This window comes from Dioscorea cayenensis, chromosome 2, assembly GCF_009730915.1.
Source record: "Dioscorea cayenensis subsp. rotundata cultivar TDr96_F1 chromosome 2, TDr96_F1_v2_PseudoChromosome.rev07_lg8_w22 25.fasta, whole genome shotgun sequence".
Taxonomy (NCBI): Eukaryota; Viridiplantae; Streptophyta; class Magnoliopsida; order Dioscoreales; family Dioscoreaceae; genus Dioscorea; species Dioscorea cayenensis.
Genome location: NC_052472.1, coordinates 3,635,544 through 3,707,632, shown reverse-complemented (window position 1 = coordinate 3,707,632; position 72,089 = coordinate 3,635,544). Strand labels below are relative to the sequence as shown.

At 36.3% G+C, this 72,089-nt stretch overlaps 3 protein-coding genes across 3 annotated transcripts in view; all 3 read left to right on the top strand.

Annotated features, from left to right (window-relative positions):
• Window positions 1-1,844, top strand: part of LOC120277711 (enoyl-CoA hydratase 2, peroxisomal-like) — an 11,380-nt gene extending 9,536 nt beyond the window's left edge. The window contains exons 9-11 of the mRNA XM_039284566.1: window positions 876-946; window positions 1,306-1,479; window positions 1,569-1,844. Of these exons, the coding sequence (XP_039140500.1) occupies window positions 876-946; window positions 1,306-1,479; window positions 1,569-1,656 (333 nt within the window). The 3' untranslated portion in view covers window positions 1,657-1,844. The remainder of the gene's footprint in view (window positions 1-875; window positions 947-1,305; window positions 1,480-1,568) is intronic.
• A 31,035-nt stretch (window positions 1,845-32,879) lies between these two features.
• Window positions 32,880-50,244, top strand: LOC120269110 (enoyl-CoA hydratase 2, peroxisomal-like). Its single transcript, XM_039276398.1, has 8 exons — window positions 32,880-32,919; window positions 34,608-34,693; window positions 34,790-34,812; window positions 34,937-35,005; window positions 35,649-35,685; window positions 42,443-42,513; window positions 42,651-42,724; window positions 50,077-50,244. Exons 2-8 carry the CDS (start codon window positions 34,637-34,639, stop codon window positions 50,085-50,087), a joined length of 342 nt encoding a protein of 113 aa, XP_039132332.1. The 5' UTR covers window positions 32,880-32,919; window positions 34,608-34,636; the 3' UTR covers window positions 50,088-50,244.
• A 12-nt stretch (window positions 50,245-50,256) lies between these two features.
• On the top strand, window positions 50,257-60,068 carry LOC120269100 (enoyl-CoA hydratase 2, peroxisomal-like). Its single transcript, XM_039276389.1, has 6 exons — window positions 50,257-50,328; window positions 50,416-50,563; window positions 58,426-58,496; window positions 58,876-59,002; window positions 59,582-59,628; window positions 59,723-60,068. The coding sequence occupies exons 1-6, from the start codon at window positions 50,321-50,323 to the stop codon at window positions 59,805-59,807; spliced, it is 486 nt and encodes a 161-aa protein (XP_039132323.1). The 5' UTR covers window positions 50,257-50,320; the 3' UTR covers window positions 59,808-60,068.
• The last annotated feature ends 12,021 nt before the right edge of the window (window positions 60,069-72,089 follow it).

Genomic DNA, 72,089 nt, shown 5'->3' with positions numbered 1-72,089 from the left:
ACCTTGAGATAATGCAAATAAAACCCGGATAATTGACTCAAGGAATGATAGCATGCCAAACCATATACAATAAACGAGACCTAAACAGCATAACAGCTAAGACATCAATCTGAATACTCCCCTTTGATGCTTTGCTTTTGAAAATTCGTGAGAATTCTAGAGTATGGAAAGCTTTGCTTGAATAGTGGTTATTAATATATCCACTAGTTGATCTTGGGTCTTCACACACCCTACTTTAACTTCATTATCCTACACTTCTCAAATGAAATTGATATCAATCATGATGTGCTTTTGCACAGTAATGATTGATTGAATTGTTATGGGTTTATCTGCCAAGGGGCAATGATTTATATTAGGCTTGCTTCGAGTCTTCTAAATTTCACCATAATATTTGGTCTTCTGTGATTTCTTACTTCCTTGATGCCCAGAAAAATATGATCCTAGGGGAAAATGTATAGCTTGCCATACTTTTATCATCAGCAGTTACAACCTGAACATTCTTATCTTTGTTTTCCTTCAAACAAGATGCAACATTTCTTGGTGCCTTGGTTGTACCTTAAGTACTCGTTTGCCCAAAAATTGATCATTCTTGGTTTATGCATGAATTGTGCTAACGAGCTTGAACTGTATGTAGTATTTCCCATTGTATTTGTGAAGTATGGCAAATTTCGAATACAAGCTTCTACATAAGGAGGCATCAGTTCTTCAGTTTCTTACTATCATCTTCCTTTTTATTATTATTCTATTCACCACGAAAGATGCTCTGGCCAATTCACATATTTCAATTCCTTTTTTCATTTTTTTACCAACACATGTCCCTGTTATAAATTTCTTATGAATAACAGAGTGCATATTCATGTAATAATTATGTGCAGGCGCTTATTTACAGGCTATCTGGTGACTATAACCCATTACATTCAGATCCAATGGTTGCAAAGAATGCGGGGTGAGTATCTAAGATCTTAATTTGTTATGAGAGTTTACCTGTCAAACAATTTTGCAGAATATGAATACCAAATAATTCCTAAATTCTAAAGAATAGTTTGCACTGATTGACATGGGAGATTTTTTTTTTGTTTGGTTTTTTTAACCTTTTCTAGACAAGAATATATCAAGAATGTTTTATCATTTGTTGTTACTCCCTGCCAAGAATCCACAATTAACTGCACTTAAACTGCAAGCTCCGCATTGTTTTAAATGGCAAGACTATTATTCTCAGCTACATTTTTTTTTTAATCAACAGGAGGCATCATTAGTTATCAAATGTGATTGATATTTTTGCCACCATTTCTGAATGATTGACAGGTTTTCCCGTCCAATTCTTCATGGCCTGTGCTCCCTTGGGATTGCAGTTAGAGCTGTCATTAAGTTCTGCTGCAATGGAGAACCAACCTGGGTGAAAAGCATTTTCGGGCGATTCCTTTTGCATGTCTATCCAGGAGAGACTTTAATCACTGAAATGTGGCTTCAAGGCACAAAGTAAGATCAATGTTTTCATACATTCTTAATCTGTCTTTAAATTTCACTTCTTCAATATCAAGAACTAACCTGAAAGTTCATATGCACAGGGTGATATATCAAACAAAGGTGAAAGAAAGAAACCGGCCAGTGCTGTCTGGCTATGTAATTCTCAAGCATATTCCCTCATCCTTGTAAATCATGGAAAGGTTATAAGAAGCAAAGCTGGTGTTTGTGCATAAGTTTGTGGTCTCATTTGGGGTGAATAATGTGAATTTTACAGTATTTTGTATGTTATCATTGGCTAAGAATTTGATTGGCTTGTTACATACAATAATGTCAATCTAATATAGTGTTGTACCATGGCTGGATTTTTCCTTTCTTTCCATTAAAATCTGCTAAATATTTATGTATGTCTGCATGTATATATTATTAAAATTATGATTTTTTATTTTTATGATACATATTTTATTGGGAAAATTAGCAAAAGAAAAACCTTAAAAAATTGAGGGCACGTTCAGGCTTTCTTTATTTTACTTCATTTGCTCAAATTGAATTTTGAGGTTTATCATTTCTTTATAATCAGACTTTCTCTCAACTTTGAGCATGATTTATATCTATAGAGGTTATTATTTCATAACCTTGTAGATAAATTTTATCCTCGTATACGTAGTACTATTGCAAATTTTTAAAATGAAGCCATATTGAAATTTAAAAGTTGAATTTGAAATGTTTTCATCGTTCTTTTCTCATTTCAATTTAAGTTAGTAATAAAAATCAGTTGTGTACAAAAAAGTGCTTAATATGGAAAGAGCTTTTAGGTATGACTTCTCTGAATTTACCTTAGATTATTATTGGAGATTTTAATGTTGTGGTTGATCTGAGTGGACATAAGGGTGGTCCACATTTTTACTATTCTCGTAAAGCCTGTTTGTTTTCTAATTTTATTTCTAAAAATAATCTTTTTGATGTGGGTTTTATTAGTTAGGATTTTAGTTGCTGTAACAATCAAACTAGTTTAGCTAGGCACTAGGCCATGCTTGATCGGTGCCTGGTCAATTCCTATTGGTCTTCGAATTTTGATTCATATTTTGTCAAACGTCTTTTGTGAACGTTTTCAGATCATGCTCCTATTCATCTCATTGCTTTTACTCACAGATTTTCCAAAAAATTCTACTTTCTGTTTTGATATGCTTGATTTTTTGGGTTGTCATGATGTTGTTAAAAATGTCTAGAATTTCAAACCAAACTCCACCACTATGCATGTATTTTTTTTATTTGGTCGCTTAGACTAGGTCTCAGTTTATTAATTGGAGATTGCATGGCATGAACTTTATTGAGACAGACCTGAACAATCTTGAGTAAGAGATTCATGCGGCTAAGACCAATGGTGCTTTGAGTGATCCCAATGACCCCACCCAGAGTATGTTATCAGCCCTGTATGACAAGTACTTTGCTCTTCAAAGGCAAAATTCCATTAAGTGAGCATAGAGATCTAGACTTTTGTGGGTTCACAATGGAGATCATAATACGAGTTTTTTCATAATTCTGTGCGTTTCTGAAATCATTATAACAATATTGAAAAAGGAAACTCAACATTAGAGAATATGTTTACAGGAGAACAGATGTTAATTTCCTTCTTATTCAACTAGGCACATGGAAATTTCATTAGAAAGATATAATACATAACAAAAGACATTGATTAATTAGAATTAAATCATGTATCTTAACAAAAATAAATATCATCACATAATGTTTGTCGACAGTGTTCAATATGTGTGTTTGATGTTAGAATTTTCCTAATATAGTTAAAGTAAACAATTTTAGCTTTGATATTGGATCAACCATACAGACTCCTAAATATATGTGACAGATCAAGGTTACCTCAAAAAAGGTTTCATTAGTGTGAAATCCTCAAACGCACAAGTTAGAATATGTACTATGGGGTTCATCTTTAATCTCTATACCTTTCAAAAAAATAGTTTTTATAAAATTTTTAAAGCAAAAACAAGACAGAAGATATTTACCTCATTTTTGAAAATTGAATTAAATACAAGGTATTAGAGGTGGGCACGGGCCGGGTAACCGGACCCGGCGGGCCCGACCCGCCGGGTCCGGTTCACCGGCCCACTGACCCGGACCCGGCCCGGCTGGGTCTAGAACCCGGCGGGTCCGGGTCACATGAAGCCGGGCCCGGCTCCCAAGTTGGCCCGGCGGGCCGGGCTAAACCGGCGGGCCAACCCGCTGGGTTGGGCCCGGGGTTGGCTCGCAGCTTGGGCCCGGCGGGCCGAGTCGTGGCCCACCTCAAAAAAAAATTTAAAAAAATTTTAAAAAATTACAAAAAAATTCAGAAAAAAATTCAAAAAAATGAGAAAAAATTTGTGAAAAATTCAAGAAAAAAATTCAGAAAATTTCATAGAAAAAATGAATTAATTAAGACCCCAAAAATGAAGACCACAAGTTTCCAAGTAATAAGAGATGTCCCACGTATTACACTAAATTTCACTAAAAATTGAAATTACACTAAATTTGGAAATAAATGGTTTGGACTTAATTCGTTTACATGCCGAATTAAGTTGCCTACGTATCCTCCTGGGTGTAAGAGGAATCAAAGCCCACGTAGTTCTATTACACATTATAATCGGTCACCCACTTACTTAATCGGTATCATCTAGGTCTTGGTCGGACTCAATGACTGTCGAGCCAGGTGTGCTCATCATGTTATCTGTGTGGAAGAAATCACTAGCATCTGGACTTCCTTCTTCTGCTTCTTGTTGCCAAACTTGAGCACGTTTCCAGTCATCCGTGCAAACTTGAATTTCAATATTTTGTGGGGTTAATTGCATGAGCGTGTCGAATCCAACATGTTTCCACTGCGTTAAAAAGTTTGCTCTGCAAGCTACTCGTGAGACATAGGGACACGCAAAAAATATCCTTTACCATTAGTGAAAGAATGGGGACTGGATTTTCATTACCTCGCCACCGATTGAGGCGTTGAAAGTCAGTATACGTGTTGATTTCTTCGAGAACCCGGGAAAGTTGTGTTTTAAGTACAAGTCGAGCTTTGTATATTGTGATCCCCTTGGTTTCTTCTTTGCTTGCCTCTGCTGGAATGATTCTCCTCCACCATCGCTAGATTGTCCTCATCGCCTCCTCGCATAACCCTGTGGAACTATACGACTATATCTAATACAATAGCTATCATATAATTCAACAAGTTGACTCCTAGTATCAACAACAATTTCATTGACATCCACAATCTCTGTCGAGTCCGGGTTCGATTCTTCGATGATCCACGCTGCTCATGGGCAAGCTTATGGGAACCGGTTGGGAATCTTGTCCTCCATTGAATCCTAAGAATTTGTAATATGCGTCCAAATATTCCTGCAAACCTTCTAGCTTTTGCCTTGGATCAAGAACAAATACAACTAAAGCAATAGGAGGTATATTTTTATACTAAGACAACCATTTCATTTTCATAGTGATTAACGCACAAAACAATTGTGGATCTAATCTAAACTTCCAAAATTGTTCAGCCACGTCAACAGCACCATATAGAAATAAATGGGAAGTAGGAAAATAAACTTGGGAAAACAAATTAGTACATGTGTTAAAAACCACAAGCAAATCAATAATACGAGCGATAATTACCCAGTTATACTCATATAAAGAAAAACCAACTAAGGAATCATTAACAAACTTAGTCAACAATATCCTATAGGGAAATGTTGCACTAAGAAGCCGATAAGTTGAGTTCCATCTTGTTTTGACATCTTTAGGGAATTTTTTGACCCTCATGTTATGTGCTTTACAATAGCGAGCCCATTGTTTCATGAGGGTCATGCTTTTTCCCATATAAGCTACGACCTCCCTAACGGGGAGTACAAATTCTTTAAGCTCTTCCAAACCACTTTGCACACATAAGTTTAAAACATGACAAACACATCTTATATGAAAATATTTGCCACCACATGAAGGCCTCAAAAAATCTTCTAGAGGTGTAATTGAGGCCATATTAGCGGAGGCATTATCAAAAGAAATCGAAAAAATTTTAAACATTAAACCAAATTCTTCGATAACTCCACACATAAGTCTATAAATATTATCGGCACTATGAGACTCGTTGAACACCCTAAAAGCGAGAACACGCTTTTGGATGTTCCACTTGTCATCAACCCAATGTGCCGTAATACCCATAAAAGAATTTTCATGAAAAACATCGGTCCAAACATCGGAACATAAAAGAAACCCGAAGAGTTGAAAAGTACGAAAAATACTCACAAAAGTTGTTCTCTACCAAACTTGTATTGTTTGAATATTGTTCTTTGAATTGTCCTTCGTGAAACCTTCTTGCATGCCGGTTGTAGTGTGTTATTGATGCATTCTTGAACTTGACACCGCTCAGTGAAGTTGAACGGCAACGCTCGACGGAAATTGTCTCCGCAATTTTATCCCTGTATTTTGCTTGCGAAAATGTAAATGGAGATGATCGAGAACCTGTACCTTCATCCATAGTGAATCGAATTTGTGACTGTGATTGGGCATGTCCAAGCTTGTCCGGGTGCTTCTTCTCCAAGTGTCTGTTGAATGTGCCATACCCTCCACCCTTACAATGTTTAAATTCGGAACCACAATAGTTACATTTACCATGTGTTACAATGCCATCATTATTATACAATTTTGTAAAATGAGTTTTTAAAAAAATGTTAGATTTGAGGGTAATTTCGTGGAGTTGGTTGCTTTGTCCGGTTTGTGAGGGTACATCAACCCAGTGCCGATTGTTCTATTGGGCTCTCAAAAATCTTGAAATGGATTGCTTTTCTTGAGTACGTGGTGTGGGAGTAGAAGCCGATCCAACAACGCTTTTTCCTCGAGAGGATCCACCCCGTGAAGCCATGTTTTTAATATCTAAGAATACAACTAACTAATTTCATTCAAGTTTACAACAAATAATATCTAACAAGTATTTACAAAAAAGGTCTAAAACTAATAATTGAATTAAATATCTAACAATATTACAAATAATTTCATTCAAGTCTACAAAAATAATTTTATGCAAATGTTAAAAAAAATTCATACACAAATCTAAAACTAATAATGAAATTAAATATCTAAGAATACTACAAATAATTTCATTCAAGTCTACAAAAATAATTTCATGCAAATATTTAAAAAAAAAATAAGTATACAAAAACTACACATAATAATTTCATGCAAATATTAAAAAAATGCATACACAAGTTAAAAATTAGTTAACCCCAATCCAAAAATCTAATACATATTACTCCAACATTTAAAAATGTCTAATATCATAAAATTATTTTATCTTACAATTTGTATTATTTATCATGCAGAAACAAAAAACTCCAACTATAAATAAACCTGAATTCTAGTTCCTAAAAAAAATCAACATAATTTTAACTTCTAACTATATATAGAAAAACCCCAAAAATAAAATTTAACCAACCAATGAATATATAAATATTTTGAGAAAACCAAGAACTACATTGAATTCCAATAGTCCTCACAGATCTATGTATATATACATAAAAAAGGAAAGTGAGTAAAAGCTCTCACTATGGGAAATGGGCAGCAATATGCCAATATCTAAGGCTTTACAGCTTCCTAATCGGACGGTCATAGACCACTCTGCCATTTTTGCAGCCAGTTTCAGAACCATTCAATCAGAGACGTCCACTCAATTATTGGTGGTCCCACAACCTGGATCCTATCATTCATGTTTGCTTTTTCTTTTTCTTTTCTACACTCTGTTATCCTTTATTTAACTTGACAACTAATATAATAAATGCTAACTTATTTATTAATCCCTATAAACCAGAAAGGATTCTAAATATGGAATACTAGACTAAACTAGAAAGGATTCTAAATATCTTCTTAAAAAAATTAAAGAATATTGAACAAAGAACAACCTTTATGATTATTTTTTTAATTTAGGAAAAGTATAGGAAAAAATATAACAGATAATTAAGATAGAATAAAGTAACAACTCTAAACTAATAATAAAAATAAATATCATAAATACATTCATTCACAAAAAAATAATTTCAAATGCAAATATTAAAGAAAACCAAGTCTACAAAAATTAGAATTTTTAATTTCATGTACTTTTTAAAACTCCCACAAGTTAAAAATAATTTCATATAAATCCATAAAAAATACATTCATGCGATTTTTCAAAAAAACACAACTCTAAACTAATAATAAAAATTAATATCATAAATGCAAAAAAACAATTCATTCACAAAAAAATAATTTTCATGCAAATATTAAAGAAAACCAAGTCTACTTTTTAAAACTCCCACAAGTTAAAAAATAATTTTCATACAAGTCCATAAAAAATACATTCATGCATTTTTTTAAAAGAAAAAACCACAACTCTAAACTAATAATAAAAATTAATATCATAAATGCAAAAAAAAAAAAAATCATTCAATTCTACAAAAATAATTTCATGCAAATATTAAAGAAAACCAAGTCTACAAAAAACTGAAATATTAATTTCATAAATTTTTAAAAAACCACATATCCATTCTAATAATAAAAATAAATATGAAGAATATAACTAATAATTTTGTTCAAGTCTACAAAAATAAATTCATACAATTATTTAAAAAAACAACTCTATGGAAAACTACAAATAATAATTTTCACGCATTTCTTTATATGTCCACAAGTCTAAAAATAATAATTAAAAATAAATATCAACAATTTTCAAAGAAATACTTTTTATTCATGTCTACAATAATAATTTCGTCCAAATATTTATAAAAAAATCAACCAAAGGTCCAAAAACTACAAATAATAATTTCATGCATTTTTTTATATGTCCACAAGTCTAAACTAATAATTAAAATAAACATATAAAAGAATACAACTAATACTTGCATGATTAAATTAAGACAAGCCTAGGAAACTATAACTAAACATAAAAATAAATAAATCATCACCAACCTTGTTAATTGTGAACTTCCGAAATCTTAAAAAAATTAAGAGAAAAACCAAAAGTTGAACCACTCAAAGTCTCCAAGATTCCAACTCGTAATATTAAGCCTCGATAATGTTGACTTGAAATAATTAAACTCCAAGAATCCAAATAATATGCCTTGAGAGAGTGAGATTAAGAGAGAATGAAAAGTAGGAGATTAAGAGAGCATGAGAGTAGAGAGTTGGGAAAAGAGTAATAATTGGTAAAAAAAGTAAATAATAATGGGGTGGGTATATATAAAAATTTATAAGAATTTAAAAAATAAAAATAAATTTCTGAAAATTTGAAATATGAAATTTAAAAATAGCCAACGGCTATGAATTCAGGATTCATAGCCGCTGAAGCCCACTGAGCTAACGGACCCAACCCGCCGAGTCGACCCGGCTGGGTTGGGAACCGGGTCAGAACCCGGTTTTAGTTAGGGGCTGGGCCCTGGGCCGGTTTGGCTCTGGGCGGTTGGACCGGCGGGCCAACCCGCCGGGCCACGGGTTGGAAGAAGCCCAACCTGCAAACCGCCCGCTCTACAAGATCGGGCTGGGCACGGGCCGGGCCGAGTTGCCGGACGGCCCGTGCCCACCTCTACAAGGTATAAAGCTTCAACTTATAGGTATGTATATCTTAATTTGCCTACCTAATTTTAGGAGTTAAACAAATTAGAAACAATGATTCAAATCAATCAATGATAGCTAATCCTAAAAAATGAACTAACTTTTTGTATTGTCTAAAATTTTGATAATTACTATGATACCCATAAACAAGTTAAAATTTAATTCAAAGATTTAAAGATTTTTATATGCCAGACCCCCAATATAATATTTGATATATTAGTATCCCAAGCTATGGATTCATATTTTTTATATGTTGCTATGATTAAACAATTAATGGTATTAACAATCCTTACGAATATGTGTGCCTCCTTGTCATATTAAATATAAAAGAATTTCAAAATACTTGCAATAATTTATAATTTTATATAGTAACATAATTTTAAAATTAGCTGGTGTTTTTAATCTAACACATAAGTGATAGGTTCCATCTTGGATTACTGCGAAGATTCCTATATTCAATATATAACCCAATGTATCCATATATTTGTACTAACTCCTCTAATTCTTACTGTGTCCTTTACCTACATCACACTTGCAACTACATTTTTCAAATCAAATTTCTTAATTTATACCTTACTGAATCTTTGAATTTCTTCTGTCTTTCTTTTAATAGGGTTCAAGGTTGGTTGCTTATATCTACTCAGCCTTTCTTCATTGAGGTCTCTCTTCAACTTTGAGCATATTGACCTTATATGTCAACCAACCCACAACAAAAACACATGGCCACATGTCTTTCTTTTGTCTTTATGAATTATATTTTCATCATTCTCCCTTCAAAGTTTGAGGTGGCCTTCACCAATATAGTTTCTTCACTACACTTCATAACCCCAGATTTTTCTCCAACCTATCCAAGATCATGCCAATTACCACTAAGTCTTCCACTGGATAAAGCAACATCTAATTTTGCTTTCTCACTATTCATTTATCTTATAGTTTTCTTGGCATGCTCTAGCTTACCTGATGCTTTACATAAACTATTCTCCATAATGCTAAATTTTAATTTAAGTTGCAGTCTAGAACTCTCAATCCTCAGTCTCCTTCTTGAGATTTTGTTCAAATCACACATCTCTAACTACTTCTTGAACATGTGTTTATAAGTCTTAAGTAGACCATTCTTTATAGGTCCTCCATTGCCACCATAGTCAGAATCTTCTTTTGTCCTCTAATCGTTCCAGTTGATGTTGCACAATAGTTTGCAACATGATTTTGCAAAAACGACTTACTTTTCTTCTTCTTTTTCATTTTACCAATAATAAAGTACAGTAATGTCATTTTTATGCAAGTTGGCACTATTTGTTAAACCATATTTAGTGGGTGTCAAAGGTTTCTTAAGTTAGAGGATCATTATCTGTAGGCATAAATTGATGAGAATTGAGAACTATTTTGGGCAAGAAGCCTTAATGGAGTGATTGAATGGAAAATCAAATCAAGCCAGAGACTATGTGTCACGCCCCGAACCCAGCTCTATGGACTCGGGACGCCGACAAACGGCCGTACACCTACAAGGCTGAAACCAAGTAGGCATACAAGGCCTCAAAACCTTATCCAAAACAGAACAAAGAATCAAACTCAATGGATTACAAAAAAACAATATAAACTTATTCAAATAAAACATAGGCCCACAAAAAACGGGACTTATTAGATGCTAATACTCGACGATTGCCTAACGATCCCTGCTAAGCTATCAGCCACTCAACTCTACTCTTGATCTGAAAAGATATTAAACAACAAATTATGAGCTTGACATCCCAGTAAGAACCCACTAAAAATATTGGGATCATTTACATAAAATCATAATTTATCAAAATGAGAAAATCGGAAATCAGAATTATTTCAAGTAAACAAAGATGTCAAAACTTAGCATATAGGTCCCCCAAACAACTATTGCCAAAACAAAATAACAGAACTCATATATTTACCCTCGGTGACCCGAGCCAGAATTATCAGAACTCATATTTTTATCCTCGGTGACCCGAGCCAGATTTATCAGAGGCCGTTATTCTTCACCGACGGAAAGCGGTGAGAAACTATAGTTTCTATATCAGAGTACATGTCGACACGGTCAGTGTTTAACCCCCAGTGACAGGGTTATTGCAAAGTTAGTTTGGGGACTAGTTTCTATGTCAAAATACTGCATGTTCACAAAACAATAAACAAACAAAATTCGCATTAGGCATAATACGAATAATTTGCCAAACAAAATTTTTAGCAGTCGCATGATCCCATTTTATCATAGTAAAATAAACTAGTTACTTGAATCCAAACATGAACAGATAATTTTAAAAATAAAATTAATAATAATTAATCAGAAATTAACTAAAACATATCTGAAATTCATAATTGGAATAGTACACATTTAGATAAACTATCTAAACTTTTAGAAATTAAATAATCCGAATATAAAATAAATATTTAAACCTTTCAGATAATTCTAATCCAAAATAAAATATCATTAACTCAAAATTTCAAATAATTTAAAGTGATTTCAAAAATAATAATAAATAAATAATTCAAAATATATATGTCAAAATAATCAGTAATTTTTTTTTAAAATTCCAAAAGTTCACAAAACTTGAATTTTCAAGTATATACATATAATAGGGTTTATATGTGGGACACTTACCTGATTAACGCCCAAAAATACTCTCAAACCTTACACCTTTGGCATGTCCTATATTTGGGAAGAGATCTTATTAGCTTTAAATAACAAAATCGAGGCTAACAAGCAATAGTATAAAAAAAAAGATTTTTAGAAGGGTACAAATGCATAAATTTCAAACTATTATTCTACCCTCCCAAATATTGATTATTGTGAGGGTACAATAGCAATTACCTACTCTAAAAGCCATATCAATAATTCCAACATAATCAATGAGTACCAAAACCCTCATAACTTCACTTACACTTTTCCAAATCACAAATTTAAAAATTCTGGGAATAATAGACACCTAACACTATGACATAGCCAAAATTCACATAATTTAGAGTACTACTCAATTTATAACATTCAATTGGATCTCTAACTATTTTTGCAAAATTATAATTCAGACATATACTTTTAAAATATGCATATCTCTTAACCTACAACTCCAAACATAATGAAATTTTACTGACATCAGACAACTCAAAAATGAACGACTTTCTTATTTTTCACCTTATCTAATTCAATCTCCCTGATCATCAAAATTGGCCATGATTCTTCAAGTTCTGCACAGAAATATTATCCGAGACAATTATACTAAAAAGGCTATATCTCACAGACTACAAATGCAATAAATTTGAAATTTTACAGGTATCTAGGTAACATCAAAATCTACAACTTTCATATTTTACTCTCCTCCAAATTCTTCCTCTAAAATTCCTAAAATTAGAGATGGATTTCTGCTATTGTCAAAAACGAAAATTTGAAACCTATCAAATTAAATCAACTAACAATTCCTTTCTCATGGCAAAAGATTATACCTCAATCAACTATACTTCACATTATATCAAATATATCATGCAAAATCTCATCCTTGAGACGTGATTAAATCCATAAAAACATCACGGTCAAAGATCCTAAGAATATGTTTAGGTGCACACATCAAAAGAGGAACAATATTCCCTCAACTACAAATTGGGAACAAACCCTAGAAACTCAAAGGCTAAATCTAAGGTTTAAAAGTGAATCACAAATAGGAACAAATTTCAGGGTTTCAAAAAGGAAGAAATCAAGAGCCAACAAGCATCAATAATAATCATTAAAATTATGCACAAAAGCTCTAGGATCCTACCTTGAAAGAAGCGTAACAAACTCTCGAAAGAAGATCCACTAGTGCTACGCGGCTACCACCATGAAGGAAACGGAAGGGAGATTGGGAGTTCTTTTTTTTTCTACGACAATAGAAGATCATGGGCGGTGGAGATATAGTTAGGTCGTGATATTTGGTAACCGCCAGGGATAAGAACATGTGTAAAAAAATTTAAAACAAATCGATGGCTATGATTAAAAAAAATTTCCATCAATGGCTAGGATCTAATCAGGCAGTGGGGTCCACACTATGGAATGTAGAGAAATAGAAGGCAAAGAGTGTGATCTAATTGAAGTCTGTTTTTTGTGAACTTATTATTGGTGTACTAATTAATTGAAGAAGCTATGTTTGGAAGGGTTCTAGTTGGCAAGTGATGAGCCTATTTGGAACAATGAAGAATTGATTGAAGGTATCTTTAGTGAGTTTTTAAAATGGATATTAATTAAATTGAAGAAAAGTTTGCATGGAGCTAAATGAAGTGAGGGCTAAAGACCAATGTTAGCTGGTTTGAAGATTTCATTGAAGGATAAGAAGTTGTGATTGCAAGGAAGACATTGCAACCATCTCTAAACCTGCCTGGAAGTCTACTAGAAAAGGTAAACAAATCTACTAGAAGAGGTAAACAAATCCTCTAGAAGAGGTAAACAAGAGAACAATGATTATATAAAAACTCTCATTGAAGCGAAATTGTGATCAAAGATCCTCTTGTTGAAGGATCACCTTAACTAACCTCTTGTTGATCTCGACCTCCAATTCTCCTTCACCAGAATCCTCTCATGATCATCATCACCAACAAGCTCTCTCTCACAAGATTAACTGCCGCTCTTATGCCTACCTCCTTAGTTCTCTCTCTTGCATCTTAAATCTTTAAGATGAGACTTAATTATATAGCACTTATGTCATGTACCTCTTGAAACCTTCTTTTTCTATCTTAATTCTCCAAAGCTTCTAAATATGATGTTAGAGCCTTGTGTTGCATCACAAACATGAGTTAGCCCATCATCCTTGTTGACTAAGTTACAAATCTAGGTTGTAACCTGAACATTTTAAGATGCCATTGACATTTCTTGTTGAGACTGAGTCTAACACAACTGAATCTCCATAACCTCGACCAAAAAACAATCAATTATAATTATCACTCCATGTCAGCAAACACTCAAACTTGGGTTATTGTACTACACACCAAACTTAGTGTTCTTCAATTATGCTAAAGATAACTTCAAAGAATTTTCAATTAGCTGTGTATATTCTTCATTAAATCTTTAATCATCTAAATTAGTTTTCAATTAATTTAATTCTCATGTAAGTTATCTCTAAGCAAAATTGTCTTCAATTAGATTTGATCTCTAATTTAAGTACTTAGCAAAAATATCCTCAATCAAATCTTTGTTGCTTCAAGTAGGCTTGCCATCTACCAACTAGAGGTCCCCAAAACATAGCTTCTTTAGTTAATCAACACTTACCATATAAAACTTCTTGCTTGATTTGAAACCATCACCACAAAGTCTTCTCGCTCAAAATAGCTCTTGATTCACATCTAGCGATGCATTAGCAGGATGATCTACCAATCTAAGAGAGAGTTATTGTACTTTAGCACTAACAAAAGTACTTCTTGTGCAAATTGTTTGTGAGTAAAATAAATAATTATTTGTTTGGATTCATATTAAAATAAGCCTCAAGTTTTGTTATATTTGATGGAGTGTATATATGTAAGTAGTTTCAAGTATAAAATTATTACAAGAAGAAATATCTAAAGCTAGTTTTGTGGAAATATATATTGTTGTTAATCTTCTTCATATCATAAGAAGGGGTATATATATAGATTCATTATCAATACTACTGATTAATCAATTAAACTGAGGACTTCAACATGCTAAATTGACCATTTACTTGAAAGATATTATGATAAAATATTAAGTACCCAAGAATTTTCTTCGAGCATAGCAAGTGCTTCTTGAAATATCATTTTTTTTTTCAGAAGCACATCCACACAACCATTATTTTTCTAAAAATATTTATTCTAAAAAATAAACCCCACTAATAAATTTACATATATTCATAATAGAAACTATTTTTATTATATAAAAATATTCAATGAAAAATAATTGCATGATAATATTAGTTCCCATACATACTCATTTATTTAGAGTTGTGCTTGTACTTTTAGGCATCCACAAACTATAGGATGTTCATTAGAGAGACGTGTTGATTTAAAGAATAAATTTTGGTTACCAACATAACAATGGCTTGTGATAGAAGAAATTGATCCCAACTCTAACAATTATCATAATTGGAGCACAAAATTTTAGTTTGATGTGCATGTAGTTTCCCCATTAAACCTTGCAGTTCCACAACATGCGTTTGTCAAGTCTGTGAAACCTACACAAATATAAATGCATTACATATTAATTAATAAAGTTTTCTTTTATAATGATTATGCTATTTTGAAACATTATAAAAATTAAAAAATTAACACGCCAATTAGTAAGTATTTGATATATTAGATTTTTTATATACTTGTATAGATTAGGGTATCTCTTTATATTAGATTGTTATTTAGCATAGACCCTAATACAAATGAGCAATCTCTCATATTCTTAATATTCTAAATATAATGATTCTATAGGTAGATTTTATTAGTTAATCGGAATTTACACTATAATGTCAAATATTGCACTTTAAAGCTTTGAAATTTGCAAATCGTTACTCAAATGCAAATATTTAAGGCTTCTTTGTCCTTATGGTTCAAGGTAAGATTTTGGGGCTTATGTAAATTCACCCATGGTTCACCTAGATAATTAATGATGTTTATTTATAATGTTTTTACTACTATAAAATTGTAAATACATGATTTACTTTTGAAATTTATCTTTAATATATGACTAATCCTAAATTACATATAAATATTGGATAGCTATGATGTTTGTAGTCCACCTAAATGTTACTCAGGTTCTCAAAATTATTTGTAAAAGTGGTTTATTTGTTTGTATTGAAGTAAAGAAAGGAAAATAAGCATCTTAAGTGCAATTTTCACTTTTAATACCAATTGCTTTGCAAATGGTGGGAGTTGGGACAATCATGAAATTAGAAATTCATAAAAAAATTACTAATATAAATCTTATTTAGATTAATTTCAGGATAAGATTGATTTAGGTTTCTATTTAAATCAACAATTGTGCCTGCATTATTAAAATTCTTTGTTAATTCAATATTTTAGATGTTGATCAATTTTAAATTTTAAAATATAGATAATATTTTGCTAGAAAAGGATTATATATGGATAATATTAGAGAAAAACAATGCAGATTGTAAGTATTGATCTTCACACTTGGGAAGAACAATATATAGGTGAGATTGGACACTTAACCACTTATTATCATAGTTGAAGATATGTGGCTTTACTTCCACATATTATCAATGCACTAAGAATTGCCTAAGAATATATATATTTAAATTTCTAACAAAATTTCCATTTCTTCTCTCATTAGAAAGAAGAAATAGGATCTCACAAACAAACAAGCAATTGAATGGAAATCTACTTTTTGACTTTAGTTATTTCTTTCAAAGGAAAATTTATATAGTATAATAGTTGTATCTATCAGTTTAAAAATATTATAAGAAGCAATGGTGCTTACCTTATTAATGAGCACTTGCATAGATTAGATCAGTTTTTCATTTGTATTAATGACAGTGTATCTATACGCATTCAATCTCTTGATGTGAGATTTTGGAGAAGTCTGGTTTCATTTTAATTAAAATTGGAAGATTATTAATTATAAGCCATTAAAACAATCACTAAATGGCAATAGTAGATTTCTCATATTTCAAATGCACCTGATGTCTAAGCACAATTGTGATGCCCCTCTTTTCTTAACAATGATATTCTGAAGGTTAGGCATGGATATCATCTGGCTTCATTTGGGGGCTTTTCTTAAATTTCCCACACTAACCTAGTGCACCATCTACAACCTCATAAACATTTCGATCATTTGGACTCCCTATAGAAACTACTGTGACACCTTAGATCTGTAAAAACCATCAAGAGACCCTGGATCTAAAGTAGTTGTCATGACACCTTAGACTTACAGTAGTCATCAATAATTCCTTGTCATTTTCTCACTTCTAGCCATTATAAGGAGATCATAGCTAGGTAATTCAATGATTATAATAAGTTCCTCAATTGGAAATCAATATTAAACCATAGTCGTCGCACCAAATTCTGTGCTAGCAAGTATTCTTGATCAAGGAAAAGTTTACTATCCGAACTCCTTTTTAAGTCTTATTGGGTTAGCTATTCCAGGTAAGTAGCTTTTCATATAATGAATGCTTTTGTAATTTATTACTTAAATAATCTTGTGCTTTCAGAAGTGTTATTGCTTACATCCTGTTCCCTCCTTGTTTCATCATCAGAGTATAGAACATGTAATATGAAACTTAAAATAACCACTCATGTATTATAGTGCATTACGTCAATAACTAGAGAAATTTTGGTTATAGACCCTAAGGTGTCTAATTGCTTTCCCTAGGTTAAGTTTTCAAGATTTATTACTCATGTTTTATTAATTATGCTCACCATTGAAGTTACACATGGCCCTATTGGGGGTGTGTTGTCCATAGCTTGATGCATGTATCCTGTTTTCTAGTTCTACATATGCATGTTCATTTTCTTAATTATGCCTCAAGAATTTAAAGAAAGACCCCTTTAGACTTGATTAATCGATGATCATGCAAGATTGGATATTGGCAATAATGAAGGGATAAGTTAAGAGGGCTATATTTCTTCCTAATATTTTATATATTATTATAGCAACTAAATTTACTCTCTCATTTTGGATTTGATCTATTTCGATTATTTTGTTGGGCTTGTTTGAAAGATGACTATGTAATGGGATGATTATTATTCGGCAAGTACACTATTTCTCTTCTTATATCTCAATAATAACATGGATTGTTTTTGCTCCTATTGGTATTAAGATGAATAAAGCATGTTGTTCTAGTTATTAATGACCCTAGATGTCCTAAATAATCCATCCTTAGATTGGGATTATTTCAACAACAAATCTTCTTGCTTTAGAATTATATAATGTCTGTTATTAATATAAACAATGCAATGTTATTATTAACTTTAATTATGGAAACTACATACATGCATCATAAAAATATTGATTTTTTTCACGGAGACATAGATGCAAATGAGTTCATTATAACATATAAGATGTAATATATATATATATATATATATCAATGTAATTATAGGTCTTCAAATACTTAAGTTGAGAGTAGCTTGAGGACATAATCAAGAACAAATTCATTAGATAAAAAATATTTAAATTTATCTTATTTAACGCACCAAAATATATAAGATGGTTGTTTCAAAATATTTTTTTTTTTGAAAAAATTGAGATAAATAAAATACTGTTAAGTGGAGTTTAAAGTTTTTCACAAGAGTTCCAATGAACTAATCATTTATTGTTTTATTTTGAGGACTGAAAGGTAAAAATAAACATATGATGTGTTGTTCTCTAGGATTGTGATGTAGCCCTAGATGAATCAGGTGTCTTGAATGGTGTGCATGTGATGTTTACTATTTTCTGGTGTTTAGTTGAAGTGTGTTGATTTGAAGATAAAAAAACTATTAGATTCTTGATACCATGAAGAGAATAGTAATAAAAATGTATTTTATTGATTGTTGTATTGTAATACAAGAGTATAGGCCTATTTACATACAAGCATTCTAGTTATATTGAGAAACAATGATTAAAAAAATATTTATAAAGCAATCAAGCCCCAAAAGTATATAATCAAAACTTCTAAAATATACAGAAATCATCTAAGAATATTATGTGATATCAATAATCAACTCTAAGAACAAATAATTAGAAGTTAGTTTAGTAAGCAAGTTGAGTAAATGAAAATTTAGGTGGTGAATATCTAATACCAAGGCTTTAACGAATTCTAAGGGTGGGGCCAGTATTTAGGTTAAAGGGAGCCATATTAAAAAAAGTAAAAAAAAAAAAAGTTGAACATAATTTATTTTTCTTTTCTTTTTTTTGGACTCAATTCAAAAATGGCATTCATAAATTAGTCAAACTTACAACTTACAAGCATCACACAATAAACAAGAAACCACATTGCAACTAGATAGAACACCAAACTCCAAACAAAGTTTAGGCGGGTTAATTTTTTGGAAGGTCACCCACCTTTCATCATTTTGCAAATTAGTCACCCAGCTTTAATTTGAAGTTTTTGGTCACTCGGTTTCGATTTTTATCACACCGCGAGTCACCCGGTCTTTTCTCGCCCCCCTTTGTTTATGTGGCTGCCGGAGAGAGTGAGTCAAGCTGCTCCTGACACGCTGGATGGCTTAGCTGGACACGCCACGCTCAAGTGAAGCTTCGCCACTGAAGCGGCACGCGCCACATCACGCGAAGGGGCACCACGTCAGCTCCTTCTTTCCCGAGAGATGGACGTGGACAAGACTTGACCAAATAAGCGACTTCTTCTCCATAGTTTAGGGGCTTGCTAAACTCCATCGAAAGATTGTCCCAACATTGAGCAAAGTGGCGCAACATTGCAACCATAGCAAGGTGTGATCGAGTGAAGTTTGCTTCACAGACAATGGCGGTGAACGGGAAAGAAGACCGGCGGTGTTGATGCACCGAGTATCGTAAGTCCTCACGTGAAACCCTAACAAATTGACTTTGGGTTATTTGTTAAATTATAACGTAGACATCCTAGATTTGCACAACATTAGTTTATGGGCATATACCCTTAATTCCTTCTTCATTCGTGGATGAACATGAGTATAGAGAATGCAAGTTGTCAAGGGTATATGAAATACAGCACGACCTACAAGGAGGTTCTTAAACAATAATACAACTGATACAAAGACATAAGTCTTAAGGCATAAATCCCAAAGAAGACATCTACTAGAAGTCTTCTAAGATCCCTGGGTCTACTGCTCCTGATCTGAAAAGCATTTAAAGTAAATCCATGAGCTCACTAGCCCGATGAAGTAATCCAAAAACAAAGCGAAAGCAAAAAGTTCGGTCCGAAATTTGCACAAAAAAATAATGCAATAGCACAAAAATAGTGTAAACAAAATCAAAGGTAAAACAATAAATACAATATCCAAAAGTATGACTCCAAATTCACTCAAAGTGCCAAAAGGTCATTTGTTTACCCTCGGTGATGGACCCGAGTCGAAATAATCGAAATCATTTATTTACCCTCGTGACCCGAGACTCGAATAACGATGGTCGTTGATTATTTCACCGAACGGACACGGTGCGAAACTGCAGTCTCATTTTCCAAAATTACTTGTCGACAAGGTCAGGGTTTAACCCCCCACTGACAGGGTTGCATATTGTTCATTTGGAGACCAAAAATTCGGATACAATTCCAAGACAAGAATACGATAATATTCACAAGTATTTTTCCAAAAAAATTCATCTAATAAAAATAAAAGTAAATAATTAAATAAACAGATAAATAAATAATGTAAAAAGGAAATACTCACTTTTCCGAGCCTAAGCTCGGTTCTCACTTTGGAGAAATAATAACAACATTTCACAAATATTTTCCCCAAAAATTCAAGAAAATAAAAAGATTTACAAAAATAAAAATAACATGGTATAAATAATAGTGAAACCAATAAATAATTATTACGACTAATCTCAAGGAAGAAAATGCATTAATACAATAATATATTAAAAATTTGTAAAAAAATACAAGGTCTAATGTATCTCATCAATTGAAGAAAAAAATGGCCCACCTAAAAACCAAAATAGCTAGAAAAAAATAATTTCAAGGGAAATATTGTCAAAAACAAAGATGTTAAAAAAATTTTAGGAAGGAGATAGGCAAGGACATAAAGGCAAGTGGATATTTAAAGGGATAAATGTATAACCCAAATAATATATAGGTAATTCAAGTTGATGTTAGGTGGACCAAAGATTCAAGCACTTAGTAAATCTTAAGTTTTTGCTATTGGGAATAAACAAGGTTACAAAAAAGGATAATTACTTTGCCAAATATTTGGAAGTAACAAGGAAATAACATATATAAGTTTTGGCAAATAATAGCACTATGGTTCCAACTAAGTATAGAAACTCTCTTCCTCTAAAACACAAGACATAAATAGATGGCATTCCCACAATAATTTTTAAAGAATAAATGCAAACAAAATTTCAGAAATTTTACATGAAAATAAATCAAAACAACAAAATTTAAATACAAGAGTTTAAGGGATTACTTACTTGGTGATCCTAAATTCAAAAGAAATCTAAGATGATGCTCAAGGTGGTCCTAAAATCCAAGGGAAAACCAACCAAATATACATGAATACTTGGAAGAGTTCAAGCACAAAAGTTCATGCTAAGCTAGTCTAAAAATACCCCATTAAAACAACAACAATTTGAAAGTGTCTACAAGTAGATCTAACATAACACTAATACTAGTGGTAATAACAATGATGTGGGAAGGGAACATAGAATGATTAATAGGAACAAGGACAATAGGTGAGAGAAACAAGGATGGAAATAAATCTCCTAGCACAAGTAGTAGATCAATGCATGCATGCATGCATGTATGTATATATATATATATATACCTATATTTACACATACTTATGGTTGCAGGATCAACATGTGTGGATATATATATGCTACCAATTTAAAAAGGCTGCCAACAAGTCAATGTGCATGTAAATATATATACTATACTTGATGCTTAAATAATCAAAGCATGACATGCAACCTGGCCACATCTTGGAGGCTTCTAGTCTTTTGTTTTTCATGCAAACAAGTAGGGATGCAAAGCTCAAGAGAGGGATCAAGTTTACTGGTATTTCTGGTAACCAAAAAAAATACAAATGCCTTAGAAGGTCATGCCAAGGGTGCAGGAATTTCAAGGCCCAACACACATGCCAAAACTACAAAACTGAACATTCATTTGGCAAGCAAAAACCTGGAATTTTGGCTTGGGTTTTAAGCATCCATGCATAAACATAAAGATAGTTCCATGAGTAAATACTTATGTAGCTTGGAGGCCAAGAACTAAGGATCTTCAAGAGGCACAAGAGCAAGTTTTAGCATGCATAAAGAGAGAGTTTTCATGCAAGGATAAGCACCAAAAAAAATTTCAAACAACAACCCATGCAAACATAAGAAGCAAGCTAACAACCAACATTCAAGAAAGAGAAGTTATCTTCTGGACAACATGAGCAACCTACAACAAATACCTCTAGGTTGATGACGAAATGAAGAGTTCCACCCCGGTTTGATCGTCGCCGCTACAGTGATCCGGTGAGGTGCTTGACTTTTAAGGCTTCAATGGAGAGGGGAGTGAGGTTAGAGGGTGGAAGGAAGCAAGGAAGGGTAGTGATAATGCAAAGGATGAGGAAATAATGCCAGGAGACAAAGATGGGACTGAAATCCTGGAATCCCTCCATGTTTTCCTCCTTTGCAAGCTTTTCAAAGCAACCAGCCAAAAAAAGGATTAAGGGGTAAGGTAAGTATGTTTAGCAACTTAAGCAAGATTTAATCATGGGCGGGGTCCACAATGTAATTCTCAAGCATGTCCATTCATCCTTGTAAATCATGGAGGTTGGAGGTTATAAGAAGCAAACCTGTTATTCTGTGCATAAGTTTGTGGCCTCTTTTGGATGAATAATATGAATTTTTAGAGTATTTTGTATTTTGTTATTTAATAATGTCAGTCTTATCAGGTATTGTACTAGGGCTGGATTTGACCCTTTGTTTTTATTACTAAGGTCTCCTGAACAGGTATGTATTTTTGTATGTGTATAATATTGAAATTATGATATTATACTTTTATGCATGATACTTATTTTATTACGAAAATTAGCAAAAGAAAACCAATAGTTTTGGGGCACGTACCACAATGTTTTTGCGCTAAATCTTTGCATTGAAGTTATTATTACATAACTTTTTTTGGACAAAAATTTAGCCATACATACATAATAACTATTGCAGTTTTTTAAAATGAAGTCATGGTGCAATTTGAAAGTTGAACTTGGAATGTTTTCAACACTCTTCTCTCATTAAATTTAACGGAGTTAGTGCTGATGAGCGACTGCAGCCGGCCTGAGATGGATTGGCTTCTAAGTGCATTACCGACGAGGAAAAAAAATATTTTATTTTTTTTATAAATTTGAAAAATCACACGTCATAAAGTTAAAAAATATATATATATATATTCTATCCTTATTTTACAAAATTCAAAAATTACAAATTTTTTTTATATTTCCTCAAAACTCAATTAGAAGATATGCGATAAATTTGTGGTGATAGTTATTGTAGTGCCAATTAATAAATTTAGCTATAAAAAAATTAATTGTGCTTTTTAATAGAATTTTATTTAAGATTTTATAAATTTTCCAATTTTAACCGGATTAAATCCTTGTGAGAAATTGTGCTAGTTGAAAAGAGTAATTATATGTTTATACAAAATAGGTTGTTCAAAGAGCTTTATCATTTGAATGATGTGGATTTCACATTTGCGATATGTTAACATTTACGTCATATTTTCTCTCTATTTTTTTTAAATATTTAATTTCACTTTATCATTTGAACTCTTAGCATTATATCAGCATTCACATCATTTATTTTCTTTTTTTTTTTTGTCTATTTTTTACAAAAAAGACTTAACTTCACTTTATCATTTAAACCCTCAGCATTATATCAACATCCTCATCATTCATTCTTTTTTTTTTAAGAAAAAGAATTAATTTTACTTTATCATTTCAACCCTTAATCATAAACCGTAAACCGAAAACGTCCTCCTGAAACCCTAATTATTACTATTTAAACCCTCTCTCGAAACCCTAATTTTACTGTTTAGGGCTTAAAATTTAGGACTTAAGGTTTAGCATTTAGTGTTTAGGTTTTAGAATTTTGAGTATAGGGTTTTGATAGTATTTGGGTTTAAGATTTTAAAGTTTTAGATATGGTTTTATAAGTATCAGTGCAACCGCACTATTTATTTGGCATGATTTGACACCAAGGCAAGATGACGTAGCAACCATGGTGACAAGGCATAATTGATGACATGGAAATGTTGGTGATATGGGAAGAAGACTTGGGGTGCAAAGCAAATCATCCTAAATATGGTGGAGCTATTTTTAGTATATTTATAACTTGGAGGAAAATATCTTGAAGATTTTGGTGGTATTATTCTTGGTAACTTGTTCAAGATCATATCAAGGTCATTCTTAGAGATATGATCGAAGACTAAATATGGTGGAGACTTTATATGAAGAAATATCTATTCATGGTATGAATGAAGGAGATATGATTTGAAGAATTCTCGATGAATGAATTGATTGATCGAAGATCTATTATTGGGAAGATTTGAGGACCAAACTCGGGTGAATTGAAGGTCAGAGTTTGGAGAATCTTTGAAGACCAAACTTGGAAGATTGAAGACTACGTTTGGCAAGTTTCATGAAGACGCACAAGGACGTGAGGACCTTGCGAAGGAACTGCGTGATGAGAAACTAAGGAGGTAGGCTAGTTGCCGGTAGTCGGGATCGGGAAATTTGGTTGATGTCGACTCGGACTATGCATGACCGGGAGGTTGATGGGTCTTGAGGTCGTTCGCAACATAACCAGAACTCAGTCAAGTCAGCAGTCAGGGCCATGTTGCAATTTATGTTACAATAGGAGTTGCAACAGCTAATTTCGGAAGGTTTTTAAATTAGTAGCCGCGGAGATTCTAAAAGAGGTATGTGCTATATTTGGGACGTTGAGGCGTCTATATAAGCTATCTTGCTCGTAGATTGTAAGTGTGACCGGAGCTAGAGATTGCGGGTGCACAAGACAATCTAGAGAGGGTAGTGATCTTTGTTTGTGTGCTTTGAGTGACAAGTGTTTGTCATGTATTTTCACCTCTTTTAGTGGATCGTTTATCTCCGGGCTTGGCCCCCCAGACGTAGGCGAGTGGACGCCGAACTGGGTTACCAACATCGTGTGTCTCTTTCTTTATTGGTTTGTGTGAGATTTTTATGAGTGCTTGAGTGTTCCCTAAAACTCACAAACCACACTGGAGGAACTAACAATAAGGTTTTATAGTTTTTAGAGTTTAAGGATTTATACAGTTTGAGTTTGAAGTTTATAGAAAAAAAATGGCTTGGATAATGACACGAAGGCCAAGTTGGTATTCACATTATTCAGGAAGCCTAATATATAACTATAGCATAGCTCAGCTGAAAAAGTTTTAAACATATGCTTTTTTTTTTGTGTGTGTTTTATTATAATGAAAACTATTTTATTAAGCACAACTGCTGCCATTGTACTCAATTTTCACCATAGTATTATCATCTTATCTATTGCATGTGGTTTTTCCAGATTTTCAATTTTCCCCCAAATTTATGTATTTTTGTTTTATTTTTTATTTATTGTCTTTTTTTTTCCTTTCAAGTCCCTCTAGTTCTTTTGCTATTGGGTGACTTTTATGACTAATAATGTTACTCAGCTAGCAAAAATAAAAGAAAAATTTTCAAAACAAGCTTTGTGGTTTCTCCAGCTAACAAAAAAGGGACAAACTGGTGTTAACTTTTCTTTTTTTTGGCCAAGGCAAAATCATAAATTTATTTTAAAACGTAGCTTGTGGCATAAAAGCATAAAAAAATGATTTATTTGTTTTTTGGGATTTAAATGTTTTTTGTTTAGTGGAATTTTGAGAGACATTGTGAAAACCAACAAAATGAAAGTGGAAGAGAAGAAAACTTTCTCTATTCATAAAATTCCTTACAAAAGAACTCACTTTTTGCTTTATAAACAATGTGTATATATTCATCATAATCTAACATACTATAACCTATAAACAAAATCTTAACAAATTAATCTTGACCAGTGATAATCTAACAAAATTTACAAATAAACTATCTAGGAATATGCAAGTGAATGTTGTGCTACTCCATGAGGCTTGGTCATGATAAATTCTAGTTGCAATTGGCTGGGAATATAAGTTGTTTGAAGAGAACCGTCTTGGATTTTCTCTTGAGTGAAATAACAGTCAATATCTAAATGTTTGGTTATTTCATGATAATATGGATTAGCTGCAATCTGTTAAGCTACTTTGTTGTCACAAAACAAAGTAATAGAATAAAAAACTGGAATATGAATTATTGAAGGATATAGCTTAACCAAAGGAGTTCACAAGTAGTTGCAACCATACTTATGTATTCAGCTTTAGTCTTCCAAGAAAGTAGGGAATGGCCCAAGAATATGAAATAACTTGTTAAAGACCTTCTAGACATAATACAAGATGCCCAATCTGCATCTGAAAAACTAGTTAACCTCAAGCTTTGTTGAACATGATAGAACAACCTTGTGGAAATGGAACCTTTCAAATATCAGAGAAGATGTTCAGTTGCATGCATGTGAGATATCGTAGGAGCTGAAACAAATTGGCTGAGATGCTGGACAACATATGAAATATCTGGTCTTGTAAGAATCAAATACAGTAACCTTCCGACTAGTCGCCTATAAGGCTCTACATCCTGAAGAGGTTGTCCTGTGTCAGAACTGAGTTTGAGTCCTTGAGGAAAAGGAAATTGGGTTGGCTTGGCTGCTGAAAGACCTGCATCTGTTAGGGTATCCAGAATATATTTTCTCCGATGCAACATAGTTCCAGAGGATGTTCTTTATAATTCAAGACTGAGAAAAAAATCTTGCCAAACCCAAATCTTTAATTGTAAATTGTTTATCAAGGGCCAATTTGGTGTTTGAAATTTCTTCCTCGCAATTACTAGTCAAGAGTATCTCTTCAACATAAAACAAAGCTGCAGTAAAGTTCTCATTAACATATTTAACAAATAATGAGTAATCATGCTTTGATTGAAGAAAACTAAGGCTGATGAGAAATTTGGAGAACTCTTGGTTCCATTGCCTAGAAGCTTGTTTTAAACCATATAAGGATTTTCTTAATATGCATACTTGTCCAAGTAAGGCTTTGGAATAACCTTTTTGGAGGATTCATGTAGATGTCTTCTATAATATGGCCATGTAAAAAAGCATTATTTGTATCAAGTTGGTGAAGAGGCCATTGTTTAGCAGTAGGCAAAGCAATGAAGACTCTAACAATGGCTAATTTGGCTACCAGAGAGAAGGTGTGTGTGTAATCCTTACCCTCATTTTGACTGTAGCCTTTATTGACCAATCTAGCCTTCAAACTCTCAACACTACCATATGAATTATATTTAATTTTGTAAACCCATTTAGAATTTATAGCAGTCTGTACATAAGGTAGGGATGTTAAATCCCAAGTTTCATTCTTCTCCAGAGCATCCAATTCTTTATCCATGGCTTCTATCCACCCTTTATCTAATTTAGCTTGGGAGTAAGAATTAGGTTCATGAACAACCAACACATTTGCTAATGAAACCACATAGTCAATTGGATAAAGAGACAAATCATATGGTGAAAATAAGGGGTAAGGTGTTTTAGGAAGAAATGAGGATGTAAGTGGGTCTCTGGATTGAACTGTACAAACATAATCTTGCATCCAAATAGGTGTTCAAAAATATCTAAGAGATCTTCTAGATGACTGACAATTAGTAGAGGTACCAAGAGGGAGTGAACTGCTTGAAGATGAAGGACTAGAGACTAAATGAAATGGGCCTTCAGCAACAAAGTCAGTATGATAAGAAGGAAAAGAGACATTCTGTGATTTATGGAAATGTTGATCTAGAATTACAACGTCTGAATGAAATGGGAAAACATCTTCCTTAAAGAGTGCATATCTACTTGTGATAGTTTTTTTTAAACTCAAGCTCATACAACTTTATAACCCTTTTGATTAGGAGGGCACCCAATAAGAACACACCTTTAAACTTTAGAAGCAAATTTGTTTAATTTAGCACTATTAATGGTGGCATAACATAAGCAGCCTATAGTTCTAAAAGTATGATATGCTGGAGGATAACCATGCAATATCTCAAAAGGAGTTTTCCAATTCAAAATAGCAATAGGCATTTTGTTAATAAGATATGTGGCAGCCAAAATGCAATCCCCCAAAATGTTTGAGGAAAGTTAGCATGAATATGTAAGGATCGAGAAGTTTCTAACAGGTGCTTATGTTTTCTTTCTACAATGCCATTTTGTTGAGGTGTATGAGTTATAGATTTTTGATGAATAATACCTTGATTAGATAAGAGAGATGCATGATAATAGTTAATGATTTTAGTACCATTATCAAACCTGAGAACTTTGGTTTAACATTGAAATGATGTGAAACATAATTTAAGGATATGACAAACTTGGTCCTTTGAATGCACCAAATATGTCCAAGTTGCCCTACTCTTGTCATCAACAATGGTGAAAAAATATTTCGCACCATTTAGAGCAGAAATTTTGTAAGGACCCCCAAAGATCAACATGTATTAACTCAAAGAGTGATGTAGAGGAAGTAACACTTTTGTTAAAAGACAATCTATGATTCTTGGCCATAGTACATGTATCACAAAAGAAATGAGAAGTGTAAAGATTCTTGCAATCATCAATATGAGAAAGTTTCGACATTGAACTATGTCCAAGTCTAGCATGAAATGTAAATAAATTTGTTTGAACAGATAGAACTGAAGAATTTCTAGGAGAAATAGAATGATAATTTATTGTAGAATAATTCTTTAAAGAATCAACAGATGATGTAAGAAAACCTTATGAAAAAGAAGAATTCATTTTGTACAGCCTTTTAAACCAACTGCTCACTGCAACAGTCTTATTAATTAGTAGAAGGGTCCTAAAAAGAACAAAAAGTGGTGAAAATTTGGCAATCAAAGAATTTTGTATAACCAACTATCCAATAGACAATATATTATATTTAAAATCTAGCACATATAAGACATTGGTTAAAGACAAGGCTGAATTTAACTGAACATGGCCTTTGATATAAACTAACTTCGAAGATCCATCTGGTAAGTTGATAGGAATGGGATTGGGAAAAGTTTCAAAAGTATTAAAGTAAGAAAGGTGTGGAGTCATGATCAGAAGCTCTTGTGTCAACTATCCATTCACATTCTCTAATTAATCCATTAGCTGAACTAGATAAAGCTAGGATAGGAGTGGAAATACCTGCAAAATTTACATTAGAGGAACCTACTTCTTGCGATGATTTACCTTTGAACATCTTCATTACTTCATTACAAACAACAGTAATTAACTTATGATCTGCCTCATTATGTGATGCTTCAAATGGCGTGTCTTGAACACAATCGAAACTACTTGAATCATGTACTACCTGTGCAGCTAGCTTAGAATTCACCATCTTCCTATTTCTTTTGCCTTTGTATCAATCAGGGTATCCAATTCTTTTCAAAGCATTGTTCAAATGTATGTCCTTCACTTTTGCAATGCTCACAAAACTTCCTACTACCAGCCTTCTAATTTCTTCCGTAACTCTTGAAACCTCCTTGATTTTTCTTTCCAATATCATTTGCCATAAATGCAACAGCCTTTGGAACATGACTTGTAACTTTCTTTTGCACTTTCACTTGTTGTACTATGTAATATACCTTGTTCACAGTTGGCAAAGGATCCATAGATAGTATCTGACTATGCACTGACTTATAACTATCATTGAGTCGCATAAAAAATTGCATCAACTTATTTTGTGCTTCAACCTCAAGAAATTTATCTGTTATTTTGCATTTACATTCTTTCATTTGACCACGAGTACAGAGTGGCACTCCTTCCAAATTATGTAATTCAACCCAACACCTCTTTAATTTTGAGAAATAGGCAATGATTGTGAGATTACCTTGTGTAATCTGGTTGAGCTCACACTAAAGTTGGTAAATCACTAGCCCATTGCAATGTCCAAACCTTTTGGTTATGTCTTTCCATAAATGTTCTACAGATTTTGCTCTACAGATTTTGCAAATATAAAATCTGTTGAATACTCTGCCATCATCAAGTTAAGTATCCAACAGGTTACCATGTAGTCACAACACACCCATCGTTGATGAATTTGATCATCCGGAGGCAACTTTGGATAGCTTCCATTAATAAATCCTAATTTAAGCTTTGCACCAAGGGCCATCTTGATTGAAAGACTCCATCCTAACAAATTTCCTCCATTGAAAGATACGTTGGTGAGTACCATCCCTGGATGATCCGAGTTCACGAGAAAATATGGATCATTCAACAAATTGTTCATCTTCAACACCGTCGCCATCTGTTCTTTGATTCAAAGATTGAGTTCATAAGGAAAAGAACCACTTAAACCATCGGCTTGGATACCATGTGAAAACCAACAAAATTAAAGTGGAAGAGAAGAAAACGTTCTCTATTCATAAAATTCCTTACAAAAGAACTCAATTTCTGCTTTAGAAACAATGTGTAATATATTCATTAGAATCTAACAAACTATAACCTATAAACAAAACTTTAACAAATCAATCTTGATGGAGTTAAAAATGAAAAAAGTTCTCTATTTTGCAAATCTATCAAACCACAATTTTTTCTATTTTTTAAAACAAATAAACAAATAAACACAATATATCTACAATCTCCAATGACTTGTGAAAAGAATTGGTTCACTAATTCATGAAGATACTTAAGCTCTTTGCCGATTCTAGATTTGATAGGGGTATAATACCTGAATTGGTCCCTCTACTTTTCTCTCTCTTCTCTTTTAGTTCCTCTACTAAAAAATACTCCCAACTAGTCACTCTATTTTTGAAAATGGGCATACTTAGTCCTTCTACTCTATTTTTGAAAATACAAGAATTAGTTGAGTCATTTTCAAGCGTAGAGGGACTAAATGGGCCCATTTTCAAGAGTAGAGGGACTAGTTGGGAGCATTTTTGAGTAGAGGGACCAAAAAGAAAGAGAAAAAAAAAGTAGAGGGACCACTTCGGGTATTATACTATTTGATAGGAGATGCTGTGATAATATTCCTCCTCCAAATCTTATTCACAACTCTATGAGAAAATGACTCATTTCATTCGCCTTTCCAGATAAGCTAATGCATCACCATCTGTCGTATTTTAAGTTATAACCTCTTTCATGGCCAACTTTGCTCTAAATTCATCTAATTCTTTAAAAAAAATACTCCCCAAGACAATGCCCAATGCTTTTAAAAATAACTTTTAACTATAAGTTTGTTTGAATAAACTTGTAGGAAGCTAATGACAGAGCTAGAAATTTTTTTCTCGAGGGAGGCAAATAAAAAAGGATTTTTTTTATTGGGTCAAACAATAGATTTTTATTAATATTTTCTTATCATTTTTTTAACCAGGTTGAAAAATTATAGATTTTTACAAATATTTAAAAATTAATAATTTTATATACTATATACATATGTATACTAATTTGTAAAACGCCTAGGGTCAAACTATATATTTTTATTCTATAGATATATATTCTAATTCGTAAAAACCAAGAGACCAAATTATATATAAATATATATTTTTTAAAATATAATTTTTTTATACTATATGTATTAATTTGTAAAAGATTAGGGGGAGCAATGGCTCCTTTGTCTCCATCCGTGTGGTAAGCTAAAAAAGTAAAGGGAAGTTAAGAACTTCTGTAAATTTGCTACTTAATTTTGATCATTTTTTTAGAAACCATCAGAAGGGGAAAAAAGGGCTTTTCACCAAGTAAGCTAGTACTTGAAGTTCATAAAATAAATAATAATAATAAAAAATAAAATAAATAAATAAATAAATAAATTCAAGAAGTTTGGTATTTTTCAATGACCAAAATGCTTTTGGAGTACATTAACAATCCTAAATGGCTTATATCCCAAATCCTAATAATAATAATAATAATCTTATATATATTGAAGTTGATTAATAGGAAAATTTTCGGTCTAAAACTTATTTATATATGGTTAAATAGGGCTTCAATAAAATATTAAATTAATAGTAAACTAAAAAAGTCAATCATTGAATAGCTTAATGATATAACATAAGAGTGCAAGGGGAGGGTAAGAGTTCGAATCCTTCCCTCGGTAATAATGTTCTCTGTATTGTTCATGCATTATACATCCACACCCAGTATTGTTTATGTACTGTTCATGGGTTTGGTGTGGGTCCCTTGTGGAAGAAACAATAGTTTCACACGACAGGGGATTTTTCTAAGAGATCTATGCACCTTTGTATATGTCTATTCCTTTGACATTTCCTTAAATGAGGGGCGCTAGTCTTTTATTAGTAAAAAAAAAAAACATTAATTATAACATTGATAAAGATGAATGCCTTATCTAATAATTTTATGTTATAATATAGGTTTTTTTTGTTTTGTTTTTATAAATAAGAGGCTCATTAAACAAACATATATTTTCATAAACTAAATTTGCTTTCTTGATTTATATTGACTGACTTGTTGTTGCTTCGAAGAAGATGGTTTTTTTATTATCACTTATATTTTTATAATTTTTTTTATTGGTGTGTAGGACTTTAATTTGTGTTTGGTAATGAGGTCAATGCACCAAAAGCTATTGCTTTATTTATTATTGTAAAAGGATTAATCCATTTGAAGGTGACCATTCATTAATTATATCCTAATGTGAGTATATTTTATGAATTTGTTTTATTTATTCAAAAATAGTGTAAATTTGTTTTTAATTAATTATCGTTTAGGAAAGAACGATCCCTTCACAGTGATTTCAGAAATATTTTTTTAATTATAAAATAAAATTATATTGGACATTGGAATATAGAGAATGGATGAAAATTAAATGGATTCATTAAGAAAAAAATAACATAAATAAAATAAATCCAAATAATTTTTTTTAAAAAAAAAGAAAAATACCAATAACTACATATATTAAAATACCAATTATTTTTAAAGAAATTTAAATCCATTAAATTGGATTAAATAAATAATAATAATAATAATACGTAAGCAGAGTTAGTTCAGATTACAAGTCATAAAGTTGGATGATTCCATGCACACACAACACGTACATGTGTAATGCTATTGCTTTTCGCTTTCGTCTTTTAAAAAGGATATAAAATAAGGTAGCACACGCACACTTTCCACCATGCACTCTTCGATCACCCTCAAGAGCCTCAACTAGACGTCTTGCTATCAGGGACGGAACTAAGGGGGGGCTAGCAGGGGCTTCAGCCCCCCCTCGGCACCGGCAAGGTTTTTTATGTTTGGCCGGAAAAACATTGAAGTTATGGAACCATGTAAACCAGCTCCCTTTAGCCATGCTAGCTCCCTCCAAAGACCCTCTCATCCGCCTTTGATAATCACTACATAGATACTAAAGACAATGAGGAAGAACTTTTGTATTCAACTCGACCTCGTAAAAACATTTGCACAAGTCGGGATAATTCATGGAAGATGAGATGTTCAAAGGAAAAACGTAAAAACCAGCCAAGTTTGAAGCTTTTATAATTTACGAAATTTCAAGAATCGAAATGAAACTCGTGCATTGAGAGCATGAGTTAATTGCATTCTCGGTTAAAACCAAACCAACTAATGTTGCCTCGAACTAATGTGCATCCATTTGATTATCTCATCCCGCCATTCATCGAAAAACTAATCTTGACTCTTGAGGTTGTCTCGAACTTAAAACCAATCATCTTGATGAAATTAATCTCAGCTGTTCATTCATTCCCTCTCAAAAACTAACCAACATTCAAACATTTGAAAGGTCAATTTTACCCTTTTAATCAAAAATCTATTTCCGTGTTTCAAAAATATTCAAAATTCCAGCTTTCGCTGCTTCTTCAACCTCGATCGCTTCTACACTACACCGCATCCTCTCTACTTTTCAATCGAGTATATATATTTTTAGTATTTATAATTATTTGATCATATAATCAATGATCACTTCTTATTGAAAATGAGAGAATGAATGTATTAAATTTATGGGTGAAATAAATATAACATGAATGATAAACTTCATTTTTATAAATATGCCTACAATGTGTTTGATTAAATGCCTTGATGAGTTAAAATGTTGAAAATATCAAATATCAAATATTAATATGTATCATAATGTATATATGTATAAGTAAATAATGTTTAGTATTAAATCTATATAGTAAAAATGCATAACAAAATAGGTTTCAAACTTTCAATAAGACTAGTTATACCAAAGGTTTCATAATCATAAATATTCATTAACACATAATAAAATTGGATTCAATGATGTAACATATGATGCATCCTGAAGACTTTTCGGTGACTGAACATATGATGCTTGAGGATCAACTTACTACTTTTTATTTATGATGCGCGACATGATGAAGATTTTGCAAATATCGGGACTTGGGAGGTTTTACTATAAAGATGATTGATCATCGCAAATGTACTATTTTTCCACCTCGCTTTATCGCCTTATTGAGTTGGCATTGGTTTTGCCGACTCATGGCGTACTAGTGTTGAGAGGGCATTTTCAGCGATGAATATTGTGAAAACTGACTTGCGCAACAAAATGGGAGACGAGTGGATGAACGATAGCATGATTGTCTATATTGAGAAAGAGGTTTTTGCAACTATTGACAATGAGGCGATTCTACAATGTTTTCAAAAAATGCAAACTCGTCAGTATTCGGCTATCTCCTCTTAGCAAAGACATGCGTCGCATGTATGACAATTCTAGCTCTAGTGTGCATAGATAAATATTTTATGTTTTTTGTGATTAATTTAATTAAATGTCACAATATCGCACTATTTTGTATTGAATACAATTTATGTTGATTGAAAATAACATCTTGCCCTCACTTTCTATCAATAAATCCTGGTTCCGTCCCTGCTTGCTATTGCTTTTCTTTGTTGACGATCATGGCGATGACCAAGCCCATCGATCCAGAGCTTGCACGCTCCTTCAAATTCTCCAAGGTTAGCTTCCATTTTGATCCATTTTTTCATGTTTTGGTTTTTTTCTCAACTGCCTCCACTGATCTCATGAATCTCTGTCTCTTCTTCTTTTTGCAGGATGTTTTCTCTTACAATGACAGGTTGGGTAGGGTTAAAGTTTAGGGTTAGGGTTAATTCTGTAATGATGTTTTTAGCTACAATACAAAGGTGGATTTGGGTTGATGAATTCATAGTTCTTGGTTTTGCTGGTTGATTTTGATGAAGGCATGTGGCTCAGTATGCTCTTGCGATCGGAGCTTGCGGTAAAGATGCTGTGGATGAGAAGGAGCTCAAGTATGCAGTGGCGGACCCAGTAATTTAGTTCAGCCCGGGCTTAAATAAAAGTTAATATTCTCATATTCGTCACTCTTTAATTTTTCGGCATTAGCTCAACCATGGTCTCTCCTTAGTTCAACCACGACCAGTGGCAGAACCAAAACTCATCGGTAAGGGGGTGTTAAGTCAATTACTGTCATTGTGATGGATGTTATGAATAGCTTTCTAATTTTTATTAAAACTTAAAAATTTTAGTAATTTTTAAATAAGAAAAAAATTTTTCATTCATCAATTTTTTTACATTTGTCATGCCACATTATCAATTTATTTTTCTTAATTATTAAAAATTATAAAGTTTAGAACATTGTATAATTTTTTTAAAAATTTTCACAATTTTTGAAAACTTGTTTTAATTACTAAAATTATTAAAAACTTAATATTGTAACCTCTAGGATTTGAACCAGGGTGGGCTCACATCATTCAACTCTCACAAAACCACTCAAGCCCATGTCCATTACTTGTTAGTTAGATACAAATAAAATATTATTAAACATTAATATTTGTATAAAAAAATTTATTGGACACGGTTCTTCTAAGGTTTTCCTGTCGGCCAGCCCGGGCTTCAGCCCTGGCTGCCACCCATGTGGGTCCGCCCCTGCAAGTATGTGTACCATCCGGATGGACAGACCTTCATTGAGGTCACCTTCTTGTTTTCCCTTTACTAGTTCATTTTCCTCTAATTTGAGTATGATGCCTGGCATGCCAAGCTAGAAATTAGAAGTCTTTGATGGAAAATTGAAGCTTCTTGGAAATTGGTAATACTGGTTTTAATTTGTTGATATGCAAATCACTGTAATCAACCATTATGTCAGTGCATTTTTCCTCTAATTTGAGTATGATATGTTTTATTCAATGACTACAAATGTTATTTGGTTGTTTATTAGGTTTATGTAATGGTTTTTTTTTTGTGGATATAATGCATTATAGTAAAGGAAAGGAGAGAGCCGGGCTTCTTGGAAGAAGGATTTTTGAATTCTTAGTGGTTTAATTCCTTTAACTAGGATATACAATTTTTTTTTTTTTTTACTTGGTCAGTGTTGGTAAGAGCTTAAGTCTCATTGATATGGCTTTGTTCCTAAGTACAAAGGAGAGGCAATAGCTCTAGAGTATTCTTCTCAAGGGTTGTGGGTACTAGTTTCAGCATGCCCATGGAAGTAAAGTAAGGGTTGAGTGAACCTCATAATACCTAGCCACATATTAATTTGTCTTATGGTTGTGTTGCTTATATCTATTCTTCAATTTCTATATACAAAAGTAAGGTCTATATGAAGAAGAGGATGCTAATGTGGAATTTAATGAAGCAGAACAAGCAAGTGTAGGGACTAATTTTGCAAGAAATACGCTAGCTATGTCTTTGATACCTCTAAGTACACTAGCTAGAGTCCTCATTCTTTTCCCTTTCACTTTAGTCGATTTAGTGGGCACAAAGATCATTTGCCATTGTTATTGAAATAATATCTAAGCTTGGTGAGAAGATTAACCTGGCCCAACTAGCACTCTAAATTAGTTGAGTGGATGTGAAGATTGGTTAATTTAAAAACTCGATCTCATTCTTCTCTGTCATTCTGAGCTTTGTTCTCCTTTCTCCTATGTGTCTCAATTCATAGCAGAAAATCTCCGGGTGATATGCCAATTTGTCAAATTTCTCCTTAGCGAGGAACTTCTTTGTTCAGTATCATCCTGCATTTTATGTTGTCAAGAATTTGAACCAGCCTATTGGTCATATGATCTTTTAGAACTTAGTTTCCATTATTTTTTACTAATCCATGCCAGGTTGAATTCTTCTAAATTAATGGTTCGAAGACCAAATGGTAAATGTGCATTTCATTTCTTGAACCTTTCTGTTAGAGAGTGAGAGGAAGAGAGAAATGCTTGAACCATTGATCTCAATGGACAAGCTCATGTATAAATAGATGATGAAGTGTACAAGTACATATAGTGTACATAGTCTATACTCAGGATATACATACACATATATACATGTATCTAACACCCCTCCTCAAACTCAAGACGGATCATACGTCTGGAGTTTGGATAACATGAAAAGATGCTGATCGCGAGTCTGCGCTTTGGTGAAAAAGTCAGCAACCTGAACCTCTGTGGGAAGGTAATGAAGAGACACTGTCTGAGAACGAACATGACATCGAGTGAAATGGGCATCCACTCCAATGTGTTTGGTCAGCTCATGCTTGACCGGGTCAGCAGCGATCTGAAGGGCCCCAGTGCTATCACAGTGAAGAGGAATAGGGGAGGTCTGCAGTATCCCAAAGTCCTGTAGGATCGAGCGAAGCCAAAGTACCTCCTGAACAGTAGAAGCTAAAGCACGAACCTCAGCCTCAGCACTGGACTTGGCTACTGTATGCTGTTTCTTAGTCTTCCAAACAATGAGAGAAGATCCAAGAAAGATACGATGAACCAGAGTGACGAGAAACGATCATCAGGGGAACTAGCCCAAGTAGCATCGGAATAGGCCTGTAGCTGAAGAGTGGAATGACGTGAATAGAACAGACCACGAGATGTAGTACCACGAAGATAGCGCAGTACTCGGAGAAGATGTGCATAATGAATGCAGTAGGAGCTGCAACAAACTGACTCAGAATATGGACTGCATAAGAAATGTCAGGATGAGTGACAGCCAAGTAAACCAAGCTGCCAACAAGATGTCGATATCGAGAGGGATCAGGTAAAGGAGTCCCATCAGAAGCTCGGAGCTGCAAGTGAAGCTCCATGGGTGTAGCATGACAGTCAGAGTATCGCTCAAGCCAGAGCGAGCATGAAGGTCAAGAGTATATCGCTGTTGAGTAAGACGGTAGCCATCGGGACCGAGAAGTGATCTCAATACCCAAAAAGTAACGAAGCGGACCCAAATCGGTCATCAAGAATGTCTCATAGAGTTTCTGCTTCACAAAGGCAATGTGAGCATGATCATCTCCAGTAAGAATCATGTCATCCACATAGAGGAGAAGAATAGTGCGGCCGCGATGTGAAGAATGAACAAAGACTGCCGAATCATGGATGCTCGAAGTGAAACCAACCGCCTCAATAACAGTACTGAATCGCTCAAACCAGGCCCGTGGAGCCTTTTTAAGACCATAAAGAGCACGACGAAGTCGACAAACAGTCCCTGGAGGCACCCGAAGACCAGGAGGAGGAGTCATATAAACTTCCTCCTTTAAGTCACCGTGAAGAAACGCATTCTTCACATCAAGCTGATGTAGGGTCCACTCTCGAGCAGCCGCAACGGCAATCAATGTACGTACAGTATGCATGTGGGCTACAGGGGCAAAGGTCTCCTCATAGTCACGACCATGCTCCTGCTGGAAACCACGAGCAACCAAGCGCACCTTATAGCGCTCGAGAGACCCATCAGAACGAGTCTTCACCCTGTAAATCTAGCGGCATGTAATCGAAGTAGCATGAGAAGGGAGGGGAACTAAATCCCAAGTATGAGTCTGAGACAATGCATCAAGCTCCCTCGCCCATGGCAGACGCCACGCGGTGACCGCACCGCCTCTCAGAGGGTACACGGCTCAAGGACATGCGAGACACTAGTGCTAGCAGTGAGTATAACGGTCGGGGAGGATGTAAAGTGGATCGATCACGTGAGAATGGGGTGTGAGAGCGTGCACTCGTGGATCGAGATCAGCGGTAGAGGGGGTGTCAGAGAGGACCGGCCGAGGTGAAGATGCTGCAGGTTCCCGACGATGATAAGTGTAACGAAGAGGAGGATGTGCGGAAGGAAGTGAGGAAGAATCGGCTGGATAAGGAGGGAGAAGGAATAGGAGATAAATGAGAGAGAAGCTCTGGAGAGGAAGGACGTGGTAGATAAGTAGTGGACGCTGGCGGAGTATCCTTAGTGGATGAAAGAGGAAAAAGGAAGGAAAGAGGGACAGTGGGAGAAGTAGATGTAGTAGAAGTGGGGAAGCATAAAAAAGAGTGGTCTCATCAAACATGACATCTCGAGAGATGCGAAAACGACAAGTGACTGGGTCATAACAACGATAACATTTGTGTTCAAAACTGTACCCCAAAAAAACACAAAGAACCGACTGGGTGGTGAGTTTTGTCCGCTCCCGAGGTGAGAGTAAGACAAAACAATGACAACCAAAAGCACGAAGGTGATCATAGTGAGGGGGAGTTCCATGTAGGAACTCACCAGGACTACAACCCTAAAAATGAGATGATGGTTGCAGATTAATAAGGTAGACGGCAGTGTGAACAGCATCAGCCCAGAAGTGAGGAGGAAGAGAGGCGCCAAGTAGAAGAGCTCGGGCCATCTCTAAAATGTGACGATGCTTGCGCTCAGCGACCCCATTCTGAGGATGATCCCCAGGACAGGATAGTTGAGGCAAGGTGCCCTCAAAAGACAAATGGGTACGAAAAGCATGGGAGGTGTATTCTCCGCCAGAATCAGACCTAAAGGTCTTGATAGAGGCAGAGAACTGAGTGTGCACCATAGTTGTAAAAGAGCGATATATAGATAAAAGCTGACTACGATGATGCATAAGATAAACCCAGGTAAAACGTGTGTGATCATCAATAAAAATAACATAATATCAATTGCCACCTTTAGATACAAAAGGAGTAGGGCCCCAAACATCAGAGTGAATGAGTTCAAAAGGGACACTAGTTTGAGACTGACTCAACGGATAAGGACGTTGTAACTGTTTACCAAGTTTACAGCCAAAACAGACAACATCAGAAGGAGGAGAGACAGCTCCTAGGACGCCCTGACTGACAAGAGAAGACATACGAGACTGACACAAATGACCAAGACGATGATGCCACAGATGATGAGATATAGTAGCAGCATAACAGTGAGAAATAGACCTGTCTGAAGAGGGAAGACGAAGGGAATCCAGCGCATATACTCCACTATGGCGGCGGCCAGCTCCAATCACCGCTCCACTGTGATCCTGCACACGACAAGAGGTCCGGTCAAAAATAACCTGACAGTCATAATCAGTGAGTTGACTAACAGACATAAGGTTCATGGATAGGTGAGGGACATGAGAGACAGAGGGGACAGAGAAAGCACTAGTGGAGAGATGACCAGTGGAAGAGACAGGTAAAAGTGTGCTATCAGCAATGCGAACACGAGTATGAAGATAAGGAGGATGAGAATGGTGAAGATAAGTGGCATCATGTGTCATGTGAAAGCTAGCACCAGAGTCAAGAAGCCAAAGAAGACAGGAACTACCTGGAGTGGGTGGAGTAACCTTAGCTGAACGTGCCTGACCAGTAGAGATGTCGCTCAGATGCGACTGCTGAAACTGACGAAGCATCACCAATAGCTGCTGCTGATCTGTAGGAGAGAGAGAGACAGTGGAAGTCGATGCAGAGTGCATCTGAGAAGGGGGTGTGGGAAGGAGCGGCGGAGTCGGTGATGAAGTCATGCGGGAAAGGCCTCGCTGCTTCTTCCGGCAGTCACGCTCAATGTGTCCCACAATGCCACAATAGTGGCAAGTCACAGTCTTCTTCGGCCGCTGAGAAGACCGAGAAGCAACAGAAGTAGAAGAGGACGGGGTAGCCGGTGAAGGAGCAGGAGTACGAGTAGCAGCAAGTGCACTTCCCCCCGAAGGAAGCCCGAAGACGAGTCTCCTCAGCACGAATAATAGTGAATGCCTCATCTAAGGAGTGTGTGGTAGGAGCATGTAAGAGCTGGGCTCGGGTCGACTCAAACTCAGGACGTAGACGCATAATGAACGCGTACATACGTCGTGACTCCTCATGGCGACGACGACCGGTACATGCCTCATCAGAGCAAGTGAGGAGCTGAGCAGTGTGGGTAGGGCAGTGAGAGGGTGTGAGGGCATCAATCTGGCGCCATAACCTCACAGAATCGACTATAGTAATGATCAACGGTATCCTCCCCTTGATGCAGAGTGTCAAGGGCCTGATATAAGGTATAGATCTGTGCCTGACTGGAACCGCAGTAACGGCGCTCCAAGTAGCTCCACATCGCTCGAGCAGTGGGTAGATCCGCAATATGGGTGCGAATATCAATGGTAACAGTCTGACAAATAATCATCCGTGTCGTAGAATCATCTACAATCCACTTCTCAAGCTGTTGCTCATAAGCTTTGAGAATGGCAGTATCAGTGACTGTCGGAACTGCTGGAGCAGTAGAAGTACCGTCAACATGGGAAAGAACACGAATGCCATCAAGAATGGGCTTGAGAGTAAGCCGCCATGGAATATAATTGGTGCCATCAAGCACCACATCAGAGTGGGAGATATTGCGGTGACGGACATCAGGAAGAACTCCACTAAGTCCGATGAGAGTCCATACTTTTTGATGCTCGAAATTAAATTACAAAAAGAAAAGAAAACAATCAGACAAAATAAAAAAAAAAAACAATTCTCAAACAAGAGAATAAAACCAAAAGCAACCAATTAAAAACATAAAGCAAGGCTGAAAATGAGGATCTGGTCGGGCGACCGGATCCGCTAAAGCGCTGCAGGTCCGGGCGCGTGGGCAAGCTGGAGGCGAGAGCGCCGAGCGGCGCGGCAGTGTGCAGCGCTGCGGGCGCAGCGCTGGCGCGAGCGCTGGCGCAGGCGCGGGCCGCAGCAGCGCAGGGGCAGGGATGCAGGCGCGAGCGCGGCAGGGGCGGGAGCACGTGCGTGGGCGCAAGCGCTGGCGAGGCAGGAGAGCGGCAGGGGCGCGGTCGCAGCAGACGAGGCGGGGATGCAGCGCGAGCGCCGGGCAGGGCGTGAGACGCGTGCGTGAGCGCAACCATTAGACACGTGCGTGGGCGCAACCATAAGACACGTGCAGGGGCAGGAGCACGTGCAAGCGCGACAGGAGAAGAGCACGGCTGGAACGAACGGCGGCGGTCGCCGGAGAAGGATCGCCGGAGAAGGAGTGGCGGGGTTCGACACCACTGCAACCTAGGCTAATCTGATACCATGTTAGAAAGTGAGAGGAAGAGAGAAATGCTTGAACCATTGATCTCAATGGACAAGTTCATGTATAAATAGATGATGAAGTGTACAAGTACATATAGTGTACATAGTCTATACTCAGGATATACATACACATATATACATGTATCTAACACTTTCCACATGAACCTGCTTTTAATTTTGTCGAGAATGTGAATCAGCTTGCAAGATGTAGAATGACCTTTGTGTATAGAGAGAGAAAGTGGAATGCAATTAACGATGATAGTCTTCCCTCATTAAGAGAAATTAGCTGCTCCAAATGGCTGTTTTCAATGTCTGCCTAGCGTTTTTGTTGAGCCTTCTGTCATTTTGGCTTTCATCTTTCCTTTAGATTCACTTATGCTTGGACCTAGCTTTTGTGAGAACAATCAAATATTCTTATCCCTAATTTTTGTTTTATTTAAACTTACTCTAAGTCATGCTAACATATATTGAAGCCTTTAATTGCAGGTTCTGCCTACTTTTGCTGCTACTTTGCCGTATCGAAATACGCAAGCTCTTAAAGTAGTGTCCGGCTTGCGGTCAGTCCCTAAATATGTTTTGTAACATTTAATCTATTTATCTTATGACATCTCAGGGCCAAAAATTTTCTTTTCTTAGTTATCTTTATAGCTTCACATGGTCTGAAGTGAAAGTCTCACTAACATTTTCTTGGCAGTTTTGATCCAAATCTGGTGCTTTATGGTCAACAATTCTTGGAAATCAACAAGCCTTTGCCTTCTAATTTGTCGTGTAAGAAATTCAATTGTAACATTGCCAGCTCTTAAGACATACCTTTTTCTTTCTAACACTTGTACACATCCATAGCTGCTTTACATTATTCTTCTTATTATACTCTAAATTATAGTGAGTTGTTTAAATAAATTTTTTTTTCATTACCTATCTGATTTTAATTTTTTGTTCCAGTGTTGTCAAGGCACAGCGCTAAGATGCAGTGTTTTCCATTATAAGCACCTTAAGTTGTCTAGGCGGGGTGCCTTCAAAGAGGCACAAGCTTTTTTGCTCTTTAGAGTGCCTTTTGCACTTTGAAAATCGCTAAAAGAGCCTGCCTAATTGAAAATTGACTGTTGATTATCTTCATTTTTTTACATTTTTAGTTCAGTTTTTAAGGGTAATGATGTTTTGGTAAATAGTAAACTTTTAAAAAAATTGTCTGCCAACCACCCATATTTAATTAGGCTTTTAAGATTTAAATAAAATTTTTAATCGTTGGAAATTTGATGGCATTTAAAAATCAAATATTTACAAGACCTTTAATGTCCCAATCACCCATATCTATTTAGGTCTTTTGAATATCATCCATCCGATCGGTGATTAGGAGTTAGGACTCAGAACTCAGAAGTTAGAACTAATTGGACGCGTGAATCTTAAAGCAATTTTTTTGTGTGTATATATTATGTATAATTTATTTATTTATTTATTTATTTATTTATTTATTTATTTATATGCGGCTAACTTACCGGGCGAGCGCTTTTTTTTGTGCATTGCGCCTTAGGCGTTACAAAAGTCTTAGTGCGCCTTGAGTGTCTTGCACACTTAACAACACTGTTTGTTCCTTTTGGCCAAACTTTTTGTAGCCTTTATTCTAACCTATAGCTAATACGAAGGTGTTTACCCAGCAAAAATGTGTGATTGCTTATATACCCCTATAAAAGTGATATTTGCTTATATGCCTCTATAAATTATTCTTATTTACTTATATACCCCTCTGACCAAGAACTCAAATATTTTATTGTTTGTCTTTACTTCCTGGTTTGTAACTTTAAACTCTTGTAGACCTTTTATTTTCTATCAATAAAACAGCTCTCTGAGCTCCTTTCCCGAAAAAAAAAAGAAAAAAATGTGTGATTGCTTATATACCCCTATAAAAGTGATATTTGCTTATATGCCTATATAAATTATTCTTATTTACTTATATACCCCTCTGACCAAACATGAACTCAAATATTTTATTAAAAAAAATATTCTTCACCCTCTTTACTTATTCACATTAGAAAATGAAAAAAAGAGAAGGGGAAAATTTATGATAAAACTCTATTTGTATAAACTTTGTAATTTGATTTTTAACTGCAAAAGTATACAAGCAAATAAAAACCCTTTGTAAGGGTATATAAGCAAATGTGATTTTTGGGAGGATATATTAGCAATTACTCACTTACACAAACAATTTTCCCTACTAATAATATTAAATTTTTAAACAAGATAATTTATTGCTTTTCTTGTCATAAGAAATGTGCTAATCATGAATGGTGTCCTATTAATGAGCGCTTAGCTTGTCATGTATAACATTTTGGTGCAGTAAAATTGCCAATTGGGAAGTTTCAATTCAGTTTTTAGTATATTAGGTCTTCAACTTGATGTTCCGTAGGGTTTCTATCAGTTCATATATTCTGACTTGAGGGTATAGTAAATTAATAGATTAGGATTAGATATCATCACGAAGATAGCTTGGTTTTGTTAGTGTTACAGTGTGGGTGGGTTGTTAGATTTGGGTTCTTGCAAAGCAGGTTACACCTATCTGGCTTTTTCTGGGTTCCCAAATTGATCTTCATACTAGAAGGGGACATAAAACGATATATATTTGGAGCCTTTGCAGGAGCATGACTCTATTTGAACTTAAGCAATATAAACAATGACAAAAGCTGTAGAGAATAAAGGCAGGACATATTTCAATAAAAAGAGATGTTGTGGAAAAACAAATAGAAATATGCAAAAAATAAGATGAAAAATGCACAAGAACACAGGAATTTAACGTGGTTCGGCTTTCAATCAAGCCTACATCCACGGAGCAGCAAAAAAACCCTCTTAATTTTCAATGACGAGCAATACACACATACAAAAGGGGGAAAACAAGGAAAAGTTTCATATAACCCCCTAAGTTATTCCAAAATTCGGCAATGGGTTCACAAATAAGTAAAATGACAAATCAACCCATATAAAATAGTATAGGGTTGAAAATGCAAAACGAGTCATCCAACTTAAGCCCCAAATCAACAATCTCCACCTTGGCGAGATTTGCAAGCCACATCACAAACCATCTCATCATCGACATCCACGTTAGTATGAAATCTCACACCAATCTCACAAGTTCCTTGCTGCATCTCCAACAATTCAAACAATCACAATGTTGACCAAGTTCAAGCAATGATTGAACTTGGCACCACCAATGACCTTAGTCATCATATCAGCAGGATTATCCCTTGTATGAATTTTCTTAAGCAAAATAACCCCACCATTCACAATATCACGAACAAAATGAAAACGAACATCTATATGTTTAGTCCGAGCATGGTGAACCTGGTTCTTTGCTAAGTGAATAGCACTCTGGCTATCACTAAATACCTCCACCTGTTTTTGGTTAAACCCCAAGTCTGCAATCAGTCCATGTATCCAAATGGCCTCCTTCAAAGCTTCTGCTGTTGCCATATACTCTGCTTCTGTAGTAGATAATGCTACAGTAGACTGCAATGTAGACTTCCAACTGATAGGCCCACTAGCCAAAGTAAACAAATACCCTGTAGTAGACCTCCTATTGTCCAGATCACCAGCAAAATCTGAATCCACATAGCCAATGAGAAATCTGTCATCATTCTCATGATTTCTCTCAAATTTCAGACCAACCTCCATAGTGCCTTTAATGTACCTCAATACCCACTTTGCAGCTTCCCAGTGCTTTTTAACTGGATCATGCAAATATCTACACACCATACTAACAGCCTGGGAAATATCAGGTCTTGTACATACCATAGCATACATAAGACATCCAATTAAACTAGCATAAGGTACCTTCTTCATATAATCTCTTTCGACATCAGATTTTGGGGATTGATCAGCACTCAATTTAAAATGAGGAGCAAGAGGAGTACTAACTGGTTTAGTGTGTTCATCCATGCCAAACCGCTGTACTATCTTCTTCAAGTATTGGTTTTGACTCAGATGCACTGTGCCCTTTACTCTGTCTCTACTAATCTCCATGCCCAATATCTTCTTGGCCTCTCCTAATTCCTTCATTTTAAATTCTGAGTTCAACTAGTTCTTCAACTTATCAACCTTAGCAATATTTCTTGCAGCAATTAACATGTCATCCACATATAACAATAAGTAAATGAAAGTCCCATCCAACAACTTCTTAAAGTAAACACAAGGATCATAAAGACTTCTTGTGAATTTCTGAACTTTCATAAATTGATCAAACCTCTTGTACCATTGCCTTGGAGACTGTTTCAAACCATATAATGACCTGTTCAACCTGCAAACCAAGTCTTCCTTGCCAACTGCCTTAAAACCTTCTGGTTGTGACATGTAAATCTCCTCTTCCAAGTCCCCATGCAGAAATGCAGTCTTCACATCAAATTGTACCAAATTCAAGTCAAACTGAGCAACCAAAGCCAAAAGAATCCGAATAGATGAATGCTTTACTACTGGAGAAAAAACTTCATTGTAGTCAAGTCCTTCTCTCTGTGCATAACCTTTGGCCACCAATCTTGCCTTGAACCTCACACTATCTTTTCCCTGAGTTCCTTCCTTTTTTGCATACAACCATTTGCAACCAATCTCTTTTCTTCCCTTTGGTAGCTTCACAAGCTCCCAAGTGTTATTCTTCTGAAGAGATTGCATTTCTTCATCCATAGCCTTATTCCAATCCATTTTTTTCCGAACTTCTAATGGCTTCTTTTAGAGGTGGTTGGAATGTCATCTTCTAAAAGCAGTAACGCATAAGCAACCATGTCAACAAATCGGGGTAGCTTTTCCCGATTTCTCTCCTTGTCCTAGTTGCAGCTATACTATTATCATCTGTCATGCTTTAGGGTTCATGCTCGAGAACCTCCATCAATATTATCTCAGAAAATCATTTGTAGGTGTAGGGTTTGCATCCATCCGAGAACTAGTCGCATTATGCTCAAACTCCACATGTTGCACATTCCTCGCTTTGCACAATTTTTCTTACTAGGTTGTATTTCACTTTTTGAGAAATCGCCTTCATCAAAATGTAACATCTCCGCTTAATATCAACTTCTTCAACTCGGGCACCATAACTCTGTATCCTTTGACACCACCGCAAAGACCCAAAAATACACCTTTCTTTGCTCCGGATCAAGTTTACTTTCCGTGACATGAAAGTAAGCGAGTACAACCAAAAAAATATGCAAAGAATCATAATCAGTAGCAGGTTTTCCAGTCCACACCTCATAAGGTGTTTTACCTTCAAGTGTAGCTGATGGTAATCTATTGATGAGGTGGCATGCATATGCAACTGCCTCTGCCCAAAACATCTTGCCCAAAGCAGCATTGGACAACATACACCTCACCTTTTCCAACAAGGTCATGTTCATCCTCTCTGCTACCCCATTTTGTTGTGGATTTCCCCTCACTGTGAAATGCCTCATAATACCTTCATCTTCACAAAATTTCTGGAAAGAATTAGACTTGTACTCACCTCCATTGTCAGACCTCAAGCACTTTATTTTCCTTCCAGTCTGATTCTCAACCATTTTCTTCCAAACCAAAAAAGTGTTGAAAACCTCATCTTTAGTCTTCATTGTGTAGACCCAAACTCTTCTGGAAAAGTCATCTACAAATGTAACAAACCAAAACTTTCCTCCTAAAGATACAACCTGTGTTGGCCCCCAAACATCTGTCTGCACATAATCAAGAATTCCTTCAGTCTGATGTACTGAGGTTCCAAATTTCACCTTGGTTTGTTTTCCCAATACACAATGCTCACAAAAATCAATCTTGCATGTCTTTGCACCCTTTAACAAGCCTTGCTTGACCAGCCCTTGTAGTGCCTTCTCACCAGTATGTCCAAGCCTCATATGCCACAACCTAGAAGCATCAGAAACACCTTCACTCTGCTTGGCAACAATCATAGCAGCTCCACCTACAATTGTTTTTCCTTGTAGAAAATACAAATTCTTCTGTCTGGCTTCTCTCATCACAACCATAGCACCCTTGGACACTTTCAGCTCACCTGCCTCCATTGTGACTTTGAAACCTCTAGATTCCAAAGCACCCAAAGATATTAGATTTTTCTTCAGATCTGGTATATACCAAACATTTGTCAACTCCCTGATAGTTCTATCATAAAGTTTCAAACAGATTGAGCCTACTCCTTTCTTTTCACATGCATAATCATTTCCTATGAGGACTGTCCCATTATCAGATAACTCCAAACTAGTAAAATGATCCTTATTCGGACACATATGGTATGAGCAACCAGAATCCATGATCCAACTATTTGAAATACTATCAGAAGTGGATACCAAAGCAAACTCAGAGTCATCATCCCCCTGGGCCACATTAGCATTCTCAGTTTTCTTCTCTTTTCCCTTCTCCTTTTGCTTCAATTTTGGACAGTCTTTCTTCCAATGGCCTTTATTATGGCAGAATGAACACTCATCTTTTGCTGGAATTTTTCTACCATCTGCTGAAGTTCCTCTCAAAACTCCTCTAGACTTGGACCGAAACTTGTTCTTCTTATCTGATTGTCGTTGCTCTGTTCGTCCCCTTACTGCTAATGCTTCTGAATTCTCAAACTAGGCCTGCTTATCTCTCCTACGAAACTCATTATTCATCAAAGCATCAGAAACATCCTTAAATGTTATTGAATCTTTACCATAAATTAGTGTGGTGGCAAAATGATCAAACGAATCAGGTAATGAACTCAATAACAATAAGGCTTTATCTTCATCTTCAACTTCTTCATCCAGATTTAACAAATCAGCAATCAATTTATTGAAAGAGTGAATATGCTCCATCATTGACGTACCTTCTTTGTATGAAAAACGGAAAACTTGCCTTTTCAAATACAAACGATTTTGAATGCTCTTCATCAAGTATTTATCTTCCAGTGTCTGCCACAAATCCTTCGCCATAGTCTCTTTCATCACGAAATACTTCACCTCCTTTGCAAGACAGAGACGAATGGTGCCACACGCCAATCTATTCATCTTCACCCACTCATTTTGTTCCATATCATCCGGTTTATCTTCTAGGGTTACATCTAACCCTTGTTGCACAAGAACATCCACCACTTCACACTGCCACATCCCAAAATTCGTGTTCCCATCGAATTTTTCAATTTCAAATTTTGCATTTGAAACAGCCATCCGTGCCGTGCGAGATCCAATTGTTACCTGTGTTCCAGATCCAGATCCGGGCATTCTCTCACAGGATCGAATCTCTCTGATACCACTTTGTTGTGGAAAAACAAATAGAAATATGCAAAAATAAGATGAAAAATGCACAAGAACACAGGAATTTAACGTGGTTCGGCTTTCAATCAAGCCTACATCCACGGAGCAGCAAGAAAACCCTCTTAATTTTCAATGACGAGCAATATACACATACAAAAGGGGGAAAACAAGAAAAAGTTTCATATAACCCCCTAAGTTATTCCAAAATTGGGCAATGGGTTCACAAATAAGTAAAATGACAAATCAACCCATATAAAATAGTATAGGGTTGAAAATGCAAAACTAGTCATCCAACTTAAGCCCCAAATCAACAAGAGAAAAATCACAGATATAGCTAGTGAAACAAATCAGTAGGTGCATATGGTTTAGAAAATAAGAGGAACATAGATATCTATGAAATCATGCATAAATATGACTGTTCTTTATGTTTGAAGATTGTCAAATTGGGCCGTGTTTTGGGTTTTCAATATACATTAAAGAAACACCATGTGGAAATTAGGCTTGTGGTTTATTATTGTGCATGAATTCCATTGTTATCCAAGTTGAGAACCCTAGTTTTCTCTTCAACCCATTTTAAATTTAATAAATGTTGATGCAGTCACTGTTGTGTGGTTTAGAGGTTCTGGCTGGTTGTTATTTGTTAAGAACACTTAGGTTGCCCAATTTGCTTATTTGCCAGTTGAACTTAATTTTCCTCTTCCATCTATTTTAAATTTAATAAACGTTGACGCAGTCACTGTTGTGTGGTTTTGAGATGCTGGCTGGTTGTTATTTGTTAAGAACTCTTAGTCCGCCCTTTTTGCTTATATTGCCAGTTGAACTTAATTTTTTCTCCTAAAATATTAGTTTGATTTTTGAGAGTTTTAACATTCGATTTTTTTTGTGCAGATCCAAAATGAAGTTGTAATTGCAGGTCTGCATGACAATGGTTTGTATTTGTATAAACCTTTCTTTCCCGCATCTCTATCTCTATCTTTATCTCTCGCTTGCGCGCTTGCACACCCACAAATGATACTAGTGTTTCTGTCACATTCTGAGATGGTCTTTGTTTGATTATGTATCTCTAGGTGAACGTGCCACACTTGACCTTCAAACAATCAGTTGTGATCAGAATTCTAGAGATGTCTTGTGCATGAACAGGTTAGCATCTTTATTACGTGTTCAGTTCATGAAGTTAATAGAACATGAATAAGAACCTTTTTCCTCTCATTTGTTTCTTCTCTGCAGGAGTACATTTTACTTGCGCGGTGCTGGTGGTTTCTCCAAGTCATCTAAACCATATGAATATGCTAACTATTCTCCCAACCAAAGTTCTGTCAAGATCCCAGATTGTAAACCTTCCTTTGTTTACGAGGACATTACCAAACAGTCCCAGGCATGTCATCTTTCTTTGCTGCGGTATTAACTGTCTGTTTTGTAGCCTGTCTTTCCCTTTATTTTATTTATTTATTAATTAATTTTGAATCTATGAGATATGTATCATGCTGACAGCTTATATATCAGATTCTGAATGTTAATAATTTGAGTTACAAACACAAGCTTCAACTTTTCAATTTTACATCCGAAATAAATGATAAATCAAATACAACTCCGGTACAAATGTAATGAACATGGTGCGGTCAGGGATAATAATTTGATTGACGGACTGAAGTAATGTTTTCTGGAGAGCCCTCTCATTCCATCAGAATGTTTTTTGACTACAATCTTTTATTACACCTAGGGTGAAAGTATAGATGTTCCAATGAAAGATCTCATACATGACCTTTTAATCATCATATCAACATTAGCATCTCTTGGTTTTCTCCATTTTGATTTCCTTTTTGTACTTCATAAGTATTTTGTTGATGTGATGGTACAAATGAGATCGACCTCTTAACATTGTGGTAGAATTTGGAAGGTTGAGATGCTTAATCCATGTGCAGTTTCTTGATTTTCCTACTATTAGAGAAACTTAAAGTGCCACATCAGTTGATTTGGTAAGTATAGATTTGAACATACTAGCTTGGGTCCGCTCATTCAATCAACTAAAGCTTGTGTTGAATTGGATCTAGATAATATATGTTTGGTTTATATCTAATAGTATATAGTTTATCAAAGCTTAGTTTGTTTGGTTCGTTTGCAATGTGTCTAGTTAAAGTAAAGTGGCGTGTATCAAGGGAGAGTATTAGCGTAACTGAGAGCCACACATCGTTTAATTTCATCCTTGCGGCTTCAACTTTTGGGTGAATTGGGTCCGGATAATATATGTTTGGCTTGTATCTAGTACATACCACCTAATTTTTTAATCCAATGATTGTTCTCCTTTGTATTAGCATAGGTGCAATGCCACGGAGCATCTTATTCAACCACTAAATTTTCCAAAATAAATGACAAGTATTTTGAAATAATTTGCAAAATTGTTTAGATTATGTGACTCTAGAATCCATTTTCCCCTTTCATGTGACTATGTGGCTATTATGTATTTCACAAAATAAGATTTGATTGACCACCAGACAAGAAAACATGTACTCTTATTGATTAAAGTGGCTTGAGTTTTTGGTAATGACTGATGACTAGATTCATCACGTATTGTGATACTTACATGGTGAATATTAGAAATGTTCATCAGAATAATGATCTTGAAAACATTATGATTTGTTGCCTCCCTTTTTGCACAAGTTAGGTTATTTTCTGTGTCACTAGATCTAGCTTCACAGTGTTCAGGTCCTTGCACAATGGTGCTTTGTGTTGATAAGACTTGCTTTTTATCACCTTGGTTAAGAATCAATGTGGTTTTCCCACATAACCCTTGCATTCAGTAAAGTGCCCTGTTATCTGTGGATTGCATGCTCATCTCTTTAGTGCCGTGTTGATGGCCAACGGCCCAACAATGACCATAATTTTATATATATGTTGTGACACTATTTGATTTCCACAGTATCGATGCCAATCAAAATTTGCTTTCTGGTGTTGAAAATGATTTCTTTATAGAACTATATGACTCCATACAATCTTCTCCCCTTTGCATTCCTATGTTGGCATAGATTTTGCCAAAAGTGAATGTTTTGGTAGGAAAAAGAAGAATAAATATAGAATGATATTTGGTAGACCTCTTCTTTATTTCTCTATTCTTTATTTAGACAATCTCAAGCTTGAGATCTTGACAACATAAGCTGTTGCAACATCGTGGTACACACACCTTGAGATAATTCAACTAAGACCCAGAAAATTGACTCAAGGAAAGATAGCATGCCAAACCATATACAAAAAACTAGGCATTCTCTAACCTAAACACCGTAACAACTAAGGCATCAATCTGAATACTCCCCTTCGATGCTTTGTTCTTGAAAATCCATGAGAATTCTGTTAGAGAGTGAGAGGAAGAGAGAAATGCTTGAACCATTGATCTCAATGGACAAGCTCATGTATAAATAGATGATGAAGTGTACAAGTACGTATAGTGTACATGGTCTATACTCAAGATATACATACACATATATACATGTATCTAACATCTCTCCTCAAACTCAAGACGGATCATACGTCCGGAGTTTGGATAACATGAAAAGATGTTGATCGCGAGTCTCAGCTTTGGTGAAGAAGTCGCCTACCCCGAACCTCTCGTGGGAAGGTAATGAAGAGACACTCGTCTCGAGAACGAACATGACATCGAGTGAAATGGGCATCCACTCCAATGTGTTTGGTCACTCATGCTTGACCGGGTCGCCAGCGATTTGAAGGGCCCCAGTGCTATCACAAAGTGAAGAGGAATAGAGGAGGTCTCGCAGATCCCAAAGTCCTCGTGAGGATCGAGCGAAGCCAAAGCACCTCCTCGAACAGAGAGAAGCTAAAAGCACGAACCTCAGTCTCAAGATCGACTTGGCTCATCAGATCATGCTTTCTTAGTCTTCAAACAATGAGAGAAGATCCAAGAAAGATACATTAACCAGTGACAGAGAAACGATCATCAGGGGAACTAGCCCAAGTAGCATCGAATAGGCCCCAGAATGAAGAGTGGAATGACGTGAATAGAATGGACTCACTCAGATGTAGTACCACGAAGATAACGCAGTACTCGGAGAAGATGTGCATAATGAACAGAAGTAGGAGCTGCAACAAACTGACTCAGAATATGGACTGTATGAGAAATGTCAGGACGGGTGACAGCCAAGTAAACCAAGCTGCCAACAAGATGTCGATATCAAGAGGGATAAGGTAAAGGAGTCCTATCAGAAGCTCAGAGCTGCAAGTGAAGCTCCATGGGTGTAGCAGACAGGCGACAGTATCGCCAAGCCGAGCGAGCAAGAAGGTTAAGAGTATATCGTCGCGAGTAAGACAAGAGCCATCGAGATCGAGAAGTGATCTCAATACCCAAGAAGTAACGAAGCGGAGCCAAATCGGTCATCAAGAATGTCTCACAGAGTTTGCAAAGTAATATGAGCAGGATCATCTCCAGTAAGAATCATATCATCCACATAGAGGAGAAGAATAGTGCGGCCGCGATGTGAGGAATAAACAAAGACTGCCGAATCATGAATGCTCGAGTGAAACCGACCGCTTCAATAACAAGATCGAATCGCTCAAACCAGCCCGCGGAGCCTGCTTTAAGACCATAAAGAGCACGACGAAGTCGACAAACAGTCCCTGGAGGCACCCGAAGACCAGGAGGAGGAGTCATATAAACTTCCTCCTTTAAGTCACCGTGAAGAAACGCATTCTTTACATCAGTCGATGTAGGGTCCACTCGAGCAGCGCAACGACAATCAACGTGACGCATAAGATGCATGTGGGCTACAGGGGTAAAGGTCTCCTTATAGTCACGACCATGCTCCTGCTGGAAACCACGAGCAACCAAGCGCGCCTTATAGCGCTTGAGAGACCCATTAGAACGAATCTTCACCCTGTAAATCCAGCGGCATATAATCGGAGTAGCATGAGAAGGAAGGGGAACTAAATCCCAAGTATGAGTCTGAGACAATGCATCAAGCTCCTCAGCCATGGCAGTACGCCACGCAGGTGACTGTACCGCCTCTCTGTAGGTACCTGGCTCAAGGATGTAAAGTGGATCGATCACGTAGAATGTAAGTGTGAGAGGGTACCTCAGGATCAGAATCACCAGTAGAAGGAGTGTCAGAGAGGACCGGCCGAGGTGAAGATGCTGCAGGTTCCCGACGATGATAAGTGTAACGAATAGGAGGATGAGCCGAAGGAAGTGAGGAGGAATCGATAGATAAGGAGGGGGATGGAATAGGGGATGAATGAGAGAGAATCTTTGGAGAGGGAGGACGTGGTAGAGAAGTAGTGGAAGCTGGGGGAGTATCCTCAGTGGATGAGAGAGGAAAAAGGAAGGAAAGAGGAACAGTGGGAGAAGTAGATGTAGTAGAAGGGGGGAAGCATAAAAAGGAGTGGTCTCATCAAACATGACATCTCGAGAGATGCGAAAGCGACGAGTGATTGGGTCATAACAACGATAACCTTTGTGTTCAAGACTGCACTCCCGTAAAAAAACACAAAGAACTAACTGGGTGGTGAGTTTTGTCCGCTCCCGAGGTGAAAGTAAGACAAAGCAACGACAACCAAAAGCACGAAGGTGATCATAGCGAGGGGGAGTTCCATGTAGGAACTCACCGGGACTACGACCCTGAAGATGGGATGATGGTTGCAGATTAATAAGGTAGACGGCAGTAGTGAACAGATCAGCCCGAAGTGAGGAGGAAGAGATGCACCAAGCGGGTGAGAGCTCGAGCTGTCTCTAAAATATGGCGGTGCTTGCGCTCAACGACCCCATTCTGAGGATGAGCCCCAGGACAGGATCGTTGAGGCAAGGTGCCCTCAGAAGACAAATGGGTACGAAAAGCATGGGAGGTGTATTCTTCGCCAGAATCAGACCTAAAGTTCTTGATAGAGGCAGAGAACTGAGTGTGCACCATAGTAGTAAAAGAGCGATATATAGATAAAAGTTGACTACGATGATGCATAAGATAAACCAAGGTAAAACGTGTGTGATCATCAATAAAAATAACATAATATCGATTGCCACCTTTAGATACAAAAGGAGCATGACCCCAAACATCAGAGTGAATGAGGTCAAAAGGGGCACTAGTTTGAGACTGACTCAATGGATAGGGATGCTGTAACTGTTTGCCAAGTTTACAGCCAAAACAAACAACATCAGAAGGAGGAGAGACTGCTCCTAGGACACCCTGACTGACAAGAGAAGACATTCGAGACTGACACAAATGACCAAGACGATGATACCACAGATGATGTGATATAGTAGCAGCATAACAATGAGAAACAGACCTGTCTAAAGAGGGAAGACAAAGGAAATCCAGCGCATATACTCCACTATGGCGGCGGCCAGCCAATCACCGGCCCATCGCGATCCTCGACACATGACATGAGGTCCGTCAAAAATGACCGACAGTCATAATCGATGGAGTCGACTAATGCATATAAGGTTCATGGATAGATGAGGGACATGAGATACGTAAGGGACGAGAGAAAGCACTAGTGGAGAGATGACCCATGGGAAGAGACAGTAAAAAGTGTGCCATCGAGAATGCGAACATGAGTATGAAGGGAAGAAGGATGAGAATGGTGAAGATGAGTGGCATCATTTGTCATGTGAAAGCTAGCACCAGAGTCAAGAAGCCAAAGAGGACAGGAACTACCTGGAGTGGGTGGAGTAACCTGAGCTGAATGTGCCTGACCAGTAGAGATGTCGCCTAGATGCGACTGTTGAAACTGACTAAGCATCACCAATAGTCAGGTCGATCGGGCAGGAGAGAGAGAAACAAATGGAAGTCGATGCCGAAAAGGCTGAGAAGGAGGTGTGGGAAGGAGCGGAGGAGTCAGCGATGAACTCATGCGGGGAAGGCCTCGCCGCTTTCTTCCGCAAACTATGCTCGAGTGTCCCACAATGCCACAATAGTGGCAAGTCACGCCTTCTTCAGCCGAGAAGACCGAGAAGCAACAGTAGAAGAGGACGGAGTAGCGTCTGAAGGAGCGAGGGAGTACGAGTAGCGCAGTGCACTCGCCTCGGGAAAGAAGCCCGGAGACTAGTCTCCTCAAGACGAACAATAGTGAATGCCTCGTCTAAGGAGTGTGTGTTAGGGGCATGTAACAGCTGGGCCCGAGTCGACTCAAACTCAGGACGTAGACGCATAATGAACGCGTACATACATCGTGACTCCTCATGGAGACGGCAACCAGTGCATGCCTCATCAGTGCAAGTAAGGAGATGAGCAGTGTGGGTAGGGCAATGAGAGGGTGTAAGGGTATCAATCTGGCGCCATAACCCACAGAATCGACTATAGTAGTGATCAATAGTATCCTCCCCTTGATGCAGAGTGTCAAGGGCCTGATATAAGGTATAGATCTGTGCCTGACTGGAACTACAGTAACGGCGCTCCAAGTAGCTCCACATCGCACGAGCAGTGGGTAGATTTGCAATATGGGTGCGAATATCAATGGTAACATTCTGACAAATAATCATCCGCGTCGTAGAATCATCGACAATCCACTTCTCAAGCTGTTGCTCATAAGCTTTGAGAATGGCAGAATCAATGACTGTCGGAGCTGCTGGAGTAGTAGAAGTACCGTCAACATGGGAAAGAACACGAAGGCCATCAAGAATGGGCTTGAGAGTAAGCCACCATGGAATATAATTGGTGCCATCGAGCACCACATCAGAGTGGGAGAGATTGCGGTGACGGACATCAGGAAGAACTCCAGCGAGTCCGCATGAGGTCCATACTTTTTAACTAAATGCTCAAATTAAATTACAATCAGAAAAAAATAATAATAATAAAAAAATATTCTCAAACAAGAGAATAACACCAAAAAGCAAAAATTAGCCGGATATTAGGGATCCGGGTCGGGCGACCGGACTCAGCAAGCGCTGAGAGGTCCGGCGCCGGTAGGTCGACGGTGGTCGGCAGTCTCGACGAAGAAAGCCGGCAGGGCGCAGCGCCGAGCGACGCTGCCGGGGACGAACCGGTATGGCTGAGGGCGCAGCTAGTGCGGCATGGGGCGAGCCGGTGGGCTGTGAGCGAGCCAGGGTGCGACTGGGGCGAGCCGGTAGCGGCCGGGAGTGGGGAACGAAGCCGGGCGGCCGGGACGGGCGCAGCCGGGTCGGAGAAGGGCGCGGTCGGAGCTCAGGCGCGGCAGGTGCGCAGGAATCGGTAGCCGGAGAGGGGGATCCAGCCGGAGAGAACGGCAGCGATCACCGGAGAAGGAGTGGGGATCCAGCTGGAGAGAACGGCAGCGGTCGCCGGAGAAGGAGTAGCGGGGTTCGACGCCACTGCAACCTAAGCTAATCTGATACCATGTTAGAGAGTGAGAGGAAGAGAGAAATGCTTGAACCATTGATCTCAATGGACAAGCTCATGTATAAATAGATGATGAAGTGTACAAGTATGTATAGTGTACATGGTCTATACTCAGGATATACATACACATATATACATGTATCTAACAAATTCTAGAGTATGGAAAGCTTTACTTGAATAGTGCATTGATTAATATATCCATTAGTTGATCTTTGGTCTTCACATACCCCAATATAACTTCATTATCCCCCATCACTGCTCAAAATGAAATGATTATGAATCATGATGTGCTTTTTTAGAGTTATGATTGATAAATTATTTTGGGACGCATATGGATATATTTTCCTAGACAAATTGATTTATATTAGCCTCACTTCATGACTTATAAATTTCCTCTCAACCATAATACTTGTGTTAAGGTCGTTGTGGTCGAAACAAATCAAAACTGTAAAACAATGGTTTCTTGCGTCCTTGATGCCCAAAAAAATATGAACCTAGAAGAAAGTGTATAGCTTGCCATACTTTTCATATCATCAATACTTACAGCCTAAACATTCTCATCTTTGTTTTCTTCTAAACAAAATGTAACATTTCGGGACCTTGTTTGTATCTTAGGAACTACTCTTTAGCCCCAAAATTGATCATTCTTGCTTTATGCATGAATTATGCTAACAAGCTTGAACCATATGTAGTATTTCCCCTTGTGTTTGTGAAGTATAGCAAATTTCCATATCAAGCTTCTATGTAAGAAGGCATCAGATCTTCAGTTTCATACTGTTATCTTCCTTTATTATTATTCTATTCGCCACCAAGGTGCTCTGATCAAATCACATATTTCCATGTTTTTATTTTTGACCTACACATATCCGCATTTTAAATTTCTTGTGAATAACAAAATGCATATTCATGTAATAATTATGTGCAGGCGCTTATTTACCGTCAGTGTGGTGACTATAACCCATTATATTCAGATCCAAGGGTAGCAAAGAAAGCTGGGTAAGTATCTAAGATGCTAATTTGTTATAAGAGTTTACTTTTCAATTAACTTTGAAGAATACAAGTACCAAATAATTCCTAATTTCTAAAGAATGATTTGCACTGATTGACAAGGGAGTTTTCTTTATATATATGTATATATATATATATATTTATGTACTTGTCTAGAAAAGAAAACGAGAAAATTGTTACTCCCTGTCGCCAAGAATGTCCATATCCACAATTGATTGTGCTTAAACTGCTCATCGCTGTACTTTTAAATTGTGAGGCAATTTTATTCGTAGATGCTTATTTTTATTTTTATTATTTTATCGAGAACATGCATGATCAGTTACAAAAATTGCTTTACATTTTACCACCATTTCTGAATGATCAACAGGTTTCCCCATCCAATTCTTCATGGCCTGTGCACCCTTGGGTTTGCAGTTAGAGCTGTCACCATGTTCTGCTGCAATGGAGAACCAACTTTGGTGAAAAGAATTTTTGGCCAATTCCTTAGTTCTGTGTATTCTGTTAGATTTTATATTTTTGAGTATTAGTGGGTCTCTATATAGGACTTTATAATCGCTAGTGTCTTACACCAAAAAGTCTCAAGACTTAGTGGCTCAACCCCTATACCTATATATAAACCCATTAAAATTCTATCACACAACCGATGTAGTCTATATTTCCAACACTCTCTCTCAAGTTCAACTCGGTCGAACTGCTCGCACTCGGGACTACCGCGAGGTCTATTTACCACGACTTGTACACTACTTTGCGTCTCAGAGGTTCTACACACATGGACTTGTACAATACTTGTGTCTCAGAGATCCTATTTTAACTTGACTTTAGTTACTTACGGAACTTGAGGTCTTTTTACTAGGTCCCACTATAATCGCTTTTTTATCGGGATCATCCGCAGGCTCCGATACCATGTTAGATTTTATATTTTTGATACTAGTGGGTCTATGTACGAACTTTTATATGAGACTTAGAGTGTCTTACACCAAAAAGTCTCAAGACTTAGTGGCTCAACCCCTATACCTATATATAAACCCATTACAATTCTATCACACAACCGATGTGGTACTATATTTCCAACATATTCAGGAGAGATTTTAATCACCGAAATGTGGATCACAGGCACAAAGTGAGATCAATGTTTTTTTTTTGTACATGCTTGGTCTGTCTTTAAATTTCGCTTCTTCTAAATCAAGAACTAACCTGAAAATTCTTATGTGCAGGGTGATATATCAGACAAAGGTGAAAGGAGAAAACGCTCACAAGGTAGTGCTGTCCGGGTATGTAATTCTCAAGGATATTCGTTGATCGATGATCCTTGTAAATCATGGAGGTTGTAAGAAGCAAAGCTGGTGTATAATGCGAATTTTTTACAGTATTTTGTGTGTTTGTCATTGACTGAGAATTTCATTGGCTTGTTACATACAATAATGCCAATCTTATTAGGTGTTGTATTAGGCCTGGATTTGACCTGTTTTTCATTGCATCGCGTATGTATGGTTTGTATGTGTGTGATACTGAAATTATGATATTTGGTTTTTATGCTTGATACATATTTTATTGGGAAAATTGGCTAAAAGAAAAATCTTAAAAAGTTTTGAGGGTCCGTTCCTCAACCGGCTTCTTTTATATATATATATATATATATATATATATAATTATGTTTTATTAAAAATTTGTTTATTATTTAAGAGTAATGATATTTTCACCGAATTAGTTTATGGAATGAATTGGATGTCTAAGTTGGTATCCCTGTCAGTATCTACGTCATTCTTTTTCTCTTTTCTTCCTCTTTTTTTTGAACGAAAAATAAATAATTTTTTTATTATTTAAATCTAAAAATTTAAACCCTTAATTGTAATTGGTAAACCAAAAACTTTCTCCCCAAATTCTAAATTATAAATCGTAAACCTCTGTAAAGGAGTTTGTGATTTATTGTTTAGAGCTTATGGTTTATTATTTACTATTTAGGGTTCAATTTTTTAAAATTTTGGGTATATGATTTTATAATATTAATCTAGGTTTAAGATTTTTAGAATTTTAAATATGGTTTTATAGTTTTTTATAATTTTAAAAATTTAGCCATTTTTAAGTTTAATAATAAAGTGATGCTATATTTACATATGAGATTTACTAAATAAATTTCCCGAATAACGTGGTTGTTATCTCATTCTTTTTTATATAAAATTCAAACCTTAAAAATCCTTAAATTTTTTAAATTATAAAAAATTATAAAACCATATTTTAAAATTTTAAAATACTAAACAAAAATGCTATAAAATCACAAATTCTAAAAAGTTTTATTTTAAATAGTAGATACTAAACCCAAAAATTCTAAATCCTAAATTGTAAGCCTTAAACTCTAAACTGTAAATCACAAATTCCCGATGGTTTATAATTTAAGGTTTAGAGAGAGACTTTTCAGTTTATTGTTTATAATTAAGGGCTTAAGTTTAGGATTTAAAGATTTAGGGATGAACAAATTTGACACATTAAATATAATTTTTTCCATAGCTATATTTAATTAAACAAATAAATTAGGTGATCATCAAATTATCTCATTGATGTCCCGAAATTTCCCCACTTCTGCATGCATTTGTGATTTTATTTGCATAATTTTATGATATTATCTAATAATTTCAACATCCATTCCGAAGTGGCTGGAGTGCACCCATTCCTATTCCTCTGGAGGCATATCTAAACATAGGTATAACTTACTACAACAAATGATTTGCATTTCATTCTCGGGTCCAAATGCCCTCTAAATTAAAATAAAAAATTTCTATAATATATAAAACAATTACATATTTATGGGACAGTGATAATCTTATTTTTTTATAAATAAATTTTTTTATTTTTATAAATATGAATAAATCACAATCCTCAATATTATATGGAAAAAGTTTATCTTTTATCTAGGAGAGGAATGACTTACCTTCTTTTCTTACCACTCTATTATTAAGTGTTGCTCACATTTCTCTTGGATAACACAGCAATATCTTGATGTAAAACACTAAATAGTCCTTTTAGTTATGTGACTCTATTCTTGTACTCCATCCGCTATAATTTGATTTAATTTCGTCCTGTTATTTTTTTAATTGGATCAATTAAGTCCACTTGGGTAACCAGAGTTATATTTACCATTTGTTTCTGTTGATGTTACAAGTTTTATTAAAATGTTATTAAAAATAATTAAAAAAATTAATAATAAAAAAATAATAATAAACATAATGGTGAGCTTGCCATCCTCTCCTATCTAAACACCCACATCTCTGCCTCCTTCAATTGCCGTCATTTTAAACTCACTAAACACAATACCACCTTCACCACCTAACTCCTTATGAGCACTGTCATCTTCCTAAGCATGGCTTGCATCCTTGCCATCAATGGCCCCATCTATGTTGGAAGCTGTAATGGGCCCAAAATATGCTCAAGAAAGATAACAGAAAGAGGAAGAGAAAAAACACCACTCTTTTATAACCTTATTTTCAAATCTTCACCTCTTGACAAGACACTAAAAAAATAGTTCTTTATATAGGCTTTCCAAGCATCCCTTGACATCCTAAACTCCAAACCTTATAACATGTAACTTTACAACTTCCATAGCATGCAACTCACAATTATTAACTCAAACCTGTATTATATTATATAATAATGTTTAAGTTTATTATTCCAACACTATCAGGCAAACTAGTGTAATTTAAATATTTTTTTTTCTTGTATGGCTGCCTGCATTTCTTTTCAATACCCTGTTGAAATATATATATGCCTGTTCATTTAATATGAAAACTTACTCAAACAATCTATTGACACATCAATATAAAGATATCCTCATTAAAACTAAAGAAGTTTTCAATACTACTTGTGATGACAATATAATTTTCTCTTTTGAGATTGGGAAGGAGACAATAATCAAAGCATGGGATATCACTTTCAGAACAATGAAGGTAAAGATATGGTGTTGATATATTAAACTGGTTGTTAATTCTGGAGCCTATGATATTATCAATTTGCAACTTCTCAAGGTTAGTGAAGTGGCAAAAATAATCCGCAAATCTGAGTAGACCTACAGAATTGCAGGTTCACCACTGGATATCCCACCTGAGTAACAATACATTACTTTTGTCAACCAATTTATCATTTGTAGCAACTCATTTCAATTGCAAATCTTATGACTGCACTTGACAATGCAGTGTAATGATAGGGATACAAGTGTACATGCCAATGGCGTAATTAAGTGTGCGTAAGTGCAGAGTGTCAGTCCACAGGGAAGAAAATGAATACTAGTAATAACACTAAACCCAAAAAATAATTTTAATGATCAAATGTTGTGTGTGTGAACAAAAGCAAGTAAAATAAGAAAATACGGGAAATAATAGGATGGAAGTCAAAGAAGAAAGCGATGTTCGAGCGTAGCATCTCTCTAGGATTATGAAGTGCAGGATAATATCCCCCAAAAGAGAAGATTACTCCTAATCCGCATACAGAGCAAAAATGTGATTTTTCCTAAAAATCCACTTCACATGATTGCAAAGAGCACGGAGTCTCCAAAGTACCCTATACCCAGGCTTACTCACGATTCCCTCTAATCACGGCATGTCTATGCTAGATGGGTATTTTTACTTGTCACGTAGCATATCTAATATGATAGCTAGGGCTTTCGCCTTGTTAGCAACCAAGCATTCAAAAGCGTAATTAGATTCAAACATAAATGATTGTAAATAAGAACACAATTAAAGCATAAAAGATCTAACAACCAATGTCATAGAAATAAACCCTAGAGTTCAACTATGTCCAAACATCTACAAATTAGCCCTCCATTAATGGAAGGCAAGCATCCAGGATACAAATAATAGGAGGAAATATGAAATCCATGAAAACCCCTTTTCAATTGTATTGATGAAGAATTGTTGAAAAAACCTTAGAGAAGCTTCCATGCACGCCGCCAAGGTGAGCTTGATGGCTACGATCTTCAATTCCCTTGAATGTAGATCCGAATCCCCCTTGAAATTGTCCCTTAAGTGTTGGAGATTCGTCTCTTATCTTCCCTAACTTCACCTCCAAGAATCACCCAAAAGAAATGAATTGGATGCCCTAAACATCCTTATAAGTTCTATTTATACCCAACAGCTTATGGGTTGCTTACAACCTGCTTACAGGCGTAAGAACTAGGTCGTAAGGAAGTTGGAGAAGACTAGGCCGTAAGGGAGCTGGAGAAGATGGTCATGAGCCTTACAAAAACACTTATATCCAGACAATCGCATTAACATTGTCAGGTGAAGACTAATTGAATAGGTGCAGAGCTAATATAAACATCCACACAATCGCATTAACATTCTATAAAACCTTATTGTGAGCTAATAACCATCTCTTAAGTAGATAATATGCCCCAAAAGAGAAGATTACTCCTAATCCAAATATTGAGCAAAAATATGATTTCTCCTAAAAATCCACTTCACATGATTGCAAAGAGCACGAAGATTGCTAAAAACTCACTCGGGAGAATTGAGGAAGACAGAGTCTCTAAAGTACCTTATATCCAGGCTTACTCACGATTCCCTCTAATCATGGCATGTCTATGCTAGGTGGGTATTTCTACTTGTCATGTAGCACATCAAATATAATAGCTAGGGCTTTCGCCTTGTTAGAAACCAAGCATTCAAACGCGCAATTAGATTCAAACAGAAATGATTGCAATTAAGAACACAATTAAAGTATAAAAGATCCTACAACTAATGTCATAGAAATAAACCTTAGAGTTCAACTGCGTCCAAACATCTACAAATTATCCCTCAATTAATGGAGGGCAAGCATGCAAGATACAAATAATAGGTGAAAATATGAAATCCACGTGTGCTGTCAAAGTGAGCTTAACGGCTACAATCTTCAATCCCTTGAATGTAAATCCCAATCCCCCTTGAAATTGTACCTTAAGTGCTGGAGATTCATCTCTTATCTTCCCTAACTTTACCTTCGAGAATCGCCCAAAAGAAATGAATTGGATGCCCTAAAATTCTTTTTACGTTCTATTTATACTCAACTGCTTATGGGCTGCTTACGGAGTAAGAAATAGGCCATAAGGGTGCTAGAAAAGATGGTTGCGAGCCTTACGGGAACACTTACAGCCGTAAGTCACGTCCATAAGGTCTTCTGTCTGTGTTGCAGTCCAGCTTACTGGCGTAAGCGTTGGACTATAAGCTTCACTATTCTCCTTCTTGTGACTACCCTTGCGGGCATATGTTGTGGTCATAAGCTCCTCTGGATGATCCTTATAGACATCCTTACCAACATAAGCCTTGTCCCTTAGGTCCTTTGAATTAGCTCTAAATCACTCTTATGGGTATAAACATGCCTGCAAGGTTCTCTGGAAAGTACTTATGACCGTATAGTTGGGCGTAAGTTGCTCATAAGCCACCCAGTTTGCCTTATCCTTATTCTAATGATGCAAAGAGAGCTCCAACTTCATTGTTTAGGGTCTGGAATGCTTATTTTGGCTCTCTCTCTCTCATATGAAGTGCTGCCCTAAGCCTGTTAATGCTGAATTCCACAATATGATTCTAATACATGCTGAATAAGTGTATTAAATAATATGAAATACATGAACATTGTACACTCATCATGTAACTCTTATCTTCAAAGCGGAGTTTGTTTCTTATAGACCTCAAAAGGCTGTTGTTATATATCTTGTGAAGTTAATTATGCAGGAAGACCATGTAGACATTTCAAAAAGAAAGGATGACAAGTTAATAAAGACAAGAGCAAAGAATGGGGACATGCATTAGCACAAAAATGGAGATAATAGCATTAAGGTTTGGAAGATGCCCAGTGACATGCAACAGTAAGATGCTGGAGGGGAGAATGTCAACACTTGGATGAAGAGTGGTGAAGCAATCATGAGAGGAAAATGAGTACACGATTGGCTGGGTTTGTCAAGTTTGGCATGAGGACCTATATAAGCAAGCTGAACAGAGAGAATAGAGTTTATGAGAAGAAAAGTGTTGGCCTTGTTCTTTGTAGGGAAGAATGAGATTATGGTTGATCGATTTAGGGTTCCCCTTGTTGACAATGGCGAGATCGGTTATCTTACTTACTACATTTTTTCAAATAACTTCTTGTTAAACTTGGCATAATTAGATGTTAGTTTGGGTGTTGCTTGTTAGTAGTTTATTGATCTTGAGACATATTTTCTTATTTAATCTTGGATGCCAATGAATGGTGATTGAAGACTGAGATCTTAATCACATTTTAGCTATTGTGTTTGGATTGTGGATTATCTTGGTTGGTGATGTTATCTTCTCAGTTTGGTCCCTCGGTTTGGGAGAGTTTGCAGCAGTTTATGGGTCTTAACTAAGTTACTAACTCTTCTGACATTTATGGTACCTTACATTTATGAATATTTATGGTTGAATAGCTCTTCAATTACTATGAGATAATTGATGTTTATTGTGTGAAGATCACTGTTATCCACTTTGAAGGCCCGGTCGTACCTTGGTTCCAAATGCTCCAAAAGACTGGTGGTGCAACAACATGGGCAACCTTAACACAAGCTATCGAGATAGATTGTGGTCCTATAGTTTATGATTGTCATCATTTTTGTTGGGTTTTAAGGAAATAAAGAGGATAAAGGAATAATAAAAAAACATAATGATGATTTTTCATTAGTTTTATTGTGGACTCATGTGCTTAAATACATCATACAAAGCAACAGAAAATCTTTAAAATCTGAACTAAAAACAAATACAATCAAGAAATTAACAAGATTTTGACCAACTTTTAATTATTCTCCAACACACTCTCTTAATTCAAAGCTTCTAATAAATAAATAAATATATATATATATATAAAAGAAATAAATAAATAAATAAATAATAATTCAGATTTTCTAGAGCATTTTTCCCTAAATGAAACACTTTGTGGAGCACATAGCTCCAAACTACAAACTCCATGGAGCACTTCTCTGCAAACTTCTTAAATATTTGTGAAGCACCTCTCTTCACTAGGTGATGCACTTCTCACCAACTAATTCAAAAAACAGTTTTCCCTTTGGCTTCTTCCCTTTGCATGACCCCTCATTTGATTGAATATTGGATTGCTTTCCAAATGTTGTATGCCCTTCTCAATCTAATATTGTACACCAATTGCATAGATTATGCTCAACCAAAACCATTGATCATTGCATGGCTTTTACTTTTTAAATGGTAGAAGAATATGGGTCTCAAGGTGAGGTCTCAGTGAACTCAGACATGAAACACCTAGAAACAGTCTTGAATATAGTCAAGCTACATGCATTATATGCTAAGTGTACCAGTTGGGATATTTTGGTAGCCCATGTTGCTTTCACCACTCTTAAGCATGTTGTGACCACGACCCCGGTTCTCAAACTTCTTGATTTCTCTCAATCTTTTGTACTGAAAATGGACACCTCAAAGGTGGGCTTTGGAGCTGTTGTTAGTCAAGGAAAGCATCCTATAGCATATTTTTCAAAGAAACTATTTCCAAGGATACAGAAACAATCTGCATATTCATGAGAAATCTTTTCAATTATAGAAGATGCGAGTAAGTTTTGTTATTACTTAATGGGACATCAATTCTTCATTCAAACAAACTAAAATGATACACCTTAGAGCATCATCTATGGCCTCCTAACCTACTAGGATATAATTTCACAATCGAGTATCATACGGGTGTGGATAGCCTCGCTGCAAATGTCCTATCGAGATACTTTCACTCATCATAGGCTCATCTACAAAATCAGTTGATGAGTCATATATAAAATGACAACAACATGATGCTAACTGTACCAAACTTATCAAGGAGTTAAAATCTTCAACTCCAACAGCAGAGCAGTTGGAGAGCAACTCAGCCTCAGCTACAACACCTTGAGGATTCACAGAAGAGGAAGAAAGAACTACAAGTAATTTGGTAACCAAAATGACACTCAGTGAATGAGAGAAAGTTGTTTGACTAAAGACTTAGCAACATCATTTCATTACCCTTTAACATACTTATATAACCCACAAACCAAAAAGTCAAAAAGGATTACATTAAACACTAACCCATTGGTCAATCAACACTACTTTGTTCTAACCCTATTAGCCAAAAACCTTAAAACTCTAGATACTATATAATAATACCCGACTAACACATGTAATTTTATTTCCATTCCCCTGGTACAGTTGCCCATTCTTTCCTCCATTCTCAGCATGGTCTTGTTCACCTGTAGCTATCCCTGAGCCTGGTTGCCGGCCATACCTTGAAGCTCTATGCCGGCGCCCCATGTCATCTTCAATCACCCATCACCATCAACACTCCTCTTTGATTGAAGCATGCAAACTCCCATCTGAGCTTGGATGTCTTTGTGCTTCTCTGCAGGCAAAATTTTGTGAAAATGTCTGCAAGTTGGTCCTTGGTGTTGTAGTGCTGGAGAGTGATCTGTCCTTCAGTTACCATGCTTCGAAATAAAAATGGAACCTCACGTCTATGTGCTTGGTTCTTCCGTGAAGAGCCGGATTCTTTGCTACAACAATTGTGGATTGATTATCGCACTAGAGAACACTGGTTTTAGATGAATCTTTCCCACAATTGCTAAGAATTCTTCTGAGCCATACCAAATGACATGCCATCTTGTTTCCTAGATCCCCGCCTGAAGAACATCCTTGAAGTGCTCTTTTGATCACTCAAGGATCCACCCCAATCGTTGTCTATGAAACCCTCCAAGCATGCATCATTCTCCTAAGAATAAAACAAACCATAGCTTGACATCCCTGCCAAGTATCGGATAACTCTCTCTTCGATACTGTTAGATGATCGCTGGTAGGCTTGCTCATGAACCTTGATAGGAGATTAACTGTGTAGCAAATAGATGGCCTAGTTTGTACAATATAGAGGAGTTTCCCAATTAGGCTTTTGTACACACTAGGATCAGTGTAATCACTAGCTTCTGTACTCAATAGCTTATCATTGACTCCCATGGGTGTATCCACAGGTTTACATTGTTTCATGTTGAGCTGGATTCACAGGTCCTCCACATACCTTCTCTGTGAAATGAAAATCCCATTAGACAATTGATGTACCTCCAGACCAAGAAAGAATTTCATCAAACCTAAGTCGGACATGTCAAAAGTCCTCATTATCTCTTCTTTAAATTGATTTATCAGAACCTGTGAACCACTTGTATACACAATGTCATCAACGTAGAGACTAATCCATATACAATTAACTTCTTGATTTTCCTTCTTGTACAATGTATGCTCAGTTTCATTCCTTTCATATCCATGTTGCTTGAAATGAGTGTCGATCTTCCCATACCAAGCTCTCGGTGCTTGCTTGAGCCCACAGAGTGTTTTCCTTAGTCGATACACCATGTGTTCTTTCCCCTCAATAGTACACCCCTCAGGTTGAGCAACATAGACCTTTTTCAGTTATTTCTCCATTGTGAAAATGTCGATTTAACATCGAAATGGTACACTGGATGGTTTGCTTGAGCGGTAAGAGCTAGAATAAGTCTTATCGTTTCAAGCCTCAAAATCGATGAGAAGACCTCCTCGTAGTCTAGGCCATATTGTTGGGTGTACCCATTGACCACCAGCCTCACTTTGTGCCTTAAAATTCCACCATCAGCACTATATTTGGTCTTGTAAACACATTTTAGTCCAACTGCCTTCTTCCCAAGAGGCAATTCAGTCAAGTCCCACGTGTGGTTGCTTCGAATAGCTGCCAACTCTACATCCATGGCCTCCTGCCATTCCCGATGCCTTGCTACTTCCCTGTAATCCTTAGGTTCAGATACATGAAGAGCAAAACTGCAAGTGTTGTAGATGTCGATCAGAGACTTCATCTTCCTCGGTGGTGATTCATCAGAAGACTCCTCCTATGAATTTGAATTGATTGTGCCTTTACTGGTACTTAACTGACCTCTACTTGTTGTTGTATCTCCATGTACATCTCCACCATCTTCATTGCTTGTGTCTTCACTTCCTTTCGTCATCCAAATCTTCAATGGTCATCAGGGGTCCACCTTTGTTTGATTCCCACACCCATCGAGAATTTTCATGGAAAATTACATCCATGCTAACAGTTATCTTGGATATAATAGTGTTGTAGAGCTTGTAAGCTTTTGATTATGGACAATAACGCACAAACACATGTCTCTCCGACTTCTCATCCAATTTTTGAAAGCTTTTGTGAAGGGGTGAGTACAAAGGCAATACAACCAAAAATTTTAAAATGACTAACATTGGGCTTCTCTCCATGCCACACCTCATAAGATGTTTTATTGTTCACTGCTTGTGTTGGCGCCCGATTGATCAAATATACTGATGTAGCGACCGCCTCAGCCCAAAGCTCTGTCAGGATGTCTCCGTATTTAAGCAAGCACTTTGCCATCTCGATGACCATTCTGTTCTTGTGCTCTACCATACCATTTTGTTATGGTGTGTAGGGCGTTGTGAACTTCCTTCTAATGCCAAGCCCTTCGCAATACCCATTGAAAACACGAGACATGAATTCATCCCCTCGATTGCTTCTCAGCACCTTCAACTTCCTTCCTGTTTCTCTCTTGACCAGCACATGAAACCTCCAAAAGTGTTCAAAGGCCTCACCTTTTGCTTTCAGGAAGTAGACCCAACATTTCATGCTAAAGTCATCGACAAACAAGAGAAAGAATTTGTTACATCCGAAAGAATCTACACTCATGGGGCCACACAAGTCAATGTGGACTAGTTGCAAACATGCTGTGGTTCTCCTTGACTTCACTGTGGGAAAGGCCTTCCTTGCTTGCTTCTCAATAGCACATACTTCACACTAAGGCCCATCTTTTAATTCAGGTAGACCTATAGCCATTTTCTTCTGCACCAATAACCCCAGACTTCTATAGTTGAGATGCCCAAACCATTGGTGCCAGCGCTTGAACAAAGTCTGATCATTTAGAGCCACATTCACTCTTTCAATTCTGGTGAAATCCAAAGGAAACATGTTATTAATTCCCTTTGGTATCACAATTAGTAAATCTCTCATTTTCTCATCCTTGATTACACACTTTCCTTTATGAAAGTTAACTGAATATCCTCTAGTGAGGAGTTATCCTACACTCATTAGGTTGTGTGCGAGTACTGGAACCAGTTACCCCCCATGTATATATTTGAGCTTCCCATCCCTTGTAACTAGTATAATAGTGCCCACCCCGAGCAACTCCATCTCCTTGTCATTGCCAAGACGAAACGAGGTTCTCTGAGACTCATCATAACTAACAAATAGGCTCCTCTCCCCCGTCATTCGGTTAGAACATCCGCTGTCCACTAACCACACTCCATTTGAAGCCATCATCATTGCACTACAGGCTATGAACAGATGCTCAGTTCCCTGCTCTTCTACAACTATTGAAGCTCCCTTCTTTGTGAGCTTTTCTTTCTCTCAGCATTTAGTTTTCATATGCCTGTACTTCCTATAGTTAAAGCATTGTATGTTACACTTACTGTCTCTACTCTATCCTGGGGCAACACTGGAGTTTCCCTTCTCTTCCTCTAATGAAGCCTCTCCCCCTTCCTCTAGTGGGACTCCATCCTGGGGCAGCACTGGAGTTTCCCTTCTCTTTGACACTTGAACTCGAGCTCTCCATCTTCACAAGTAGTGCTTTCTCTCCTTTCTTTACCAATGATCTATTCACCTGGACCTCGTGAGCTTGGAGGGATCCACCAAGTTCATCAGGAGTCAACTTTGAAATATCTCTGTACTCCTCCATTGCAACCGCTATATAATCAAATTTAGGGGCCAAGCTACGCAACACTTTGAACACCACCTCAGTCTCAGAGAGTTTGTGTCCGAGAGCCTTTACCTGATTCACAATCACAACAACTCTAGACAAGTAAGCTTGAATACTCTCACCATCTTCCATTTGGAGTGTCTCAAAGCTCTGTCTCAACACTTGTTTTCTCATGGTCATCATCTTCGAAGAGCCTTGGTATAACTTCTTCACAATCTCCCATACATCATGTGCAGACTCTGCCTCTTCAATCTGGTCAACTATAACCCCATCCACATCTTGTTAGATGAGACACAAGGCCTTCGCATCCTTCTTCTTGGTCTCCCTTGTCTTCACTTCATCTTCTCCTTTTGGCACACCCTTTTCAACGAGCCCCCAAAAGCTCTTGAGACCGAAACACGGTCTTCATCCTCAAGCACCATCGTCCATAGTCTTCTCCTTTGATGACGAGTACATAAGTCTGTGAGAGGCTCACCGGAGTCTCGGCTGCCATGGTCTCCGACCTTGCTCTGATACCACACTATTGGAGAGCAACTCAGCCTCAGCTGCAACACCTTGAGGATTCACAGAAGATGAAGAAGAAGAAAGAACTGTGAGTAATTTGGTAACCAAAATGATACACAGTGAATGACAGAAAGTTGTTTGACTGAAGACTCACCAGCATCATTTCATTACCCTTTAACATACTAATATAACCCACAAACCAAAAAGTCAAAAAACATTACATTAAACACTAACCCATTGGTCAGTCAACATTGCTTTGTTCTAACCCTATTGGCAAGAAACCTTAAACTCAAGATACTATATAATAATACCCCACTAACACATGT

Excerpts from the sequence above, each read along its gene's own strand:
- LOC120269100 (XM_039276389.1), top strand. Across the intron at positions 58,497-58,875 it reads AGGGTAGCAAAGAAAGCTGG|GTTTCCCCATCCAATTCTTC; the intron begins GTAAGTATCTAA and ends AATGATCAACAG. Across the intron at positions 59,003-59,581 it reads GCCAATTCCTTAGTTCTGTG|TATTCAGGAGAGATTTTAAT; the intron begins TATTCTGTTAGA and ends ATATTTCCAACA.
- LOC120269110 (XM_039276398.1), top strand. The coding sequence starts at position 34,637 with ATGGCGATGACCAAGCCCATCGATCCAGAGCTTGCACGCTCCTTCAAA. Across the intron at positions 35,006-35,648 it reads GTGGATGAGAAGGAGCTCAA|GTATGTGTACCATCCGGATG; the intron begins GTATGCAGTGGC and ends CCGCCCCTGCAA. Across the intron at positions 42,514-42,650 it reads AAAGTAGTGTCCGGCTTGCG|TTTTGATCCAAATCTGGTGC; the intron begins GTCAGTCCCTAA and ends TTTTCTTGGCAG.